This window comes from Equus caballus, chromosome 1 (assembly GCF_041296265.1).
Source record: "Equus caballus isolate H_3958 breed thoroughbred chromosome 1, TB-T2T, whole genome shotgun sequence".
Taxonomy (NCBI): domain Eukaryota; kingdom Metazoa; phylum Chordata; class Mammalia; order Perissodactyla; family Equidae; genus Equus; species Equus caballus.
The window spans coordinates 10,976,518-11,046,589 of NC_091684.1; the positions used below are offsets into that span (position 1 = coordinate 10,976,518).

A 70,072-nucleotide genomic window follows, 5' to 3' on the forward strand; every position below is an offset into this window, starting at 1 on the left:
CTGGAGGGAGGATGGAGAAAAGGCTATGAAATCAGGAAGGAGGAAATGATGAGACGGAGTTATTCTTTGAAGTCCCTGGAAGTGGTCCATTTAGGCCGAGGAAAGGATCCATGAAATATGTTAAGTGGTAGGAGTCACACCTGAGATGACACTGTCTAAAATATAATTTTCAAAACGAATTTTGAAAAACTTCTGACTGACTGGCTTAATTTAACATCCGGCTTCTATCTGAATGTCTTTGTGCTCTCTCTGTGTGTTTGTGCACGGACACATGTGCACGCATGCTCATTCATGGCAGAGGGTGCATCTCAGCCAGGTAACAGGTGGAGAAGCATGAACACGGGCGAGTTCAGCACATTCCTGTTTCCGCAGGCTCCCAGGGAAGACAAGGGGAACACTGCCCTGGCCGTGCGGGGGCAAAGGGAGACGGGTGTTTTCCCTTCCTTATTTTGAGCAATGTTTAACAACTTTTATTTTCATGACTTTTATCTTATTATGGGCTTTATCTATCTCCCAGGAGAAAGGGTGACTAAGATAGAGGGGCTTTGTTTTTTGAATGTCTTTCAAACGTGCAGTTTTCACCATCTGAGGGTGGTTCTAAGAGCTATTCTAACCTGAGGACTGGGGGATGGGTAAGCTGCACTTCTTAGCGAGTCCATTCATGTCCAGAGATCCTCAGACATTACATATATGTCTTGTGATGATGAACACGGCCAGTGAGCCCCTAACAGAGGGCACCTAAATGCACACCCTGAAGTTTTGAGTGTTAATTCACAAGCTCATGATGACAGATGGCTACAACACTCTGGACACATCCTGAGGCAAAGAGCAACAGGGTGGGAGCCACACAGGAAGGCTGTGAAAGAGACCCCGGGGAGGGACTCCTGCTCCACGCAGCTGACAGCAGGAAAGTGATAAGGATGGAGACAGGCAGGTCCCATTGCCTGGGTCTCAGGCCTGGCAGCCATGCCAGGGACAAGAAGCCCAAGGTTCTTTGGCAGGAGCAAGTCTGGCTTCTGAGATGGGGCTGCCCAGACGTAGAGTGAGCTGGTGGAGAGGGTGAGGAGGCAGGCCCCGAAAGCAAGCCAGGCAACGGGAGGCTTGGAGATCTGCGGCACTGGCTCCGGAAGAGCAGTCGAAAAGAGACAGGGAGACGGACCTGGAAGGGGTTGGAAAAGATCGAGGCCCGCAGCGTGGAAAAACAGGCTGTGGCACTGACTGTGGGAGGTGACAGAGCTGAAGTGACAGAGGGAGTTGGGCAATGTGTGTTGGCAGCACGAACAGGAAGCTGCCCCCCGACTCCTCGGCAACCTCTGCCACAGTCACTGCACACAAAGAGTGCTGAGATCATCTGTTCCGTGTACGGGGCCTCCGGGGTGTGGTGGGGGCCGCAGGGGATGCTCAGGAACAGTTTGCTCAGTCCTTCTGCCGCAACACGCGGACGGCGCCTGCGCAGCTCAGCAGCTGCGTGAGGTGCTCCCCTCCACACAGTGCGCCTGCGTGTCCTCCCCTTCCCGTCGCCCGCGTCCCCAGCTGAACCTTCTGGCGGAGAAGCACCTCTCTGCCCCGGCCTGCAGCAGCCTCGTCCGCGGGAGGCCTTTCCGAGGCAGAGCGACAGTGGAGGCAGGAGGGGTTGCATCCACTCCTTCGAATTTGGGCGCGTGGTTTGACCTCCCAAAGTTCTATTTTGTCATCTGTAAAATGGGGGGAAGGAGAAGGAGGACTGGATGTGGATGTTCGCTGAGGTCCGTGCTGGTTCCAGGGTCCCGTGACTAAGGGAACCTTGACCTGGTGCAGCAGTTTCCAAGCAGGAAGGGGTCTTGAAACCTCGAGGGAGCCGGGCCTTCCTACGGGTTTAAGACTGGGGGTTCCTGCTCTCCTGATGGAAGGCCAACCAATTGGCGTCTTTTATTTCCATTTCCCAGCCAAAAGGAAAGAGAAGTTGAACTAAACTAGAAAAGAAAAGAAAAGTAAAGTAAACGTTTGAGTAACCTGATGCTTAAGAAGCCTGATTAACTCTCCAAATCACCAGTAAAGGATTTTTCAACGTAGAGGACGGTGCGGATGGATTCCTCTAAATAGCCGGTTCCCCTAGTGCCCGGACAAGTTGGGTTCCAGTCACACAATGTTGTTTGTGAAGCTTCCAAAGCAGTCTTATTGTGTAAAGAAAAATGCAATTAAGATCCTTTCTGTGACCATTTTGAGACGCATAAATCCTTTGAGAATAAGTGGGAGTCTGTGTATGACGGGCAGCCATTCATTTTATTATTTTGTAACTTATTTAAAAATTGTACATGTTCTTTAGAAATTTGCTAGTATAATTGATACTTTGAAGAAACCTAGTCCATGATGTAATCAAAACTCAATTTATTTTTTTGTCTTTGTCCCTTAAAAACATAGTCAGTGGGGATATCTTCCTCTGTCCCAGGAAGAAAACTTAGAAGCGCTGGAGAGGGCTATGGTCGCTTTAAATCACAAACCAGAGTTTTGGGGCTGGCTGCCTGGGGCAGTGAAGGTCTGGGCGCTAAGCCCAGGGGCCTGGACACGAGGGTCACCCAGCACTGCAGGAGCCGGCAGCCTGGGCAGAAGGCTGGTCCGGCAAGACTTGCTTCTACAAGGCTACAGGGGTGCAGTATCTGGGGAGGATGAGGACTAACACAGAGTCAGTCAAGCACAGAGGGGCGGGGACGAAGGGAGGGATGAGGGAGCACTTGAGACCCCCAGGGAGAGCCTGGGACCCCTGAGAACGCTGGGAGTTGGCCTTCCCATCACCACTGGTGAATGGGAGGCTTGGGGCAGGGCTTTGACTGGATTAAGAAAAATTAACGTGGAATTTCTTCCATCTGAATATTGTGGGGCAATTTATCATCATTGCTTGTGACAAAGAAACAAATGTCTTTTGCTTCCTAAAAACATTGATTTGAAAGGTGTATTTTACACAAACGTAAAAGGAAAGAGAGTTTATCTTCATACATTTTTCCCTTTTTAATGAAATGAAACATTTTACCCTTTTTTAAAAAGTGGACCTTTTCTTCCTTTATGAAATTAAAAACGACCAGGAAATTAAGTTCTGATCCCTGTTGCAGCAATTTGTTGATGAGACCGTTTTAAATCTAAGCACAAATAATAACTCGTGACTCACACTGTACCTTATTTTAACTCACTCTGGCTGCTATTCTGTCAGTACACTAGAATGTTCTGAAGTGGTTGTCATCAGACGCTCACCGGACCTGGGGATTTGTCTCCCAGAAATGTCATGGTCTCCTCGACAGCAGCTGGGGGTCCAGCTGAAGCCCTAATCTGTGCTGAGTCCCGGCGGCCCCTCGAGCCCCTACAAGGCTGGCTTCTGCAGAGCCACCTCGCTCGTAGCCGTCCCCCAGCACAACACGGACGGCCTGTGTGTCATCTTTACCTTTTAAATAAAAAATATTTATGTAAATAATAATCCAAAAACAATCGGTGATTTTCTAGTTATAAAAAGTGATATATAATGTAGACAAAGATTCGAACTTATTTATATCGAGGCTCTGCCAGGGACCATCTCACAAATCTTTCACTATTATCCATCCAACTCTTATCTGTTCCCCAGATTCAAGCTTATAAAAGGTCTTTGGTTTCAACTGTCTTTCTTCTTAGAGCCCAGCGTCTTCTGAGGCCCTTAGTACCATCTCTAGCATCGGTTCTGACTCAGAGGTCTTAAAGGGGCCGAGTGGTTTTCATCGGATGTTTTCTGCGGTGCCAGTGACTTTTCTCTCCAGCTGGATTGTAAGTTCCTTCAGGTGGGAACTATTTTATCCTGAGCATCTTTCCAGTGCATCGGGTGTGCTGTGTTCAGTAACTATGTGTGTGCCTCCAGGCCTCCCAATACAGACGCGCTGACATTTCTTGTTCTCTCGTCTGTCTTTATAAAACTCATCTCTCACCATTTTCCTCCTCGAAACCCTGCCAGCGCTCTCCGTTTCCCAGTGTATTAAATACAGAGTCCCCCGTGAGCTATTTAAGGCCCCACCTGCAGTCCGAACAAGCTTCTGTCATTCCCAATGACCTGCCGCTGCACCAGTCTGAGTTTCCTGCCGGGTTTGCAGCCGGGAGGCCATGCTCAGAGTGGGTCTCTCTCAGTTCCCACAGCTGGGTGTGTGTCAAAATCACCTGGGAAGTTTAAACAGAAGAATCTCCAGGCTCAGCGCCAAGCTTAGTGTATCGGAGCCTCAGGGTGGGGGGCCCAGGCTGCATCTTAAACTGGTGCCTCCTGATGATTCCACACCATGATTCAGGGACCTCTGATTTTGGACTCTCTCAGGAGCAGCCTCATCAGCCTTTTGCATGTAGCTCTACTGAGGAACAAAACGGACGTTTAATGAGCCCCGCGCTGTGTGAGCTTCCGTGGTTCAGTGAAGGCAGCTTCCAGGGGCACCAGGAGGAGGCAGCTTCTGTCTCTCCATCCCCAGGGAGGGCCCTCCTCACCTGTGGGCCAAGGGCAATGGGAGGCAAAGTGATTCCTGGCTCAGTCAGGAAGCCAACTTTGAACAATCCGGTTCTCTTATCTCCGCTTACTAGCAGCTTTCTTTACAGCTCGTTACTGGAAAGGCAGTGTTTTATAGAGGAGGTAAAAGGTGTAAACCGTTAGCAACCCCAAGGAGGCAGCAGGTGGAACTGGAAGACCTTTGACTGGGAGGGTCAAGATACTGGGCTCCAGACAGGGACACGTGGGCAAAATACATGACATTTTGGGGCTCAATTTCCTCCTTGGAACATAAGGAGTGTTGATTAGGTGACCTCTAAATTCTCCTTTGGTGTTGGGACGATATATCCGAAAACAATCCTCTCTAATAAAATCCATTTGTCGATTCTAGCATGTGTGTTAAATTCCTGAAATTGGGAATTGTCTTGCAACTGAGACACGCTCTCAATGTGTTGTTTCTTCCTCCTTCCTCTCTCAACACGGTTATTAATCCAAATGCAAGACATACATAATCCTTGACAAACTATGATCAAGGGCGTTCTGTGTGTGTATATATATTTTCATGTAGGGGACACAGCCTTTTTCTCTCTGTTGAGTGTGCAGCTTCTCTTCTCCTTGCTTTCAGAGGAGAGAAGAGACAAAGCCGACAGGAGAATCGAGAGGGTAACAACGTTAGTAGGAAAGCTACCCCCGGGGGGTGTGTTAGCCCAGGTAAGGGGACCAGATGTGGGGCTTGCTGTATGTGATGGGGGATTCTTGTATGTGTGTTTGCGTGGAAAAGTGACAGGCTCCTGGGAGTTCTGGGTGCTAGAAAATAGACTAGGATGGAAGATTTTAGGAAAGTCAAAGTCGAAATTCCTTCTGCCATGAATTGAAACGCGGCAGCTGCCTATCTCTGGGCTGCACAGGCCCGCATGGCATTCTGCATGACCCAGAAAGAGGAGCTGCTCTGCTGGAGCGGAGGCTGGTGGGGAGGAGGAAGGTGCAGGAGCAGAGCCCAGCCCCTCGCCCTCCTTTCCTCACACCCTCAGCACCTCAGGGATGTGGAATGTGGATTGAAAACTGCTGTCCTTCACCCAGATAATCCCTCCATGAGACTATGTGAGGGACATTGTTCTCAGGTCTTGAAAACAAGAAAAGTAATGCCTCTAAGAACAACAAATGGGTTCAATCTCATAGTGGTCTTGGTTCCTTTTTTGCTTTGGCTGCTAGGACGCTTAGAGCCACAATTCCAGTTGATCTCCAGTACCTAAGGTCCTCTAGTGGAGGGCCTTATGGTATTCCTCAATTTTGTGTTATTTTCCCTGGCTTTGTTTCCCCAGCCTACCAGTAGTTTTCCATTTACATGATCTTGCTAGACGTTTCTTTCTTTGTTGTTACATTGTATGTGGTTTTGAAAACTGCATCAAATTGTTTTGGAGCAAGACAAGGTGCAAACAGGTTATGAGAAAAATATTGCATCCCATCATGGACTCTCAGCCAGGAAGAGCCGTCAGTATCAGCAGGGAGCTTTGGGATCTGAGCCAGGCAGCCACGGGTTTGCGTCCTGAGCCCTCCTCACGCTTTAACCATGACCTCGGGAGGAAGTGCTTCACCCAGTGAGCCTCGTTTTCTTCCCCTGTAAAGTGGCGACAGTAATGGCTGTGCTGCTACAACCGAGTCGCCCCTGAAGGGAAGTTGCCCTGCTGTCGGTACAGGGCTGAGTGTATGGCAGTTTCTACAATCGTCCTCCAGGGCTGTGTGAGAGCTTGCTGGGCGTGAAGCCCTAGGGGAATAGAAGCGGTGGTCCCTGATGCTACACGGAGGACCCACGATGATGGTGCATGAAATAATTAGGGCCCAGCCCAACATGGCATGTGAGCTAGAGGAAGACCAAGGGTGCGTGGGGTGACCCCAAGGGCTGGCTGTGGCCATCAGAGGGAGAAGATGTTGCGGAAGGAGGCAAGAGTGATTAATCCAGTTTGCAGAGACGGGTGCAGCCACTGCAGAGAAGGGAAGAGAACTCTGAGTAGGTCTCTTCTGGTTGAACGAGAAAGGGTTAAAGCCCGCCCCATGCCCTGGCCCTCTGGCATGAGGAAAGGGTGGACCACTGGCCAGTCGGGAGCCCTCCGCACAGCCCGAGCTGCCAGTGTCTTGGGAGTGACCCCAGAGGTGGTGGAGGGCTCGGCTGCTCCACCCCAACCCTGGGCAAGAGCCGCTCCTTCCATCCTCCCACGGGGTTGGCTCTCTTGGCCTGGGGCCAGCTCCCCGCTGGGCTGGACCCCCTGGTGCTACTCTCAGCCTGATCAAAACCACACTTTAAGGTGATGGAAAAAACGTGTTCATCTGATTACACTCACAGAAATGGTAGGTCAAGCGTCTCCTGGGGAACACGGCCCATGTGCCCGCACACTCACACACACACACACGTGCACTGGCTCTCAGGGCCTCGTGTTGTAACAAGGAAGAAGGAAATCTGAGCAAAACATTTCTCGCTCAAGGAACTAGCTGGAGAGTCAGCGACAGCTTTGTGGAGGCCATCAATCGCGGTTTCCCCCTTCACTGGTCACGCACAAGAAGTCCATTATGGCCGCACTGCTCTTAAACTCTGGTAACACCAGTGGCACTTTTGTTTTCTTTGGTTTGGCTGAGTGTTGTGTGCGTGTCATTGCACCATACGTGTTTATGGCTTCTCCTTTGTTCCAGTTTCCTGGGAGTTGGAGTATTTGTTGTGGTTTTCAACACCACCCATCCAGGCCACAACCAGGACTCCTTGGTGGTTGTTGATGAACAAAGCAGTGGATCTGAACCACTTCCGTAAACCCCATGTGAACCAGCTCTCCAGACTGGAGGGGCCATGGGGACGCCTTCCAGGTCCCCAGGGCCACACCTGCCACCTGGGCTCACTTGGGGACTATAGCAGGCTCTTCGGCCAATGTGGACAAGAGTTGACCCCCCTTATGGAATAAAAAGCTTTCCTTCTGGGTGATGGGTGTCCTTTGGGCTGCTCCACTTGGCCCACTTTGCCTGGAGTTTGGAACCACTGCCTTCGTCCTCGGAGTCAGAACGAGGGGCTGGGCAGAGGTGGTGTCTCGAAGACTGGGGAGTGGTGGCTTGGGCCTGCCAAGAGCTGGCTCCCCTCCTGTGTTTCCTCCAGTCCTGAGGCACAGTGAAGTGTGACAATCCACAGCACCGGGAGGGTAGGACTGGGTTTGAATCCGGATCAATTACAACATTTCTCTCCAGCGTCACCCCCTCCCGTGATGACCTCACTGCTTTTCTCTCTGCTCTGTTTTCCCCTCCTGCTCTGGTGTTGTTTCAGTGACTTGAAAGCCCTTGTTCCTTGTTGAGGGTGAGAGAGAAAGGTGGGCAGAGAGTTCCAGACCCTGAGGAGAAAGGAAGCACGGTGCAGCTGAGGACAGAAGGGATGGCCAGCCAGGCTGGAGGCCAGAGGGCTGGAGGCCAGTGAGCGGGGCCAGACGTGCACAGGGAATGGCCTTCGGGGAGATGACCACATCATATCATCCCAGCCAGGACACTGGTGTAGGTGGAAGGGTGTTGCAGCAGTCATGGCCCTGGGAGAAGAAGTGGGGCTGTCCCAGGACAACTGGACACGTGGTCCCTCCTCAGAGGCTAGGAGGCTCACACTAACCTCATGTGCCTTAATGGGAAGGTGTCATAAATCACTCGGGAGGATGGTGTGTGCTGGTGATGGAGAAAGGACTCCTGGGTGTCTGAGGGTGAGGAGAGAGGGAGAGGAGCAGAGCAGAGAGGGGCTGGGGAACCCCAGCTCCGATCTTTCATCTCCCCTCGGCTGCAAATGACTCTGGGCCGCAGGCGGCCTGTCTGACTTCCACCTGCTTTGGTCCAGATCTAGTGTTGGTTTGAACAGATTCTCCCTTCACTCTGTTGGGGACAGGCCGCTTAGCATCTTTTGTAGGGTGTATGTCAAAAAAATTTCTTCACTGTTCTCATGACCTCAGCGCCAGTTTTCCTTCTCTACCCCTTCCTTTGAATGCTTCTGATTAGCAAGACATCCTTTGGTGGAGGGTGCTCAAACCCAAGGCCCACCAGTTGAATGCAAACATAGTCTTTTGGAGGGAAGGGGAAGACTTTAGGGTCTGGTGGAAAAACACCAGGCTTTGGAGTCAGACTTCGGTTCAAGCTCTGGCTCTGCTACTTTCTAGCTGTGTGACTTTGAGTAAGTTACATACCCTCTCTGAGCCTCAGATTCCTCATTCCTGAAGCACTTCCTAAGTTAATGTGATGTTTTGACCACTCTATCCAAAGCAGCCCTCCCAACCACGGAAACTCTCTATACTAGCTTCTTGTTCGTTTCCTTCATAATTCTTATCACACTCTGAAATGCTTCTCCCCACGTATCTACTTCTTGTCTGCTGTCTGTGTGTCTCTGGTTTGTAAACTCACGAGGGCGGGATGGCGTCTGGCTGCTTGGGCTTCAGCCCCACTGCGTGGAACAGCACCCGGCGCATCGCAGGTGCTCAGCACGTATCTGCTGAGTGAACAGACGAATGAAGAGCATCGTCCTCAGCACCTGGTTGGCACCTGGTTACTGCAGAACTCACTGGAACCGTCTGTGCAAAGGCCTGCCCCTCGTCTTCAGACCTGCTCACACTCATCCAGTCACTTCCGTCTGCAAATATTTCTTGAGCACCTACCATGGGCTAAGCATTGTACTAGATTCTGGGGATACAGCAGTGAACAACATAGATACAAATCCTGGCCTTGTAGAGCTTGCATTTTTGTGGGGGCGGACAGGCAAAAGAATAAAGGGAAACAGAAGGAGGCCGGATGGTGAGAAGCACTTTGGAGAATGATGGACAAGCCAGGGGCTAGGGAGTGCTGGGGAGGGATGGTCCAGAAAGGCTGCACCGAGGAGATGATATGTCAGAAAAAATCTGAAGGGGAGGGACCGAACTTGCACATTTCTGGGGGAAATCTCCCAGGCAGAGGAAACAGCACGCGCAAGGCCCTGAGGCTGGTCTATTGCTGGAGTGGGCTGGGAGAGAGGCCATGGGGGCTGAGTGTGTGGGGCCTTGTAAACCATGGTGAGGGCGTTCAGTGTTACTCTGAGACAGACGAGAGGACCGTGATCAGAATTCTGTTTTGCAAGGGTCATTAGAGTGCTGTGTCTGTTGCGGGAAGGTTTGCAGTTGGACTGCACCTGATGATTAGCGAGCTGTGTCAGCCCCCCCTGCTCTCCATCCTTCTGATGGGGGGCAGTTTCAGCTGTGAGTGCTGTCCTGGACACTGGGTGACTCGGTGTGTCACTTCCCCTCTCTGGACCTCAGTGTCCCCAGCTTGAGGCTGCATGTTGGTGACCCTGCAGAGCAGAAGCAGGGGGTTGCTCTTGACACCCGCCTTCAACAGCCAATGCCTGCTGAGCGCCTGTGAAGAGAGAGGAGCAGCAGGAAATGACGAGACTCAGCTTGGTCCTCAAATCATGGTGGGGCTGGGGTGGGGGCTGGTGGGGAGGTTCCTGTAAACTGGCTGGGCAGTCAGGCTCTGAGGGCAAAGCCGAGTGGCATTGTAAGCATCATGTACACAGAGCCCAAAGGGTTGTTACAATGGTAACAATTAATGTGTGCTAATCAACGAGGGTCAGAGCAGATTTGGGGGGTCAACCCGACACCTGAAGGGGAGCCGCAGTCACACGGACTTTTGGGACCCAGTGCCCCGAAGGAAACGGTGATGTCTGGAGAGGCCGAAGCCCCCTGACCCTTCCCCCGGAGGCTCCCAGTGTTTTCTCTCACCTGCCCAGCTCAACGCCCTGATGTATCTCAGGTCACGGGCTCCAGAGCTCAGAGACCAGAGACCCCGCAGAGGTGGAGGAAGGATTTACGGCTTTGCCAAGCTCTCGGTGTCATACTCTGTGAGTGTCACCGGCAAGAAATCAGAGCCTGTGAAATGGTTGGAGGTGGTTCGGTTTGAGGTCACGTGTTTCTCAGCTCCTGTGCTATGGAAGTAGTGTGAGCTCCAGAAGATGGGGCCAAAGTTAGGAGAGGCCCATGGAATCCATTGCCTTCTCCCTCATGGCTTCTACTCTCCAGTCGTGCCTGCACTAATGCCATCCTCGTTTCTCCAAGGCAAGGGGCCAACGAGAGCATGCCCTGCCACGACAAGTTATTCCACAGAGATGCTTTTCCCCTTGGCACCATGTCCTGTATTTGCTCAGCAGCCCACATCCTGCTCTGCCCCCAACCTTGGGGCTGATTTCCCACAAGGTAATTCAAATTCTCCAACATTAAAATCAAGCCAGTATTCAGTGAGCACTTGTGAGTCTTCGAGGTTCACCTAGAAGGAAGCTGGAAATTGTATCAGTAATGGCAGTGCTTTGCAATTTGTTCATACAACAATCTAGATGATGGTTGATCTATGAACTGGATGAATCTGATGGTTCATACAACAACCATTCAAACACACCTAAGCTGTTGCCATAGATTACCCATCCAAGGTTAGCAAGGTCTCTCACTTCCTTTACATTGAATTATGGCAGTAATAGAAGTATACCACCCAGAGGACACGCCTCCTTCCAGCTAGGAAACTATAAATGCCACGGTGTTTTTACTCAAATGGAGAAGAATCCAGCAAAATGGGGATCTCCACAGTCATCCTCGAAATATGTCTGTTGTTGGGTCAAGTTCTATCTACAGGTACTATGTCTAATTATTATATTCATTAATTTCAGATCATGTCTAATTGTTCCTTGGTTCTAGACATTCTATTCCAAGGGGTGTTTTGCATCAAAAAGAGGCAATTCTTTGCTGATAATTGTAATTGCAAGGATTTACAAGGAATGGCTCTTTTTTGTTTTGTTTCTGGCTGGGAAATACAACAGGTGTAGCTGGAAAAAGCCAATCATTATGTCAGTGTTGTCAGTGAGTCACTCAACTAAAGAAATGATTGATTGGTCTTAGAAAAATTCTTGAAGTTAAGGGAAAGTTTGTGTATATTGTTAAGAGGCCCTAAAACTTCGCCATAATTGGTTAAGCGCATAGTTTGCGCACTGTAAAAATCAGCAGAAAAGAGCCCCTGTAAATGCTCATTATGTGACTTTTTTCTGCAGGTGTGTCTGGCTTGATAATTAATATTTACTGACGAAAATCAGGTCAAGTAGCTGGGCACAGAGAAGACCATAAGAATTCCAAGTCTGCGTCTTCTGTCACTCGCTGCTTTAGACAAACCATTTGGAGCTCAGTAACTCAAGCATGTCCTTGTGTTCCTAGAGTGTCAAGGGATAAAATGTACATGAAAGAGCCATAGGCTAATCAGTGCGACTGTTGAATCTCAGTGTCTTTTACCAAGATACCAAATGAACAGGACGATTGGCCAGTGGGCCTAGGTCTCTCTCTATCTCTGTCTGATTTTCTGTCTCTCATCTGTCTGGCCTCCAGCATCTCTTTCCGTCCTTCCCTTCCTCCCCGTCTCTCTCCCTCTGTCCCTCCTTTTTTCTTCCTTCCCCTCCTTCTTTCTCTCTCTCCCTCCCTCCCTCCTTTCCTTTATTCATCTCTTCCCTCCTTCTTCTCTTCCACTCATCCCAACCTTTTCTTTGGTGTCATCTTTTGCTACATTCACGAATTCCGGAAGACAAGGCGGAAGTATCCTAATTTCCAGATGACTTCCAGACCTCTCACTCCCACCCCCAGGCTTCTTTGTAGGGGAAGCTCTGAAGATAAAAGTTTGTTTGGGAAATTGCTTTCATGGAAGCAGCATGCCAAACCCAACCCTCGAGGCCCTGGTGATGGGGAGCAGGCCTGCACTGTGTGTTAGGTGTGTGCATCATGGTGACACCAGGGGGCCAGCTGGCAGACATCGCCCACCTTCCCTCCCTGTCAGAAGGACGTCAGCGGGTACAGGCTGGGCGGTCTGGGGGCTGGAGATTGTGTCTCCATCAAAATATTTGACAACGAGAGGCAGCGTTCTTGGCTCCAGCTTTAGAAAGTTAGTCCCTGGCTTTGCACTGGCTCTAGGTGACCTGGGATTCCTGTCAGTCCCTAAAGCACAAGGACTGCCCCGTCCTCGTCTACAAAGGGGCTCAAGGCAGCGGTGCCTGTGTTGAGGGACCTTGAGGTTTCACTGTGATGCCCTGTGCGTGCACATACACAGACGCGCACACACACGCATGTGTGCCTGAATGTGCAGTGTGGAGGTGGGAATCAGCCCTGTGCAAAGTGCTTCCTGGGTTCCTGGTACTCAGCCCAACGCGGGCCCACAGTCTCTTGTCTAGATCTGCTAACAACCCAGAGTTAGGTATCCTTATTTCCACATTGCAGATGAGGAAACTGAGGCTCAGAAGGTTACATGCCTTGTCCAAGGTCAGCAGCTGGTGAGCAGCTGGGCCAGGACTTGAAGCTGGAGGTCGGCTGGCATTCGGGAGCAGTTACGGCCTTTAACCCTCGCTGTTCCTTGCAGAGAGCCGAGGGGATGAACTGTGGCGTTTAGCTCAGCACTGGAGCCCGGGGAGCTTCGTGCTGGGAGAACCGCGGCAGCAGGCACGCTTCTCAGCTCTGGTCTCTGCACAGACTCTTCAGAAAAGTCAGTGCGCCCAGGCCTGTGCGGGGCGGGCGGGGCGGTGGAACTCCTGCTGCTCCTAGCTGTGTCTTCGGCTCTGCCGCTTATCAGCTCTGGGGCCTCTGCAAGCCTCAGTTTACTCGTTTGTAAAATGGGCTTGTGTTCCAACCTCATAGGGTCGTGTAGAAATGAGGTCACCCAGGCAGCGTCTGGCACATAGTGGGTGCCCACCAACAGGCCATTGTTCCTCTTCTAGGCACTTTCCCGATGTCTTATCCTAACATAACTTCCTAAATGCAAACTGGTATCTTGGATTAGACCCTGGAACAGAAAAAGGAAAAACTGGTGAAATCAAATAAAGTCTGAGGTTTAGTTCATGGGAATGTACCTGTGTTGGTTTGGTAGTCGTGACAAATGCACCATGGTAATGTGAGATGTTAACATTCGGGGAAATTGGGGAGGGGTATTCGGGGACTCTCTGAGGATTAGTACTAGCTCTGCAACTGACAACTATAAAGTTATTCCAAAACAGTTTCTAACTTGACTTCCCTCGGTCCAGTTTCTTCAAGGCCAATGTTTTGCAAGATGAGAAAGTAATAATTGCTTACAAACGAATTCCTAGCATATTGGTCATCCTCAACATTACCCTTCCCACAGTTTATCAGGGGTTTTGGCCATGACTAGTGCCTTAAAATAAAGGAGAAAATCTAATGGAGAGACTCGGGCAGTGTGAGAACGTCTTTACTGGGGTGACATTTGGATTGAGGGCGCGCCTCTGATTCCCTTAAGTGACGGGTCCACACAGACGTCTGATCTCTCCTTCTTGAACTTGTCGTTATTGCGCAAACTCCTCCCGCGTTACGTAAGTCAGTTGCTAGGTGCCGAATGGCCGGGAGGAGGAGAAAGGCGACGGAGGAGCCTTGGGCTGAGGCCCGGCGGGCAGCCTGGCATCCTGTCCCGCAGCACCGCCCGCCCCTCTTCTGCAGCCGCGCGTCTCTCCACATCCTGCCGCACACACACACCTGGGATCATTCCCCACGTGCCCCATGCTGCTCTCCACCCTGGGGTTTTATTGGTTCTGCCTGTTTCCCGGGACACCTTGCAGCTCACTATCTTGCAGCACAAAGCAACCTCTGGCACTCCAAACCTCGCCTCTGGCCGTGGGAACTGCGCGCACTGCGCCCTCCGCCTGGAGCGCAGTCTTCCCCTCCCCTGCCTTCACCAGGCTAAATCTAGCTGCTATTTTTATCTCTTTTATGCTTTTTGGTGAGGAAGATTGGCTCTGAGTTAACATCCGTTGCCAATCTTCCTCTTTTTTTCTCTCCCCAAAGCCCCAGTACACAGATGTATATCGTAGTTGTAGGTCATTCTAGTTCTTATGTGTGGGATGCTGCCACAGCACAGCTTGATAAGCAGTTAATAGGTCAGCACCCAGGATCCAAACTGGTAAATCCCAGGCCACCAAAGTGGAGACCACGAGCTTAACCTCTGGGCCACAGGCCAGCCCGCCAGCTGCTATTTTTAAAAACCAGGGACACCACCCAACCAGGAAACTGTCCCTGACATATATTCTCAACACACAGACAGACACACACAAAAAGTGTGTCATTCCATGGTTCCACTCAGTCTCCCATAGCACCTTCACTCCTGCACCAAATTGCCTGTGGATTTTTCTAGCGATCCTGCTATGCTGGGGGTCCCTGGAGGGCAGGGACCATGACTTGCTCACTTAGTACCCAGCACAACACCTTGCATGGCTAAGAGCCTAACAGGGGGCCTGTCTCACACTGAATTTAATGAAGCAGGCTGAACCCCCCAGTGCCCAGTTTCCAGGGCAGGAGAGAGGGTGTGACGATGTTTCCGTCTATGAGGGACCACGTTTGGGACGGTGGTCCCATAAGATTAGCACCATAGAGCCTAGGTGTGCAGTAGGCTATACCGCCCAGGTGTGTGTACGTGAACACTCAGTGGTGTTCACACCCAGACAAAATCTGCTAACCTGGCATTTCTCTGGATGTATCCCTGCCGTTAGGTGACGTGTGGCAGCATATAGTTTATGGGGAGGTAAACACATTATCAGGAACAATGTCAACCACACCCTCTCCATCACTGCATGTCATTACTCCAGAATGGTTTGCTTTTTTGACAAGTTGAAACGAAATCTCTTTCTTTTAACTCGAATTTGGGAGCCCGCGTGGTGGAGCTGCGTCCCACAGCTGCTGTGGGGTCAGCGCACCTGACCTCAGATGTGAGCCTCACTACTTAGTGGCTGTGTGACCTTTGACAAGTTGTCCCACCCCTCTAACCTTTGGGTTTCTCGTCCATAAAATAGATGTGAGTAATAATTCTACCATAAAGCATTTTATGAAGATTGAATAAGACAGGACCGGTCAAGCACTTGGCTCAAAGCCTGGAAAGTGGTAATTAATCAAAAATACCGGTTCCTCCCCCCACCTTCTCCTCTCTCCCTCCTCTTCTCGCTCTCTGCTTTCTCTACCACTAGCTTCCTGCTCTTTCTTTATCTTCTGGTTCCCTTTCCCCTTGTTCTTTTCCTTGAGCCTACAAGCAACATTCCTCCCCACCCTGAAAGAATCTGCCTCCTACACCACCCCCAACGCCACCTCCCACCTTCAGCTTCAAACCACGCTGTCACTGCACGGTTAGCGGAGGAAAGGTAGGAGCTGGAGAAAAATGCAGAGAAAATCCAAACACCCGCCCTCCTATCACGCGAGACTGCCGTTGTTCAACTATGTGTTTCTTTCAAGTTATATGCACGTGAGTGGTATCATTAAATATACAGTTTTCCTCTAATTTATCTTTATATTCTGAACATTTTAGCATGCCATTCACAATTTTTGGATATTGAAGTTGTCTCAGGTTTTCTTCTTTTTTTTTAAAAAAATTTCACTTTATTGAGATATAATCAGCAAAATCGTAAGCTGTTTAAAGCGTACGTCATGGTGATTTGAGATACGTACACACTGTGCTGTAAGTACACATCCCAGTAATTAACACATGCAGCACCTCACATATTTATCTGTTTTTAATGCGAACGTTTAAGTTCTGCTCTCTTAGCACATTTCAGTTGTCCAGTACAATGTTGTTGAGCACAGTCACCGTGTTTTGCGCTAGATCCCGAGAGCTTATTCAGCTCATTGCTGGAAGTTGGTGTCCTTAGACCAACCTCTCCCCAGCTCCTCCACCCCGTTTCAGGTTCTTTCTATATGGAGGTTACCGTGAAGACCATCCCTGCCCGTGCATCTTTGCTCACATTCTAGAAATTATTTCCTTTCGCTAGATTCTTAGAAGTGGAATTACTGAGTCAAAGAGTTGATCATTTTTAAGGCTTTTAAAATACACTGATAAATGATTTTCCAGAAACACGCCAGTTCTTTCCATTCTCAGTAAAAAACAAGAGTGGCAATTTTCTACACCTTCTCCAGTTCCGAATATTATTGTTCAAAAATCTTGGCTGAATTGCTGGATGAAAGATGGCACCCAGTTATTTTAATTTGCGTTTCTTTGCTTATAGTGAGAGTGAACATCTTAAGCCACTTATATTCCTTTTCCTTGAATTGTCTGTTTGTATCCTTTGTCCCATTTGTTTGAAAGGTTAGTGTCTTCCTTGTTGACTTATGTAAACTCTGTCTGTAATTTGGATATTAGGACTTTGCTCGTTACATTGATGACAAGTATTTTCCCAGTTTGTTGTTTGCCTTTTAATTTGGATTTTGATTTTTCCACATAAATTTTTTATATTTTCGTGTAATTAAATTTCTTGCTGTTTTCCTTTGTGATTTCCTGTGGATTTTAACGCTAGAAACTTCTTACAGAAACCAGATAAACATTTAACTAGTTTTTTATTTCTGTGTGTTTAAAAAGATATCTAGTTCTTTACTTCTGAAAATTATTTTGCTTTCTGGTATGAAGTAAATATCTAAAAAAAATTTTCTATGTTTTAATTTTTATAGCTTTATTTGTAATATTTTAGGGCTAATAGTAACTTTTTGAATGGTGACTACTATACTCAGCACTTGATATATTTTTTCTGATTTTGTCTGCACGATAAACTTATGAAGTGGTCAATGTACCTACAGATGAGAAAACTATGATCGAGTGAGCTTAAATGACCTGCCCGAGTTTAGAGGACACACAAGTAGCAGGGCTAGCATTTGACCCCATGTCACCTGTCTCCAAGGTCATAGGTGTGTGATCCTCCCACCCCCACCACCCCACCCCTGCCCCGTCCGTGGTTTTTCCTTGTCAAGAACAAACCAGTTATTTATAGCCTGTTGTTTTTTCTGTTGAACTTCAAAATCTTTTTTTTTTCTGTGAGGAAGATTGGTCCTGAGCTAACATCTGTTGCCAGTCTTCCTCTTTTTGCTTGAGGAAGATTGTCACTGAGCTAACATCTGTGCCCATCTTCCTCTATATTGGATGTGGGATGTCGCCACAGCCTAGCTTGATGAGTGTTGATGGGTCTGTGCCTGGGATCTGAATCTGCAAACCTGGGGCCACTGAAGTGGAGTGTGCTGAAATTACCCACTATGCCCCTGGGCCGGCCCCTAAAATCACTTTTTAAAGAAGCAACCAATCAAAGAAAAGCTTTGCAATGGGAATTATATTAAAGCTGTGAATTTGTTTAGGGCGACTGACATTTCCATATTCAGTCCTTCCGTCCAGACACCTGGTTCATCTCCTCATCTGCCAGGAGGCAGCCAGGAAGCTTTGTATAGAGTTGGTATTTTTAGTCCTATTAGAATATTTTGAAGGAGAGCTTCATCCACAGTGTCTCTGCTTCCTCAGAGCCCGTTTTAACCCACATCTTCCCCTCTGCTGGCTCCCATCTGGTGTGATGCCAGGACCTCACATGGGGTCCCCCGCTGGACTCCTGGACGCCCCTCAGTGGAGCCCTTCGTCCCCTGTCCTCTACCTGCTGACTCGGATGACTCACCCCCTAGAGTGAATTTCCCCAGGACAGTGGGGGGCGTCACGTGATCTCACTGTCCCCTGCCAGGTGGAGTCAGGCACCCAGTAGGTGCTCAGGAACGGGCAGAATGAGCTGTTCCTTCCCGCTCTGTTGGAACTGCTGTTACTTTTCCTGTACATGGGCTGGGGGACAACGGTTTTCACACTTTAGCTCTCATTTGGCCTTTTTTTCTTTGTATTTTCAGCAATACCAGCAGTGGGAGACTCCACGGAAACCACTTCCAGGGAGACACAGACGCCAACTGGTAACTAACCTCTGGGACTGGGAGGTTGTGGCACCCAAGGCCACCGCAAGGACTCAGGAGGGGCTGCTGCAGAGAAACCTGCTGGGTTTTAGATGTAGGACAGGAAGGACCTCCTCTGACGGGGTCCACCTGGGCCCTCAGCCCCTTCCTTATGAAGGTCCATGCTGACCAGAAGACAGGTCCGGGGCCTCCATGCCAGCCTCTGCCCAGCCACATGTCTTTCCTAAGATCTCTGCCCCTCAGGCTGCCCCACTGACTCAACGTTGAGTGCTCATCAGAATCAGCTAGGGCATTTGTTTGAATGCAGGTCCTTGGACTTCTCCTCACCCACCTCCAGAGACTGATTGGGAAGGTCCAGGCCAGGGCTCAGGAATCTGCATTTTTATATGACCGAGAATAAGAACGGTCTGTAGACCACACCTGGAGCACCCGGGCTGCCTGGCCCCGGACGGAATGCAGGTTTCATGTTTGTGATGTAACTATGGAAGCATGACTTTGCCAAGAGTTTCCAAAGGAAGTGACAGAAGATATGTGCATACATTTTAAGAGCTACTTGCTTTTACTTATTTTTTCTTAATGCCTATATTTGCCTTAATGTCAAGTGAATTTAGGTTTTTCACATTTTGCCAAATGGTTCTTGGCTACATTGTAGCTCAGACTTGTCAATAGAAAGGCTTTTCCACAAGTGCATCGCTAGCCTTAACATGCCTTTCACAATGGCCTTGATCTCCTTGTCACCTCATTTGGCAGAACCTGTCCTCCCAGGACGCTTCTAAGCAGGAGAAACCACAGCGTGGACTCGCTCTGTGCTGTTTCAGGGGATCACATTCCCTGCCTTCAGGGACTTAGGGTCTAACTGAAAGACAGACACTAATCAGCTGATCACTCAGTTACAATCAGAGCTGTGATCAGTGCTGGAGCCGTTGATCAGCCATCAGAGAGAGCAGTCCCGAGAACGTCACAGGTGAACTGAGGCCCAGAGCCGGTGTGGGAGTGAGCCAGACAGAGCAGGAAGAAAGAGTGTTTCTCTGGGAGTCACTGTCGCTGCTGGAGTCTTAGTCAAGGCCGCCAGGTGACTTCCCATTGAAAACCGAATTTGGCGAGTTTATGGAAAGTAGATGAGCGTGGACCACCTGCCTTGCAAGGACTACAAGGAGTGGCTGGGAGCAGGCAGCAGCTGTGACAAAAGGCAGCACAGGATGATAGGTAACAGCATGGACAGTAGAGTTGGGGTCTGGGTGTCCTTGGGCTACCTTTATAGCGTCTGTGCCTCAGTGTCCTCAGGTGTAAGTGAGGATGGGGTTGGGGGAAGGATTAAATGAGACCGTGCATATAAATCGCAAGACATGGAATTCTCTTCACCAGCCACGAAGATGCAATAACTCTTCAGTAGACAGTTGCTTAAGTTCCAGAGCACTTTCCAGAGCGCTGTTGGAGCCACGACGCAATCCCCTTAGGCTTCTCTTCCAGAGTGACGGGAGTGGCCCATCTGTTAGATGTGGCCTAGTTTGACGATAATCTCCCTATTTTTATGCTCAAGCCCCTCAGTTTTTCCCCAATTACAGCCGTAACGTGCACCATGTCCAAATGTGCACAATAGGTGCTTTGGGAGATTGGGGGCAATGGCTGAGTCCAGATGGAAAGGTGCCAGCTCCCCTGGAAAGGGACTAGGTCTTTGTGGAGTATCTTGAGAGATTTCTTGTGGCTTTTCCTAGTTGGTCCCTCTGACAGCTTGACTCTCTTGGACACTGATCCCCGGTGCCAGAGAGCATTCTGTTTCCATTTTCTGGAAAACAAACAAGTGGAACCTTCTTTCTCCAGGTGATTTACCCCCATGCCTCAAATGGCAGCCAGCATCATCTACAAGTATGTGGTTGAGTATTGGAAGAGTCAAGTGGGTCTCAGTAAATGTGTGCAAAAGAGTTTATTCCAAATGCATGGGCATAGCACAATGGGAGACAACTTCAAGGTTCTGTTTGGATATGCTGTGGATGACTATTGTCAAGACCCGGGAGCTCAGAGCTTCTGGATCCGATGCAGATTCTGACACTGACTGTCATATGAGTAAGCAAGACGCCTGGAGCATGTTAGTGGGAGTTGCATGGTGTCCTGTGTACTGTGTTTGAATAGCAGAGTTTTGAATGGAGGACTCTCTCAGGCCTGTCTGTCAGCTTGTTCTTGAATGTGGGAGCAGGGATGGTGTGTCAGAAATGAAGTGGGAGTGTTCTGGTGCCGATGTTTCTAGTTTTGTGGCCTCTGAAGAAAGAATATTCTGGCTGCCTGTTTCCGTTATGAATTGCTTCTTCATGTTCAGGGTGTGTAGCCACCTGGCCTCAATGGCCCTCTTATGGCCATGAACAGCATGCAGCAGGGCAGCTGGAACATGTGGACCCCATGTTCAAGGTGTAGAGACAGGGGCTGGAGTTCTCTGACAGCCTGTACCCTCGCCTGCCTGTTGTTCTGTGAGAGAAATTCAGGTCTCTGACCGCTGACTGCTGCTTCTGGCTGGTCTCGCATTTCAACAGTAGTTGAGAAGTTTGTCAGATGCCTTAGCCCTCCCTGTGTGAGGAAGCAAGAAAAATATGATTATGAAAGCCACCTTACTAGAAATTCTGGTAAGAATTTAAACATAGCAGATCTCTTTGTATTAAGGAGATTGTGGTACATGAGCATCATAAAAGATGAAAGTGAACCATCGCATGTCCTTCTGACAAAATGAGATGGTCCAAGTTCGTGCAGCCAAATATCATGGATGAAATCCTTTGCGTGGAGGTGGGCGAGAGCACTACGTTTTATTTCTGCACTTAGAATTATATTACTGACTCCTTGATTCTTGGATCTAAGGAAATTCATCTGAGATATTGTCATCTGAAGCCTCGTAGTGTGAGATTTCAGGTGTACGATCAATTTCACCATTATCGTCAGCATCCAGGGTGCTGCTCTCTGTTGCTTTGCATTCCTCTTCTGCTTCACTAATTATCGTGAAACATCATCCTTCATCAATTTTCTTCTCTCTGCTATTGTGAACAGACAATGAAAAATTCTGAATTCCTAAAAGCATTCATGAAAGCTAAAATAATGACAATTTCTCCAGCCTTTAAAAAAATACCTTCTTGAAAGATAATGCAACATTTTGGGCACTGAAGAATGATGATTTATTTCACCATTTCATCTTCCTTCTATGCAACGCCACTGTTCTTCCATATTCTTATCATATGTCTTTTTTATAATAGTAATTGATGAGTTAATAACAGATGAGCTATTTCCTTGAATGGTGAAGTAGAAGCATGTTTCAAGATACATGAAAATGAGATCGCTGAGAACCCATAATGCATCTTGGATTTACACAAGGATCCAATGAATCCATATAGTGACTGTAAGATAGAATGAGTTTTACTCCAGTTTTTAATGAATAAATATGCTTTTTGAACTTGGAAGACCTTTAAAAACATATAAAAGTCATGAAATATTAATCTTCACAAATACAGTTAGACCTTCTCAAAAAAAGAAGCTCAAAAACTAAAATTGAGCCCAATAGAACTGATGGTACACTGAGGGTTAACCTGAAGTGACGGGGGCGTGGAGAGCTTTAGTGTGGCCTCAGTGATTGTAAAGATTCAGAGTTCTCTCAATTTGGGGTTTCTTGAAGATAGAGTGAAAATTTCTCAGGGTATGCATGGGAAGGAACAGGATATCTGACACCCAAATATTTACTTATTTAGGGGTCTCGGAGTGTCTGTTCCCGTGCTGACTCTACTCAAATTTCAGACTCGAGGGTGATTCAGCAGCCCCCCGAAATCCCTGACCCCCATTTAAACTGCCTCTCTTGTCCAGCCTTTCTTTCTGAGCATAGATTGCATCCTATGACTATAAACTGCAGCGTTAGGGGCCTGGGAAAGAAATGTGTACATTATTACATCTAAAATTATCGAGCACCCCGTATCCAACCCACTTGTTTTAATCTGCTATTTGCAAAACCCCAAACCCTTGGCAAGAATACTGGAGACACACAAACCCAAGATCGAACCCCAGCGCCCCCTGGTGTGATCGTGAGGTGAAGCTCTAGTCAGTATCAGTAGGAGATCATTTACCAACAGTAAATGATGAGTTCAGTTTCTTTCTAGTTCAAACCCCCAGACTACTGCATATGGTAAGACCTTTCTCCTTCCTTGTCTTCCCGGGGTTTTGCTCATTGGTTGGTTCTGCCAGTTCTGCTGCTGCTGCTGTTGGCTAGTTGAGGCTGAGTATAGTCTTGGCCACAAAGCAATTGGCTGCCCTAGAGAAAGCAGGGATGGAGAGGGAGGGGTCAAGTGGTGCCAAGATCCTAGGCACGTCCCAGACGAACACTCAGCCAGTCCCATCTTTCATTCCCCTTCCTTCTTCTCTCACCTCACACTCATCCATCCATCCATTCATCCCTTGCATGACATTGGCTTCAGTTAGCAGAGTCAATGCCTCTTCTCACCATGAATGACAGTTTTCTTGAAGATAGCTGAATCTTCCCAGAGCTTGCTGTGTACCCTTCACAAAAGTATTTTCATATATCAAATGAGTTAATGTATTAAAAAAGCACTTAAAACACTGCCTGGCACATAAGGCTCAACTAACGCACAAAGTGAGTGCTGTTATCATGAAATCTGCTCAACAGTACTTTGGTGTGAGGAGTGTTATGACCCCATTTTGCAGATGGGGAAACTGGGACACAGTCAGGTAAGTTGTCAATAGTTCTACCTCTAAGGTCACATGGTGGGTAAGTGTCCGGGCAGAGATTCAAACCCAGAACAGGTGCCTTCGTCCGTGATTCTTACTAAATGTATCCATCTCTCCTCCTTCTCCACTGTGAGGGTGTGTGACATTTGCTCCAAATTTAACATGTCAGGGTCCTTTATGGGCTCACTTCGGACAGCTGATCGTGCCAGCGAGTTCTTGACTCGATGTGTTGAGGCCATTCCTAAAGTGTGAAATCTGCAGAACTGCAGGCTCAGCTCCCCTCCCCTCTTTGGCCAACCGTGAGGCACCAGGACTGCTTGGGAGCAATGACTACACGGTGGGTCCCAGAGAGCATCCACCGTGCTGTGGTCAGACCAGGAGAGCCTCCGCCTTATTGGCAGGGCCGACCGCAAGGTCCACACCTGCTTTTCTCTGGGGCTTCCTTCTGGGGCTACGTGGCTTTGGTGGGGGCAGTTGGACAGTGGAGTGCCCTCACCCCTTGATGTGTGCATGCCTTGGGGTCCTGCCAGTAGCCGGCTCGGAGGACAGGATTCGAGGCTCGACTGTGACTTGGGGAGGGCAGGAAGAGCAGCGGAGAAGTGGGGCGGGGCGTAGGGCAGGGCAGGTGGCCGCAGGACGGAATGCTTGTGGGCCAGTGAGGGCCCTGGGGCTGGAGCTTGATGCCCAGCAGAGACTCAGGGACGCCTCGATCAGTCTCCGAATCCTTGTCCCTGGGCTGCAGCAAAGGGGCGTTCCTCTAGAGCTGCTGGGACTCCCCCTTGCTGTTCGCATGGGATGTCAATCCCACGGCTGTGGTCGCCTGTTCCGGGCATGGCAATGGGCTTTCCTCTTCTGGGAAGGAGGCCCTCGGGCACAGCCAGGCAGGCCTTGGGGGTGGGACAGAGGTTGGAGCTCCCGGAGGCCCTGAGAGCTGCGTGGCAGTGGCTGGCGGCATCCACGCATGGGGCACGTGAGAAGCTACAGCTCAGCATGTCCCCACTGAGTCTCTTCAAGCTTGGAGTCTGGGAGGGGGTAGGCCCCTCTGTGCTTTGGGTCTGGCTTTCCTTCTCTTTCTCACAGCTGCTCAGCCCCAGACCACAGCCCTGCCAAGTAAGTACCCAGCGGCTTCATGAGGATGTCCTTGTTGTCCTTGGCCACCTGTCCCTTTTCCCCTCACGCTGGGTGAACCACTGTTCATGGCAGAACCTATGGGTCACGTGGCTTTTACCCTCTGTCACCGAGACACCCGGCACCTGCTTCCTAACTCATCATGGGACTCCCAAGACATTCGTCTTCCCATCAGGCAGTCTGAGCTTTCCTCCAACACACTGATAGCATCCCAAGCAACTCAGGGAACCGGCCACGTGTGCTGGGACCTTTGCGCCAGTGCCGCCCAGGCTGAGGGGGCTTTTGGGGGAGGAGGGACGTTGATCACCACTGACCATCTGTCGGTGGGCTGTCGGAGCAGGCCGCATTCCCTCCAACCCTCACTCCTTGCAGCACCCTCAGATCCAGCAGGGTCCCATCCGCATCCCAAAGGGGCAGGGACGGTACCCAGGGGAGGGAAGGGGCTGAGTCATGGTGGGACTCTGGGTACCAGGTTACCCGATGGGCGCAAGGTCCACCCTCTGCAGCCCTTGAATTTTCTGTGCAAGCTGCCGAGTCTGGGCATGCCCTAGGGAGCACCAGCGAGTCCATGGCACAGAGGAGGGCGGCCGCAAAGGTCTTCCCATGGCGGAGAGGACATGCCAGGCTTAGAGAGGTGGCGAGTGCAGGCTGATGTGCAGCGGGGCCTTGGTGACAAGGGGGGGTCGCTGACCTGGAGGTTGGTGCAGCACACACGGGTAGGAAGTGGCGGGGTCCACATGTGGGGTCATTGTCATGAGGCCTCCCAAAGCATTTTTCAAGTCCTTCTTTCCAGAACGTCTAACTCTGCCTTCCCATTGTTGCACTCCCAGGCCCCTGGGACAGGACAATCGGAGATGTGATATTACCAGCAGGTCAGTCTTCCTGTCCACATGCCCTAGGGCTCCCTCTCTGCTTCGGGGTCCAATTGGGTGGGAGAGTGTTGGGAGGAGGCTCATGGTGTACCCTTGCTTATCGTTGGCCCCGTGGGTGGGGCGCAGCTGAGGGAGGGGTCTCTGAAGCCCAGGGCCTCCGTCTGGTCTTAAGGGGCCGACCAGCTGTCTCGAGCGGATTCCTGGTCCCAATGCTCTGCAAAGGGTCCCCTCTGAGGTCTCAGTGGAGGGCCCGGAAGTCCTCGCGAGTCCTGCCGGGACCTGGCTCCTGGCTCTCAGGCGACGGGTGGCCGTCCCGCGCAGAGGGGTGGAGAGTGCCTGGCCTGCATGGGGCTGGTCCAGGGCCCCTCATGTGCTGGAATTTTGCAGAGCCGAGGCAGGACCACATAGGAGCCAACAAGCTCCAGACAGGGTGATGGCCTTGGCCTGTCACGGGTCCCCAGGGAGCTCCACCCCAGGGGTGCCCGGTGTAGCTTGGGGGTTCCATTCCTGCTCACCTCCATTGGGGCTCAAGAGGTGCTTCCCCCTATTTGGCCCTCCTGAGACCCGGGCCGAGCTGTGTGTCTCTGCTCCTTTCCCCGGGAAGAAGATTCCCCTCTGTGTACCTGCTAAGGTGGCTGGTTGTCCAGGGAACAAAGCCATGAGGATGTCCCCTGGGTCTGGAACGTGCCTTAGGCCCGGGTCCTCAAGCCAGACACAGAGGAGGTGTTCTCGTGCTCCCCCTAGGGACCGAATCAGGTTTGGCCCTGAGGCTGGTGAACGGAGGTGACCGGTGTCAGGGCCGGGTGGAGGTCCTGTACCAAGGCTCGTGGGGCACCGTGTGCGATGACTACTGGGACACCAACGATGCCAACGTGGTGTGCCGGCAGCTGGGCTGTGGCTGGGCCACGTCGGCCCCGGGAAGTGCCAGCTTCGGTCAGGGCTCGGGGCCGATTGTCCTGGACGACGTGCGCTGCTCAGGCCAGGAGTCCTACCTGTGGAGCTGCGCCCACAACGGCTGGAACAACCACAACTGTGGTCACCACGAGGATGCCGGTGTCGTCTGCTCAGGTGGGCCTCCGAGATCCCCGGACCCCCTTCTGGCGGGACGTTTGCTGAGAACAGACGCACTTCCCACTCCAGGGCCCCTCCCCACCCCAGCCTCTCCCAGAGATCCTGTGTGACCCGAGGTTTCCTGGGGGCAGCTGGCCCCTAAAGCACGACCTCTGGGGGAACGGTGGGCTCAGCTCCCTTCCCCTCTTTGGCCAACCGTGAGGCACAACTGCTTGGGAGCAATGACCACACAGTGTGGCCCAGAGAGCATCCACTGCACCATGGGCAGACCAAGAGAGCCTCTGCATTCTCGGCAGGGCCAACAGCAAGGTCCATACCCACTTTTCTCTGGGGTTTCCTTGTCGGGGCACCAGGCTTTGGTGGGGGCGGTTGGACAGCGGAGCACCCTGACCCCTTGATGGGTGCATGCCTTGGGGTCCTGCCAGAAGCTGGCTCGGAGGACAGGATTCGAGGCTGGGCTGTGACTTGGGGAGGGCAGGAAGAGCAGCGGAGAAGTGTGGCGGGGCGTAGGGCAGGGCAGGTGGCCGCGGCCCGGAAGGCCCGCGGGCCAGCGAGGGCCCTGGGGCTGGAGCTCGACGCCGAGCAGAGACTCGGGGACGCCTCGATCGGTCTCCGAATCGTTGTCCCTGGGCTGCGGCAAAGGGGTCTTCCTCCAGAGCTGCTGGGACTCCCCCTTGCTGCTCGCGTGGGGCACCTGTCCCGGGCACGGCGAGGGGCTTTCCTCTTGTGGGAAGGAGGCCCTCGGGCACAGCCAGGCAGGTCTTGGGGGTGGGACAGAGGGTGGCGCTCCCAGAGGCCCTGAGAGCTGCATGGCGGTGGCTGGCGGCGTCCACGCAGGGGGTACGTGAGAAGATACAGCTCAGCCTGTCCCCACTGAGTCTTTTCAGGCTTGGAGTCCAGGGGGGGCCCCTGTGCTCTTTGGGTCTGACTTTCCTTCTGTTTCTCACAGCTGCTCAGCCCCCAACCACAGCCCTGCCGAGTAAGTACCCGGCGGCTTCGGTGGGCTGTGCCTGTTCTCCCTGGACACCTGTCACTTTTCTCCTCACTCTGGGTGAACCCCTGCCCTTGGGAGAGCCTACAGGTCATACAATTTCCCCCCTCTGTCACTGAGACGCCCAGCACCTGCTTCCTAACTCATCATGGGACTCCCAAGACATTCGTCTTCCCATCAGGCAATCCGAGCTTTCCTCCAACACACTGATAGCGTCCCAGGCCACTCAGGGACCCGGGTGCGTGTGCCGGGGCCTTTGCCCCGTTGCCACCTAGGCTGAGGGGGCTTTTGGGGGAGGAGGGACGTTGATCACCGCTGCCCCTCTGTCGGTGGGCTGTCGGAGCAGGCCGCATTCCCTCCAACCCTCGCTCCTTGCAGCACCCTCAGATCCAGCAGGGTCCCATCCGCATCCCAAAGGAGCAGGGACGGTACCCAGGGGAGGGAAGGGGCTGAGTCATGGTGGGGTTCCGGGTACCGGGATGCCCAAATGGCTCCATGTCCGCCCTCTGTGGCCCCTGACATTTCTGTGCAAGCTGCTGAGTCTGGGCATGCCCTCGGGCGCACCAGCCAGTCCATGGTGCAGAGGAGGGCGGTGGCAAAGGTCTTCCCATGGCAGAGAGGACATGCCAGGCTAGAGAGGTGGTGGGAGCAGGCTGATGTGCAGCGGGGCCTTGGTGACAAGGGGGGTCGCTGACCTGGAGGTTGGTGCAACACACACGAGTAGCAAGTGGCGGGGTCCACATGTGAGGTCATTGTCATGAGGCTGCCCAAAGCTTTATTTGAGTCCTTCTTTCCACGACTTCTAACTCTGCCTTCCCTCTTTTGCACTCTCAGGTCCTTGGCCCACAAGAACCCAAGATGTGGCATCACCAACACGTCAGTCTTTCTGTCCACACCCCCTCGGGCTCCCTCTTTGCTTAGGGGACCATTTTGGGTTGGAGGGTGATGGGAGGAGGCTCAGGGTGTGCCCTTGCTTCTCCTTGCCCTGTGGGTGGGGTGGGACAGAGGGAGGAACCTCTAAAGCACAGGACCTCGGTCTGATCTTGGGGTGCTGGCCACCTGTCTCAGTGGGATCCTGGTCCAGATGCTCAGCAAATTGTCCCCTCTGGGATCTCAGTGGAAGCCCTGGAATCCTTGCGAGTCCTGCCAGGTCCTGACTCCTGGCTCTCAGGGAAGAGGCAGCGGACCCGGGCAGAGGGGTAGAGAGTGCCTGGCCTGCATGGGGCTGGCCCAGGGCCCCTCATGTGCTGGGACTTTGCAGAGCTCAGGCAGGACCACACAGGGTCCAACAAGCTCCAAACAGGTTCATTCTTGGCTAGCCTCTGGTCCCCACAGAGGTCCACGCTGGGCGTGCCCGGTGTGGCTTGGGGGTTCCATTCCTGCTCGCCTCCATCAGGGCTCAAGGGGGTGTTTCCTCCCATTTGGGCATCCTTAGACCTGAGCGGGGTATTATGTCTCTGCTCCTTTCCCTGCCTGCTTGTCAGGGCACAGCTTTGCAGTTGGATAATGGGCCACATTCACACCTTGAGGGGTGCATTCATTTGGGTTAAATAATGGTGTAATTAATTATCTGCTGGCTCTCGCACCACTGTGGTCGTGGGGAGGGTCCTGGCCTCCCTGCTCAGGCGGTCCTCCTAGACACTGGGCCTCTATTCTAATGTGTGGTTGTCTCCACTTGGGTCGTCTTGCAGGATCTCCTCTCACCCTGAGCTTCCGTGGAAGGTTGCAGCTTCTCTGATCACTTCACTGACAGCCCTTGCTGTCCCTGAACGTTCTGGGTGGGCTGCAGCATCTTCCATAGGTGGCCCCAGAGCAGACAGGGTTTAATGGACATGAAGGTGTAAGCACAAATTCCCCAACACCTCTTTGTGGAGACTGTCCCCTGAGACGTACGTCTCCTATTCAGGTCTCCTGGCCAACACCCAGGAAACCTTGCTCAGTGATGGAGGGACAGGCATTTCTCCTTCTTAGCATCCTGGGGGCCTTGTTCACACTCGTTCCTGGCTCGGAGGCTGACTCGTTTCCTTTCCTTCTTGCGGATGCTCTAATCTCTTCCACTATCCCAGGTGAGTCGCAGCCACCCGACCCAGTCAGAGTCCTCCCTGGAACTCTGCTCTGTGAGGTTTCCAGAGCGAGGAGGAGAGGGGCAGCCTCCTCCCGGGGAATGATTTCTCCTCAACTGCCTGGACGTGGTTCTGGTGACCAGCTGAGTGCCCAGAGCCATCGCTCTCCCTGAGCTCAGGCTGGAGAGCCCTGTGGCCTCCTGCCTCAGCCTGCTGCCAGCGCTGGTCCTCCCAGAGAGGCTGCAGGGGAAGAGGTTTTGGGCCTCTGCTGATTTCAGATGAAAACGACTGTCCTAGTCATCCCACGGAGAACTGTGACCATTTTAGAAAATGGGGACTGCTTCTTGGCTGAGCTCAGTGTGCAACCAGCAGAAGCTCCTGATCGCTGGCTCCTGAGCTCCTGGTGAACCTGCTCTGAGTGTTCCCAGCACACCCCTGGCTCCTTGAGATCTTCCTCTTCCTCCCACCCTCACCTCTTCACCCTCTGGCTTCCTGCAGCAGAGCAACTTCAGGCCCCCCTCCCCCATTCTCCATTGCAGCCAGGGTCTTCTAGGATATGCAGTGTCTGTCCCAGCTTCGGCACCTTCGAGTGGCTTCTCAGGGAGTTCTGGACACACATCCCACAGCTCAGCACGATCTCTAGGACTCTCCAGGGTTCACTCCTTTCATCTGATTTGTTCCCTCTCTCCCTCGCTGCTCCATCCACATTGATGTCCCCCAAATGTGCCAGGCACTCTCCTACCTGAGTCCATTTGCACATGCTGTTCCCTCTGCCTGGTACATACCTTTCCACCTTTTTACCTGCCTCCCTGATTACCTGTCGGCTTTTCCCTGCTACATCTGGGTCAGGAGCCAAAGCTCTGGGCTCCCGCCATTGCCTGGGTTTTGCGTGGTCACAGCCCCATCCCACTACATTGGGTTTCGCTCTTTTCCATTGTCTCCTGCAGGCTGTGAACTCCCTGAGGGCAAGGCCTGTATCCAGCGTCCCGCTGTGAGCCCAGGGTTGGCTCATTTCTGGCCCAGGCCAAGCCAGCACTCAGCAACGGTGTCAAGGATGCTAGGAAACTGGTCGTTGTCTTTTCTCTTTGTCAACAGCTCCTGTTTACAACCTCGCCATCCAACCCTTAAGTTCTGAGCTCCTGACAAATCCCCTTTCCCTTCCCCTCAGAGGCAGGGACACTGGGTGGGGGATGACGAGAATGAGGAGAGGCTTCCCTAAGTGCAGCCTCCCTGGCAGGGGGCCCGCTGGTCCTCACTGGCTGGTCCAGGTCCCGGCCCCCTCCTGCTGGGTTTCCATCTTGGGAATCATTTAAAAATTGCCCCCGGTGACTGTGCAGTGTGCTCTGGGGGCATCAGCATTTCCATTTTGTTCTGACAGGATATAATTCCTGCGGAGGCTTCCTGTCCCAACCTTCAGGGCACTTTTCCAGCCCATCCTACCCTGGGAACTATCCGAACAACGCCAAATGTGTCTGGGACATTAAAGTCCAAAACAACCACTACGTGACTGTCGTCTTCGGAGACGTCCAGTGAGTGCGGGTGCAAAGCAGAACTTGGGGGACCTCGCAGGCCTTCTGGAGGGAATGGACGGTGCCTATCCTTCCGGAGAGATGTTCGCCAGGGGGAGACTTGTTCTTGTGGGTTCTTGTGGGTCAACAGCACAGAGGCAGCCTGAGGAGGCGGGGCCAGGAGGAGAGCCCTGGTTTAAATCCCGGTTCTGTCGCTGATTGGCTGAGGGACTGTGGGAAATCAGGAAATCACTAGCCTGAGCCTCAGGCAAAGAGGGGAGTGAGATATCTGCTTTCCTCCCCTCACCCATTCTGGGAAGGTCACCAGAGAGACACATGAAAGCACCTGTTAGCCAATGGGGGGATCGTTGTTAGGTGTAATAATAATGCAAGGAATCCTATTGACAGCCACACTAGTTATTTTGTATCCTTTTCTCTCCACTCCCTGCTTCTTTGGGGTGAGCCCAGGGGCCGGGCAGGGGTGGGGAAGTCCTGCTGCAGAGCTTGGGTTGTTCCTCATCCAATGCAGACGGGGGAGGAACATTGTTTCAGGCAGAGGAGACATCAGCAAAGACACATTAATATGTGATTGGTCCAAGGAGAGGGGCAACCATGCAGAGGCATCAGTGTCCTCTAGTGTCCTGGAAATTGGGCCCCATAATTTCTTTTCTAATGGCCATCACTGAAGAACTAGTTTTCTCTCTTGGTTTCTGGTTGCAGTGGCCTTGGGAGTCTCTGCCTTGGAAATTCATCTGGGGTTTTGCAAAAGACACAATATTATTTTAATCTCCTCATCATTACACTCTCCTATGTCATTATAATTCATTTTGGATCCGGGGGACTTACGAAATTCCTTGGAGGAAGGTTGACCACCCTGGTTCTTTGGCCAATATCTTAGTGACAATGACCGAACCATTTGTGACATTTTATGAGGCCCTTTTCCACATACTGTTTCATTTGCACTTCACACCAGCTCTTGTCGGTATGTGTGGGTAGGAGAACTTCACCTCTGTAAATACTTCACATCTGAGATTCAGAAAGGCTGTGTGATCTGCGCAATATTATTGTTCAATGATTTATTTCTATCGCTATGAATTCATGGCTATTTATTTCGTGCCATGGGAAACGGGGGTCTTCTTGATTGAATGAAAAGCCTAAGGCAGGATGCGATCCCTTCCTTTCAAGATGCAAAGGGCTGTCAGGAGACCGCGTGTGGATTTCATACGTGGGGCCCAACAGGCACGACTGAGACCCATGCACGTAGGTCCTGGGAAGATGAGTCTGCTGGATTTATGGAAATCTGTTATTTTCAGTTTTAGTTTTGTCGGCGTTTCTGGCACAGAGGTGTGACCCCTCACTGAGGTCTGACCTCCTGGGTCAAATCCTGGTTAAAAGTGAAGCCACAGCTGTGTGTTCTGTCTGCAGGCTGGAAGGCGGCTGTAACTACGATTACATTGAAGTGTTCGACGGCCCCCACCACAGTTCCCCTCTCATTGCGCGGGTCTGTGATGGGGGGTGGGGCTCCTTCAGTTCGTCCTCGAACTTCCTGTCCGTTCGCTTTGTCAGCGACGGCAGTGTCACAAAGAAAGGCTTCCAGGCCAACTACTACTCTCATCTTTCCAATGACAGCACTGGTAAGTCCCCCTGGTGAGGGCTCGCTAGCGGTGGGTGCACCTCGGAGAGCAGAAGCCGCTCAACCTTCTGTGGCTGTGAAATAAGAAATGAGAGCAGCCTGGTCAGGTCACCAAGGAGCCAGGAGCTGTGGGTCTTGGGACTCTGGCTGCCCAGAAACGAACTCAAGGGTCAGAACTGGCCATGGGCAGTGTACTGGCCGTACGGTGGTGGCAGAGACTAAGTAGAAGGCGCAGGGTGATGCTTTCAGCATAGAGTGAGATGTCGCTGCCAAGGGCAGAGGTGACTTTGAGGCCTTGAAGCCTTGTGAACTTCCCAGCATGTGGGACGCTGTGATCATGTCCTGAGACCTGGCACATTTGGCTGCTGTCTGAACATGGACCGAGCTGGTCACTCAGCCACTTCCAGTGAGGCTAACGGCCGTGCTTTGAGCTGTGCAGGGGACTGACTGACAGACTGGCCAGGGAGGGCCAGGCGGTGTCCACGCTCCATCTGCAGTTGGGACTGTGAGCACGGACCTGCTCCCAGGGCTCGAGGACCTTACCTCACACCCCACAACTCAACCGGAGCGTTACTTTCCTTATGGGTAAATGGTAACTTGGCAAACGTTTCACTCAGCCACGTCCTGCCTCCATTTCTCTGTCAGAGGAATCCGGAGTCCCTGTGCCCTCACAGGGCTCTGCTGAGAATGGGGCTGACTGGGGCCATGGGGGTCCTGGGGGTCGTGGGGAGGTGTGTCCCACGCGCACCATCCTTGTCGGACATCTGGATCTCTGCGCCTTTGTGTGGGAGGGGCTCCTCATGGCGCTTGTGCAGCTGGGGGTGCTGACTGACGCATTGTCTGCCCTTGGCCACCAGAGCTGCTTTGTCTGCCGGATCGCATGCAAGCCAGCGTGAACACGAGCTACCTCCAGTCCCTGGGCTATTCTGCCGGGGACCTTGTCATTCCCAGCTCGGGTGGGAGCAGCCAGTGTCAGCCCCAGATAACGTCGAGCCAGGTGACATTCACAATTCCGTACTCAGGCTGCGGCACCGTCAAGCAGGTGAGCCTGGGGCCTCCCACACTGTCTCCTGCTGGGCAGCTTTCTAATCATGATGTGTGCTGTGCTCCTTGAATGCTGGGGACACAGAAGACATGATTATGGGAGAACCAAAACATAATCGGTTGACGATATAGTTCTGTTTCTTGGTGCCATGGCGTGGCTGCAGCCACTTCTAAACAGACGGAAGGAGTGGGAGGGAAGGTCAGTAGGCGCATTATCAGCACTGTCCAGCACAGAGGGTGTCTGGCAGGCTGCCACTCACGTCAGCAATAATGAAGACAGCTCCCAGGGGTCGCTCCAGGTTCCATAGGGCCTGAAGCTTACACGCTCTGGAGGTGGCATGGATGGGAGAGACAGGTGCCTCATTGAGCAAAAGAATGTAGACATATCTTACTTTTATAAATCGTACAAAAACATGTGGCTGTGCCAATATGTTGATTGCTTTGGAAGAAACTGTGCATATGAAGGGGGCCCTGAAACTTCAGCTCACAGTAAATCGGCCTCTGCAGCTGCCATTTGTTGATCTGTCACCATCTAGGGTGACCAACTGCATTGGTTTGCCTGGGACTTTTCAGATTTTAGCATGGAAAAGTCTCGTGTCCCAGGAAACTCCACGATCCTGCGCAAACTGGGATACTAGTCACCCTACAAGTGGCAGACGGTGGGAGTATTCCATGTCATACTCCACAAACCCCACCAAGTACTCTCTCCTTGTCACCCGACTTTAAAAATATGGTGGCTGGGCTTCCAGGGGTCAAGGCCAAGGCCACTCACCCAGGAAGTGATGGAGCTGACTCCAGACTCTGAGAATCTCAAAAATGTTACATTGAGTGAAAGAAGCAGACACACCAGGGGCCTTGTTCACCTGTGTCCTCTTGGTATTTGGGAGGGCAGCTCCCGGCCCAGTCCTTCATTCATCACAGCGCTTTTGCTGGGCTGCTGTCCCCTAGACCTTTCATCCATTCCTTGGATATTTACTGATGCTGCTGATGCTGTTGCTGATGCTCTACCAAGCGCTGGGAAGAGAGGGATGCTTAGACATCACCCTTTCCTTCTGATGCTCACAGACCACCAGTCGCAGGCTCCCTCCACAGAAAGGTCACGTACAAGATGGTAGGCATGTCAAGCAGCATGAGAAACCGACATTCTCATGAATTTGCTGCCTGGTGAAAGGCACAGTGGCAAATGGCGCCATGGTCCAGGGAGTGAGAAAGCAGAGTGTGACAGGAAGTGCTCAGGTGGCCATGGCCCACCCCCTTGTCCACAGGAGCCTCTGGCGAGGTCCCTGCCCCAGAGGTAGAGACCTGCTGCAGCCTTGACTCCAGATCTCTGTTGCTCCAGCTCCAGCAGCTCCAGACTCCAAGCTGCAGTAACTACTGATCCAGCCGGAGCACAGGGAAACTGCTCCCGCCAGCCCCTCCCACAAGGACGGGACTGACCTCTCCCAGCAGCAGTGAGAAGGAAACAGCACAAGCCAGAACGGCCCTGAGCCAAGGGGTCCAAGCTCAGCTGAGTCACACAGCAGGGCGTGGGGTCATCCAGACACACCCTCTGCCCAGGAGGAGCAGCTCCCAGGGGGCCCCAACACCCGGCCACACTGTGGTCCCCCATATGGGGTGGAGGAAGGGGATGAGTGAGAGGAAGGAGTCCTGTCAGTCAGGCGGCGGGCCCCTCCCAGGCCATGGGGGCCCTGGCAGCAGGCATGTGCCATCTCCCTGTGGTTCTGGCGGGGTCTGAAGGCTTGTTGAGTCACTTTCCTCTCCTTCTAACCAAAGTCACCAATGAGCTCCCCTTAGCAGGTGACATTTGCCTGACTCTGCTCCCCTGCCTGCCTCTCCCAGGTAGATAACGATACCATCACCTATTCCAACGTCCTCAAAGCAGCTGTTTCAAGCGGCATCATCAAGAGGAAGAAGGACCTGCACATTCACGTCAGCTGCAAGATGCTCCGGGACACCTGGGTTAAGACGATGTACATCGCTAATGACACCATCGAGGTCACGGAAGTCCAGTATAGCAACTTTCATGTGAACATTTTCTTTTATACATCCTCTTCATTCTCCAATCGTGTGACCAGCAGCCCGTACTATGTGGACCTGGACCAGACTTTGTACCTTCAGGCTGAAATCCTCCATTCCGACACCTCCTTGGACTTGTTTGTGGACACCTGCGTGGCTTCGCCATCTTCCAGTGACTTTACGTCTCTGACTTATGATCTAATCCGGAGCGGGTAAGGAGTGTCTTCCTGGGGGGCACTTCAACCTTTGCCTGGTAACTCAAACACGAGTAGCCCAAAGGCTCAAGGAATGTAGGTTTTGGTCCTAGTCGTTCAGTCTTAACCAGTCAGGTTATCGTCTCTGGTTAACACACAGGGAGATGGGTGTCTGGAGAACTGAATGACTCGCCAGTGGTCACCAGTCAGGTTAGCTGTAAACTGGGATTAGACCCCGAGTGACCAAACTCCAGGCAAGCCTTTGTATTCAAAAGACATGCGTGCAGTGGGAAATCATTGCTTTTGGAGCAGATCAAGATTGAGATGCCAGCCCTGCCACACCCTAGCTGTATCACTCCGGGCAGGCAGTTGCACCTCTCTGAGCCCGTTTCTTCGCCCATCACATGAGCATAGTGATGCCCACATCATAGGCTGTTGGGAGGATTCAATGAGAAAGAGTAGATGGGGCCCTGGGCAAAGAGCATGCGCAGCAGGTGGTCCGCAAGGAATGTTGCGTCAAAGGCAGCAGAAGGTCCCTTGACCTCCATCAGCTGAGAATGGACGTCCTCAGAGTCCATGGTTCCAACCAAACTCAAGAGATGCAGAGGGGAGGCCAGTAGTGCCAGGCTGGGGTCAGTGGTGCCCAGGTTGGGGTTCTCTACAATTGTTCTGCTTCCCGGATGATGGACTCTGGTGAGTCCTGTCCTCTTCTGAGCTCATGGAGGGGTCCTAGGACCCCGGAGTGTGCACCTCTAGTCCCTTCTCTTTCATCTCTGTCCATTGGCGTGCGCACCATTTCCTGGCTTACGATTTGACCTTGGCTCCTCAGTAACAATTGCTTCATGTGGAAGTTGTACTGGGAGGGTCAGGGGCTGTGCTAGGAATTAGGGTTGGGAGGTTAAGTGTCACACCTCCCTGGACACTAAAAACAGCGTTTCTTCCCAGGCACAGTTTGAATACGTGCCAATTTGGTAAATGGGTATTGAGGCTTGTCTTTTTCACCGTCTAGGCAGTCGGTTCAATTCACAGCAGCCCCTTGGCAGCAAAGAAGGGAGAGTGGCTCACCCAGCTCCTCTTTCTACAGAGAGTAACAAGGTGATACCTGATTATGTCGAATGATTGAGGTTACTGCAAATGAGCGAGTGATTTATTTCTTCTTTGCTAAAGAATTCTTGTGGGTCAAATTTGGGCACATACATGCACAGAAGCTGATGGCGTTTTCTGGGGAGAGGGGGAGGTGCATGTGGGGGAAGATGTGTCCACTGTACCTGGAGCCCAGGGACTCATTAGCTGCACCTGACCGCCAACCACCTGGATGCCCATTAGAATGATCTGGAGCTTCAAACAACCCATGCCTGGGCCCTACCTGCACATTCTCTTTATTTGATCTGTGCTGGAGCTCGGGGATCTATATTTTAAAAATGTCCTGGGGAGATTATGAAGTGCAGCCTGGGTTGTGCAGCTCTGGCTCGCAGACCGCAGACTGATGTGGGTTTATGGGAAATGCAGTTCCTGCCCGGTGGCCCCTGAGCTTCCCCGACCTCGTTTACGACTGTCCGACCTCCTTGTGGGTCTTTGGGGACTTTCTCTCCCACCTTTGTTGCTAAAGTGAATACTGTGGAAAAAGAACTTGGTATCTGAATGTGAGTTGAGAGCAGAGGAAGGAAGCTCTGGAAGGCAGAAGCAAGACAGCAAGTGGACCCTGGGTCACATCTCCAGGCTAGTCAGGATGCCCGGGCGACACCTGCCATGCATCCCCAAAACTTTCCACCCTGAACCCCATGGGCAGGGTCCTTGCTGTTGTCTTGGCCGCATCGCCTGGAATCTTCCCGTCAGTGCTGCATGCGGTCAGTGTGAGCTCCTTCTCAGCTGGGTGGAGCTGGGAGATGCGCCTTCCCCGTAGCTGAGTAAAATCTCTTTCAGCGGATCCTTAGGTAATGATCCTTGTAGCACCAGCAGAGATGAGGTGCCGGAGGGATTGCGGAGTGCTTGATATGAGGGCCGGGCGTCCTGGAGGGTACCCGGCGCATGAGGAAAGCACGGCTGCCCGGGGTGCAGGGCAGGGCGAGGTGGTCAGGAGACAGCCCTGGACAGGGAGGGCACCAGAGACACCAGAGAGCAGTCGAGTGTCACCCGGCCTGGCCCTGAGACCAGGAAAGGGAAGGAAATGTCATCTTCCTTCCTGCCCCTACTCTGGGCCCTGTCACCTCCTGGACTCACCTGGGCTCCCTGGGGCCATTGAGCACATGGTCACAGAGCACCCGCTGTGCACTGTGGACCTGCTTGTCTGCGTGGGAACCCTGGGCTGAGTTGCTGCGTTAGGATGCTGCTGACGTCCCAGAGCTGCCAGGACGTCCCTGCAGGGCTGGCAGTCAGTGTCTGGGCTACGCATTCAGAGGGTGGATCGGAGGGGCAGCGGGGGCCCGGGCCTTGGACTTGCCTGCCTGGGGCATCCGAGTCCTGAAGAGCACAGGGTGCTGGTGAGAGCTCACGGGTGACTCTTCTCTGCTTCCAGGTGTGTGAAGGACACGACCTATCAAACTTTGCCCCGGCCGTCGCCCCGCGTCGCCCGCTTCAAGTTCAGCTCCTTCCACTTCCTGAACCGCTTCCCCTCCGTGTACCTGCGGTGCAGGATGGTGGTGTGCAAGGCGGACGACAACTCCTCCCGCTGCCACAGGGGCTGTGTGGTGAGGTCCAAGAGGGACGCAGGCTCCTACCAGGAGAAGGTGGACGTCGTCCTGGGCCCCATCCAGCTGCGGGCCCCGAGCGCCGAGTAGAGGAGCCTGGGTAGGTGGCCCTCCTGACCCACTGCCCACCAGGACCCAGGCCTGCAACACCTGGGGACTCGGGATGTCTCTGTGGGTGTCACATTCCACCTCAGATTGCGCACCTACTGTGTGTCAGGCATGCTGTGCTACGCCGGGCCATGCGGAGTTGCTTCCGGCCTTCTTCCAAGGGCTCCTGGTCTATGGGGACCCCTGTGTGGGGTTTGGGCATGGGAGTTCTGACCTGGGACACAGACACAGCTGTTCCCCTTATCCCCTGGGTCTGAACTCCCAGAACCTCACGCTCCTCACCTGTGAGAAAAAAGTGTTAATGCTCACCTCTTAGGACTGTTGAGAGAATTACAAAAATGTGTTGGTTAAGTGGCCTTGGCCTCTGCCTGGTAGAAGTCACTGGGTGCGATGACCGGTGGTTTTCTTACTGTTGTCATTGTCACCGATATTAACAACGTTAGCGGTAACATTATTGCTTGTGACAATAATAACAAGTTAGGCCCAGGGGTAATGACATCAGGGCGTGGAGGCTGTGGGGACGCTGGCAGGGTTGTTCTATTCTGGCTGCCCGCAGGGCCGGACACTGGACAAGCCACTTCATTTCCTCCTTTGGGACGGGGACTGTGTTTCCTGCTGTGCTGTCTTGTTGTGGGTGTGGGTGAGGAAGTGTTCGCAGAGGGATTCCCGGGATTTCTGGTCTGGGCCGGGGCCAGGTCAACAGACGGGGGGCCCTGGTGACAGGGGCACGTGTGGGCTAGCAGTAGTTGTCACAAACCCTCCCCTTGGTCATAGGGCTCCATCCCATGGAGCATCTTTGATGGCTGTCTCTCCTCCTGTCCCCAGATCAGGCCATCCCCATGTCCGGATGATCTAGGCTCTTTTCTCACTCTTCATCCCATGCACTTTTTTTTTTTTTTTTCTGAGGAAGATTAGTGTAGTCCTGAGCTAACATCTGCTGCCAATCCTTCTCTTTTTGCTGAGGAAGACTGGCCCTGAGCTAACATCCATGCCCATCTTAACCTACTTTTTATATGTGGGACGCCTGCCACAGAATGGCTTGCTGAGCAGTGCCATGTCCGCACCTGGGATCCAAACTGGCAAACCCTGGGCCGCCAAAGCAGAACGTGCGAACTTAACTGCTGCTCCGCTTGGCCCCTCAGGCATGTTTATTGAAGGCCTGTTAAGTGCCAGGCAACAAATTCCTAAACAAACAGAAACAGATCAAAATCCCCGCCCCTGTGGAGCTGACACTGGGCAGGAGGGGATGCAATTCAGAAATGAGTCACATACGTTGATTGTGTGACACCTCTGCTGGGAGTCGGAGCTACAGAGAAGAGGACGGCGGGTGGGTGATGGGTGACAGGGATGCTGCTCGCGTCTCTCCTCTCCCTTCTCTCCCCTCAGCGCTGCAGGAGCTGGGGCCTGGGTACCTCCTGCCTGTGACTCTGCACCCATTTCCCAGCTGGCCTCAGTGCCCCTGCTCTCTCCCCTCCCGTCTATCGGGAGCCTCCATCCAGATTTGACCTCCCAAAGCCCAGCTCTGACTTCCCGCCCCAAAACCTGCTCTGACTCTGTTGGCTGACAAGACAATGAAACCTCCCTGGGTTGACCTTCCACTGCCCTTTGGAGCCTGGCCTCAGTTTCCCCTCAGCACTTCTCTCTCCTATTCTTTTCCTGTCCCACCAGACAGACAGTTCTGATTTCAATCACGGCCCTGGGACCCCCACCTGACTTGTCCCCCCATCTTTCTCCCCTGGGCTCATCGTGACGCCGACCCTCTTCTCCTGGTCCCTCTCCTTCCCAGATGGGCCGGTGGCTGACGTGGAGGAGCAAGCCAGCACCCAGGGGAGCTACCACAGCGTTGCCATCTCTGCTGGGGTCTTCCTGGTTGTGGTCCTGGTTTTGGCAGCCTTCATACTGGGGAGGAACACCCGTGCCACCAGTGGCCAGCCTCGGATTCTAAGATGTGAAGCCAGGAGAACACGCACAGCACTCAGTCATTGACCCCATATACTTCGGTACCCACGACAAAGGAAGAAATGAGTGCCCGGAGCTTGGCACCCAGCAGCACCCCACCTCTGTCCACTCTGGCCCAGGCACATGGAGGGGTGGGTTGAGGTGGGGCAGAAAGATGGGAGCAGGTTTCCCAGGAACACAGGTTCGGTGCTGAGACAAAATGTCAGGCAAGCAGGAGCCGGTGTCTAAAATCCTGCATGCAGCCGTGAGCAGAACTTTCTCTGTAGTAGTAGCAGCCGAGCTTTCTCTGATTGACTTGCTATTCTGATGTTTATAAATCAGCTTCTCAGGCCTGTAGTGTAGATCTTAGCTTTTCCATTTATAGCACAAACTGAATAAAGAGCTTTTTTTGATGCAAGTGTTGATTTGGTCGTTGTTTCTAGTGGCTCACCTAAGCACTGATCCCTTCAAAGTAAGCAGAGTCGTAGGGTGGGCTGTCACAAGGAAAGGTAAAGGCCAGCGTGCTCTGCCCTGTGGCTTCCAGAACCTTCTAGGGAATAGATAAGGTTTCCCCCATTGACCTTGGCATGTTTGGGTTCTCCCGAAAGCAGGAAACACAGGGTGCAGGCTAAAGAAAGACCAGAATGCTAATGGCGTCGTGATATTAAAATTCAAGGTGATTGCCTCCATTTCTCCAGGAAGCTGTGCACCTTCTGGTGTTGACATCACATCCAGAACTGTGGGCTGAGGGGTTAGGGAAGAGAATAAACTCTTCAGGGCCCCTAGGATCACAGAGCATTGGACTGGGCCGCCAGGAGGCCTGTTAGCATGTGATCGCCAGGGAGCAGTGGATTGACGGGTGACCCCAGGATCTAGGAGAAACAAAGGGATGAGGTGATTTCCAAAGAGGCAGTAAATTTGCCAGAAAATGGGAGAGAAGCCAGACCCTGGGCCCCTCGGTCAGGCTTGGGAAGAATGGGAGCTTTTGCCTACAGCCTTGGCAATGCCAACATTTGTTCCTCTGAGCCAGGCTGAGGACCCTGCCCCAGGAGGGGACTGCTAAGATGAGCCTCACTCCAGAGGAGTGCCTTAAGCAGGGTGAGACCCAGCAGGGCAGCGGCTGCAGGAGAGCCCCCAGGACAGGGGCCGGAGATTCCAGCAGAGTTGTGGCCACTGCAGCCAGCTGACTAAGGCTCACCGACAGCCTGGGACACTGGTGAGAAATCTCAGCCTCCACGGGATGCGGGTGACCCCTGAGCCCTGCCATGGGCAGAGGAGTGAGGGGCCCTGGGGATGTTACCTGTGTCCAGTATCCTTGCCATCTTAGCCCCCACTCATCCAGCTCATCCAGGCTGGAAGAAGGAGGAAAGCATTGAGGGTCCCCGTGATGGAAAGCCTGCCACACAGAGCAATGAAAGCCCAGTGAAATATAAGCACCAGGCCCGGGATCTGAGCGGATGTGGAGAAGCAGCATTCTGGAGCTGACACGTGGCTTTGAAATATACATCAGAGGAAAAAAGCAGCAAGTTGGACATCCAAGAACTGGAAGAATGTCCAGTGCCTGTGAGCCCACACAGGACTCTGACTTCCTTCATTCCTTCATTCATTCCATCAGATGCTGGCCCCAAGCCAGGTTCCATGCTTGGCTCTGGGGATACAGTCAGGGGATGACAAATGGCCCTGCCTTTATAAAGGGGAACTTGGTCCCACCAGACTCCGCCTGGAATCTTCTCTCTCATTGGGAAGAACCCCTGCCCCTCAGGAACCAGCCGTCCCTCACAGATGACCACTATGTCCAGGTTGGTTCCTGGCCATGGGCTCCTCTCAAGGGAAGAGATCGTGGCCCTTTCTGAGCACAAGGCCGGGCTCTGAATGTGATGAGTGAACTGGTGGTGACGTGGCCAGCAGGGAACAGGTCAATGTGGACGCTGGGGCTCCAGCAGGGGAGGGCTGGGGCAGACTACAGGGGCACACACAGCACCACCAGGTGGCTCAGGGGAGGAGCATGCAGTGGGTGGGCAGAGCCAAAAGCCATGACAGGTATGCAGGAGGTTGGGTGACAGCCTACTGGGCCCAGGCAGGTGGGTGGCTAATGTGTACAGATGAGTCTGGGAGCAAGAGACAGTGAGGTCCAGGTGAGAGGCAGAGGCAGGAGGCACAGGCATGGGAGACAGGGCTCTGGGTGGAGGCTGTGGGATGAGGCACGGCCCAGGCACAGAGGGATGGGAAAAGCTGGCCAGGCGTGGGAGTAGGGACCCAGCGTCCATCCTCGCCCTGTGCAGGGTGGGGCTGACACCAGGCTACTGCGCTTTCCTGCAGCTGAGACTGCGGTTTAGGACGGGGCTGCTCAACCCTAGCTGCACATGGGGGCGACCTGGGTGGGGGCTTTAAAGCTGCTGCTGCCAGAGGGCACCCAGAACACTTCGATCAGGATCTCTGGGGGTGGGCCTGACCTCGGTGATTGAAAATCCCCAGGGCGTGCCCATGGAGCCAAGGCGGAGAACCGTGGCTTAGGATCCCTTCAATCCCTCTCAAGAGGCCAGTTTTGCCGGCTCCTGAGAAGGAGCAGGGGAGGGAAGGGTCCCTCCTGTACAGACAGGAGGACTCTGGGGCGGGGCCAAGCCCACTGGCCCTGAGCGCTTCCTAAAGAGGCACTTCCCTTTCGGAATAGCTACTGCACCTGAGCTGTGACAGACTGTCTTATTCCTCCCTAAAGCCCTTCATTTGGCCGACCTCATTGCCTCCACCTGTGCTACCAGTAAGACTACGGCATGGAGGAAATTTGGACTGAGCTTCTCTTCCCAGCCAGACACCTGCCAGGCACCTCAGACATGTGAATCGCAGGCCCCATGAGAGCTGTGCGGGTCAGGGGTTATCATTCCCTCTGGCAGGGATGGAAACCAGAGCCCAGAGAGGTGACACAGCACAGAACACAGGCACGATCCTGGGTAGGGAGAGGCAGAGCTCGCCCGGATTCCTGTCCGAGGACGCCTAGTGCCAGGTTCTCCTCCCTCCTCTGCCCCCAGCCCCAGGCCCCCAGGAGCCCAGGGGTACCGACTTCACAAAAACATTGCACATCTTACTGCATCCTGCACTCCTGTCTGCAGCTGTACAAGTGTGGAACGCTTGCAGGCGAGGGCCAGGTGCATAGGGAGGGGTTTGTGGATTGCTGTGACTTCTCCATCCATCTACAGCCCAGCTGGGCATGGGGACCTCTCACTTTACCTGGTTAAAATGACAACATTTATCTTTGTTTTTGGTGTTTTCCTTCCCTTTATCTTTAATGTTTTGCCTGAGTGTTTGCTAACCTATTCTTCTAGAAAGCTCCAATGTTCTGATTTGTCTACCTATTCATCTCCTTACTCAGGGCTTTTCCTGTCATATGTCTGTGCTGAGACCAGTGATCAATCTGATGTTGGAGAAAACCGATTGAATAAATTTTCAGGAAAGAAACTTCCACTATCCTTATATGGAAGTTTTACCATTTCAGGGACCCGAGCAGGCGCTTGGTACCAAGACACCTGGCTGCAATCACAGGGCCCCCACGGGTGACACGCACTGGGGCTGATCCTCATGACGTGACGCAGTGGGCACAGCTCAGCCGAGGATTCAGGCGACCCCGGGTCACAGTCCTCGTGGCCATCAGTGGGATGGCTTTGGACGAGTGACTTACTCTCCCCAAGCCTCAGGTTTCTCATCTGTAAAATTGGCAACCGAATACCCAACCACATAGGGCTTTCTCCAGATGAAATTTGACAACCTGTCTGAAGTTTTCAAAGGAGTTCCTAGAGTGCGGTAGCTGCTGAGTAATGTTAACTGGCTGCACCATTCTTATGTCCCGAATTGTCACATTATCTTGATCCAAACTTATAAATGAGCAAACCAGAGTCAAAATGGGTGGAATGACCTACCTGAAGCCGCATGGTAAGTGGGGATCAGAGCAGAGACTAGAACACGCTTATTGTCACCGCTCTGGCTCCTTCTGGCCAGAGATTGACTGGACTTGTTGGCATACAATGACATCAATAAAGAGAAAAGATTCTTTTTCTGAAGGATACATTTTCTGAAGGAACCGTTCCTTGGTTTCTGCCTCCCCCCTACTGTCAAATGAGGCAGTGTGGGCCCGGCCGCCCAAGCTCGGCCTCCACAACCAGAGCAGAGATGAGAGCGCTGCCCGTCTCCATCTGACGAGAGACAAGTTGCACACGGCGTGCTCTCAGTCCTGGGAGGTCCCCTGCTCCTATCTGTACTTCTACTCTTCAAACCTGATCCCTCATCCCTCATCCTTACTTAGCCAGGAGCATGACTCATGTCAGGGGAGAGGGACCAGGCTCTCTCTGGGGTTTAATAAGAGAATAGGGAGCACATTCTATCAGTGCACATACAAATGGTGCCCTTTATACTGATTTTCCTCTTGGCCCAGCTTGAGTCCTTCATGCTGTGTAGGACAGTCAGACCCTAAAAACGTTTAAAGGACACAATAGAGTGTAGGAAAATTTTACAGAATAATGTCTCCTTTGACTACTGAAGAACGGTAACACATTTAATGCCTGTAGATTGCACCCTTGGTCCTCTCCTCAAACTCCTTCTTGCCTTGTTTCCCAAACATGATGCTTTCACACCTTTCTTTTTCAGATTCCTGGGGTCTGGCTTCGGGAGACGGGCTAAGACCTATTTGTGTGCAGCTGTCTCAAAGGTGTCCTTGATCCTACAGAGCCCCTTGTAACCCAGTGGAGTCAAGGCCCGGGCAGGTCTGGAGGGGCAGGGGCCCTCAGTCACCCAGATTTCCTGCTCTGCCTCAGCCCCTCTGTGGGCTGCGTGTGGCTTTGCTCCAGAATTGATGGAAATCTGGCCCCATGTTCAAGTCTGTGAACCACCCTGGGAGGAAATGCTCTCAATTACTGATGCATCGGTGATGCCTTCTGTGACCTTTTCACTTCATTCACTCATTCAAGAATATAACTTGTACCCTGAAGTTAGAGTTCCCGTTGTGGCAGACCAAACCAATCAATGAGCAAATGATACTGTATGCTTCACATTCTGCCTAGCTTTGCATGGGGTAACTGACAGGTGAAAGGAGAGAGACCCGGCTACCTGGGGGACGTCAGGGAGACGTTATGGAAGAGTCAGTCCTCAAGCTGAATCATTAAATATGCATAGAAGACCCTAGGCGGAGGGCAGGTGAGTCTGGGACGGGTGAACGACGCAGTCCAATCACAGGGGACAGTGTGAGCAGAGTGTGGTGCTGCTAAACAGTCTGGGGGTGCAAGGCGGAGTCTGTGATGGCTCCACACAGAGTGGGGTCCAGAAGGGAGGGGGGTCAGAAGGGAGCGGAGAGCCAGGCTCCAGGTCATGAAGGAATTTGAAACCCATGCCCAGTTGAGTAAAGTTTACCCAGAAGGCAGGGAGCCCGTGAATGGTTTCAGCCAGGAGTGAAAAGCGAGTCAGGCTGTGCCTTAGATGCCTGTGCTGGACGTGTCCAGGGCGAAGGAATCCAGTTACATCACAATAAAATACGCCTCTCTGACATAAAAATAATTGGAGCTGAAGGAAATTAACAATCAGCAAAGGAAGGAAGAGCTTTCTCCCCTCCCCCTCTCCTGCCTGAGGTGGATGGAAATGCTCCTCTGGGGGAGGTCCGGCCTCTCCTCAGCCCAGAGGCTCCGCCCCAGGAATCTGCAAACAACCTTACTCTGCTAGTTTCCTCCCACGTATTTACCTTCCCACCGTGCGCCTCGTTGGAAACCTAGAACCACTTTCTTTTCTCCTGTCATTCCTCTGCAAATTTATTGTTCTTTCCTGAAGATGCTCCATAAGCGGGAGTCCTTAGCCACCACTTTGAGTTACTCATTCCCTTTCCCTGAGTTTTCTCCCGTGTGCATGTGAGGTAAACGTGTGAGTCAACTTCTGTTTGTTTTTCCCTTGATAATCCGTGTTGTGTACAGTCGAGAACTTAGAAAAGCAGGAGAAAAAATTTTTCCTCCCCTCCAGAAGAGGGTGAACCAAAGAGGCTGGGGTGGAGTCTTCCTGGAATCTACAGCAACATCAGCAAAGAAAACACGTCCTGACTCTCCTTGAGGAAGGAAATGCCAGAAGGACGTGCTGAGGAGGCTTCACCTGTGTGCTCCAGACACAGGCACGTTTGCTCCCTGGAGTGTTGGTGAACTGGCCTGAGGAGTTTGTGAGGAGGCCGCACACTCACCAGGCTCTGCAAACAGAGCACAAGAACTCGGAGGCAGTCCAGGCAGCGCCAAGCCTGGGAGGAGCCATGCCACTTGCGGGCCCCACACCTTGTTGATTCTTCTTACTTCCTGGTTGGTGAACAAAATGCAACATGGATAACTCAACTGATGACCCCACAACCAAGCTGTACCTTTTGTTCTATTTCTCTTGGAGATTTCCTTTTTTTTTTTAATGATTTTATTTTTTCTTTTTCTCCCAAAGCCCCCCAGTACATAGTTTTGAATTCCTAGCTGTGGCTCTCTCCAGCCGCGGCTTGCGGGACGCCGATCCAGTACGGCTTGACGAGCAGTGCCATGCCCGCGCCCAGGATCTGAACTGGCGAAACCCCGGGCTGCTGAAGCCGAGCACGCAAACTCAACCAGTCGGCCACGGCGCAGCCCTGAGACTTTTTTTTTAAAGATTTTATTTTTCCTTTTTCTCCTAAAGCCCCCCGGTACGTAGTTGTATAGTTTTAGTGGTGGGTCCTTCTAGTTGTGCTATGTGGGACGCCACCTCAGCATGGCCTGATGAGTGGTGCCATGTCCGCGCCCAGGATCCGAACTGTTGAAACCCTGGGCTGCCGAAGCAGAGCGCGAAATTAACCACTCGGCCACAAGGCAGCCCCCTCTCTTGGAGATTTTTGAGGACCCATGTCTATGTAGTACAAGTTACTTTTGATGACTGGGCAGCTGAAGAAGCATAATTTCCCTCATCAAAACACTCTCTGTCATCAACCCCATTGCCAGATTGGTGAGTAGAAAGTCAGCATGAGGGGCCGGGCCCATGGCCGAGTGGTTAAGTTCGCGTGCTCTGGTTCAGCATCCCAGGGTTTCGCCAGTTTGGATCCTGGGCGTGGACACGGCACCGCTCATTGGGCCATGCTGAGGTGGCATCCCGCATGCCACAACCAGAAGGACCCACAACTAAAAATATACAGCTATGTATGGGGGGGATTTGGAGAGAAAAAGCAGAAAAACAAAAAAAAAGATTGGCAACAGTTGTTAGCTCAGGTGCCAATCTTTAAAAAAAAAAAAAGAAAGTCAGCATGAACAGCTCATTCCTGCCACCTTGAAGGGACTTTTCATATTCAGGTCAGAGAAAAAGCCACTAGGCAGTTCTCCTGCCCCAAGAGAAGCCTCACCCGTCAGAGAAACGGAGCCCATCTCACTGTCAACACGAGGGGAAGAGGATCCAACTGCAAAGGAGGATGGAAATACCCCCTTCCTCAAGGGTGTTATCGGATAAGGTGTGTCATGTTTGTGAGGTGCTCAGACCCACCCAGCAGCTCCCTACGTCCCAGGCTAATAAGTAACAAATGAGCAGCCAGCATCAGGAGGAAAGCTCTCTTTGCTCTACCCACCCCTCATGCAGCAGTCATGGCCTCTCCCTGGGCTGCTCGGGTTTCTGTGACGAAGACGCTGACGCCCCCTAGCTCTCCAGGACCCAGGCGTCAGAGGACTTGATCCTCCTTGGGCTCCTGCTCTGTCAAGAAGTGGCCTCTCTCCCCTCCTGGTGAGGCTGTGAGATGGAGGGGGGGCGGTGCCCTCTGTGCCAGGGAAGGGTCGGGGCCTGAGGCGGGTGCACGTGGAGCAGAGCCATGCGAGGTCCCACCTAGTGTCTGAGTACCTCAAGCACTCAGTCCAGCATCCTGCCCACCAAACCCAGCGCAGGCTTCTGCCAGCCAGAAACGCCCAGAGGGACCTGGAAGGAAGACCTTTCTCTCTTTCTCCTTGAAATTACCTTCTTTGTTGAGTCCGCATTTGCTCATATGGAGCCTTCTGATCAGAACATTCTACTCTGGCCTCTCCCAACTCCCCGTGCTGGATGGCCTGGCTTGAGCACCACCCACCATCACTGTGAAACCCATGTGACCCCTCCAGCTGGGGAGTAAGCCCTCCAGCAGCGTCTGCAACTCCACCCTCTGCCTGATGGTGGCGACATGGAGCATATGCTTTCCACGCCACTGTTTGAATTTTTGAGTGACTTCCTTCAGTTCTCAAATGAATGAAAAGTGTCTCAGGATGAAGGACGTGTATTGCATGTTTCAGTTTTCACAGGATGTAAATGACTGATTGAAACCCAGACTATAATGAGATTCCATAAGTGATGACTTTCTTGTTTAGAATAGATACATTATAGATAAATGTGTATATATGTTTGTATGCACATATATTATTGTATAAAATATGTATGGTAAACATTCTTTATACTAATACTATATATACTATACATTCATATAAATATAATAGAAATTTCCAAAGGGATTATAATAAGATCAATAAACGGAAAGATATCTTCTGAGAGATATATGCCACATAATCCAATTAAAAAGAGTTTTCATATTGGGTGTCTCCAACCCCAAGATCTGGGCTTGCAGAGATGTTGGGATAGAACCTGAAGATGTTTCTGAGAGGGTCACTGGGTCACAACGACTCTCTCTTACCGAGCGACGGTCCAGTAGATGTTTGGCTCAACTTTATTTCAAGAGTCACACAAATAGCTATATGCCCAACACGCCACATAGCCTGGCATGGAGAGTGGAGGGCGCCTCAGCAGTGCCCCTGCCCCCGACTGCCCTCTGGTTCCCCATAGTAATACACATCGAAAGAAGAGGCTGGGTGGTCGGGTTTCCTGGTGTACTTGACAGTCAAGATGTTGGAGGAAGATCGAAAGGTGAGACCTAGACCTTCACAAATCTTCCCATAGCTAGCAGATCCTGGAGGCCCATCTTGGATTTCCACATACTCTTTAAGACAGGTGAGGCTGTCGGGGCAGAGGGAAAGGCAGGCATCAGCGTTTGGAATCACCCTCCCTCCAGCAGGCAGCCTCTCTCCACCAGGGACTGGACAGGGTTGCACCATTTGCTCATGAGAAGTGCCAGTCCTGGAGCGATATGGGAGGGAAAGTCATTCATTCTTTTGAAGAGAGGACAGTCACCCCAGGACCCTCCCACCTCCCTGGGAAGTCTTCCCCTCCACCGGGGCTGCAGGGCACCGTGACTTCCAGATCTCCTGGGAAGCCCTCCCTGTGACTCTGGGATGCCCACACAGGAAATTTGGATCAGAGCCACTTGTCTTTCAGGCCCCTTGAGTGTAACACTTCAGCCAACAAGTGATATGTTCTTTGGTCACTGACAATTGTGTCACACTGAATGGCCCCAGACATGAGTGTGTGGATGCCACTCCTGCTTTGCCCTACACCACCCTGGCAGATGGGCCCAGCAACCCAAGTGTGGCCTCCATGACCAGCAGAGGTGAGGGGGGCATCCGTCTCTACCTCCTGTGAGAGAACCTGCTCAGGGGATTGTCACCCTTCTGCTGAGGTCTCCCAACCCTTCCTTCTACCCTTCAAGACCTGATTCCCCGTCCTCATCCTCACTCTGCCGCAGCATGTCTCACACACAGGAGAGGGGCCAGAGTGTCTTTGATTTATAAGAAGACAAGGAGGGGACCTCCCACCAGGACACTCACAGCACCCTTTATACTAGTTTGCTCTTGGCTTGAGTACTCTGGGTGCCAAGGACAGTCACAGCCAATGTCAATCTTTGAAAAGGACAGAGACAACAAGTGGAAGATTTCAGAATGACCCATCCCTTTGAGCCTTAGAGAAATGCTGAGGCAGAAAGTGCCTGAACCCTTCGTCCCTGGGGCATGGTTTGTGGAGATGGCCCAAGCCTCATTTTGAGGCAGCCATCTCTAAATTGTCCTTCAGCCCGCAGAGCACCTATGTGACCCAGTGGGAGTCCCAACCCTGTAGCAGGTCTGGAGGGGCAGGGGCCATTAGTCACAAGATTACATCATCTGTCTCAGCCACCATTGTGGGCTGTGTTTGGCTTGGTCTGGAGTGAAGGAAATGTGACTCCCATGTTAAAATGTGTGAAGGACGTTCAGGGATATTAATGCAGTTACTCATTGCTACATTGCAAATGCCTACTGACACCTTATCACTTCATTCACCCTTTCATTCATTCATTCGTTCACTCATTAGTTAAAGAAATATTCCCTGAACTCTGAAAATAGATTTCTATTCTAGCAGACTCAAACAATCATATAGGCAAGAGTACTATGACTCTAAATTCCATCCAGAGTTTGGCATGGGGTAACAGATGGGGCACAAATGAGAGAACGATCAGGACAGCTGTGGAGAGTCAGGACAGGGGTGTTAAGGAAACGTTTGTCCTGGAGCGAAATCAGGGAATAAAAATGAGGACCCTAAGCAGTGGGCAGGTGTGTCTGGAGGAGGTGGAAGGATGCATTGGAGGCAGAGGGGACAGTGTGACAAGGCAAGGAGCTGCTGAACGGTCTGGTGTGTCCACAACTCAGTGTGTGATGGCTCAGCACAGAGAGGCCAGAGGGGAGAAGTGGTTAGAAGGGAGGGCAGATCCAGCAGTCATCGTGGAGGAATTGGAAAACCATGCAGGAGAGTGAACTTTATCCAGAAGACAGGGAGCCTGTGAAGGGTGTTCAGCGGGCAGTGAAATGGAGTGAGAACGTGTTGTAGATGTGTGTGCTGGATGGTGAAGGGTGCACCGGAAGAGGGCAAGATGGACTCCTTCCTATAAAACAACAGCATCAGCACCGAAAACACATGCTGAGCACTCACTTGAGGCCCGGTATTGCCATAGCAACATCGAGACCTGGGGTCATCTGGATGGTCCAGACACAGACAGTTTTTGGTCCGATGTAGTTGGAGATCCTGCCCGACAGGTCTGTGAGGAGGCCGCCGCAGTCACTATACCCTACAACAGAAGACAGGGTTCCAGGTTGCCCAGAAAGAGCTCCAGGCCCACAAGGGACTGTGTCATCCCTGGGCCCCACACCGCTGTTGATGGTCCCAACTTCCGGGTCCCCACACACAACCCAACATCGATGATCCAAGTCTGCTGAGCCCACAATCAGGTGGCTTTTGTCTTTTACTCCTTTCAGAACTCTTTAGGGACCTATACTCATTACTACACATTGCTTTAAACGAGTGTGAAAAGAAATTTAACACTTCTTCGCCAAACATTGCTTATGCTCAACAGCATTGCCAGATGGGGAGCAGAGAGTCACGCAAACACCTCCTTTCTGCCTCTCTGAAGACCTGGTCCTGGTGCAGCCTGAGAAGCAGCAAATGGGCAGCTCTCCTGCCCCAGAGAGGCCTGGCCCTCAGAGATGAGAATCCCCCTCCTATCAAGACCCGTGGGAGGGGCTCCACACCCTGCTCAGGGACGGCTCAGCCTCCAAATGTGTAAGTGAGGATAAAAACAGCGCCTTCCTCAGGGCTCAGGGAAAGGGGGACATAATACCATCTGCACTTACCTTTGTTCTGTGCAGTAGAAACCAGGGCAGCTGAAAAGAGATCAATTCAGAAAAATGAAGTGAAAAGCTGGAAGGTACTGATGGTCAGGGCTGGAGAGTGGAAAATGCACACACTGTGGAGTGGAGCTGCTGCCAAGGGCTGGTGCTGAACACCAAGAGGAGACAGCATCGCTGTCCTCATCGCTGGGGGCAGTCCTGGGCACACAGAGGGAAGGGCAGCAGGAAGGTCTGGCCCTCAGTGTTCAAGGACTAGCTCAGTCAGCTGCTTTCTGCTTCTTCTCCAGTTCCACTCAGTTAAAGTACAATGTCCCCACTCTGGAGCCAAGTCCAAGAGGTCAGTCTGAGGAGGGTGACCAACGTGTCCCATTAGCCCAGGAATTTCCCAGTTTTAGCACCAAAAATCCCTTCTCCCAAGAAACCTCTCAGTCCGGGCCAAACCAAGACAGCTGGTCACCCTAACAGGACACGAACATTTCTTGTAGATTCTGTAATGAGACCAATGACCAATCTGATGTTGGAAAAAACTGACTGAAGAGAATTGTCATCTGAGGAGAAACGAAGTGTCTGAATTATGGAAGTTTCTCTGTGTCAGGGACCCGAGTTAGGTGCTTGGATCCAAGAGACCTGACTGCAGTCACACAGCCTCCCACGGGTCACCTGCACGGGAGATCGTCCTCATGATGCGGCGCAGTGGGCACAGCACAGCTGAGGGATGGGACGGCCCCGGGTCACAGTCCTGGGGACACGAGAGCTGGGTGGCTTTGAACGAGTAATCTCCTCTCCCTAAGCCTCAGGCTACTCACCTGTACAATGGGAGTCTCAGCAATGACGGCCTCGTAGGGTCCAGGAGGACCATCCACAGCCCATGGCTCAGGGCCCCGCACAGGGGAGCTCTCCAAGGTTACCGTCACTGTCAACATCCCCAAACTAGATGACAGTGCTTTCCTCGGGAAATTAGAAATGAACCAATGCTCTAGAGCCTGTCTGACAAGAAGGCTCAACTAGGACCCTGTGAGTCCGTCTCCAGCTGCTCCCTCGCCCTGAGGCTGCGTGGGTCTTTGGGGCACCATGAGGGGTCTCCCCACACCTGGGTGTCCATCAGCCCTGCCTGGGAAGATATAAATCATGGATGCCAGACAGCAGGCCTCCAGTGCCGAACCCTGACACCTCCCTGTCACTTCGAGGGCTACCTCTGGCCTGGACCACATCTGCAGTGAACTCCGCTGACCTGACCTCAGGGCCAGGCTGGAGGCCAGAGAACGCATTGCCCCTGGAGGGAGTTCAGAACACGTCACCGCAAAGCATGCTGCTTTGTACAGTAGGCCACAAATAATGGCATATTGCTGATTTTGAGCTGAAGCTACTTGAGAAACAGGCGATGCAGGAAGGACTCTGATTTACCCCTTTATACTTAAAAACAGTCCATAACGTTTCCCCAGAGAACAGTGCCCTCCCTGTACCAGGAGACAGTAAGGCGCTCATCACCAGAGGCTGGCATGGCGCTGACACGGGTCTGTGCACACACACTGATGGCACTGACCCTTCTCTGCCCAGTTCCCCTATACAGCTCCTAGTCGTGGCCCATAGTTCACTGCCCCCAGCCCAAAACTGGGTCTTGTCTTTTCTTCACAAACGGGTAATTTCTTTCTCTAAAAGGGATAAAGCTTTCTGCGCTGGTCACTTCCTTGGGTCTTCATTTATTTGTGACGGCCCCCAGGTACATGTAAAAAAGTTTAATAACGTGTATGTTTTCCCCTGTTGATAATGTCAGGGTAGTTCTCAGGCCCAGCAGAGAACCTAAGAGAGTAGAGGAAGGGATTTCCCTCCCCTGCACCTCAATCATACTAACACCACCACTCAGGCTATGAGATCAACAATCAGCTCAGTGGCACTTCAGCTTTAATCATGAGCTCCCCATACATCTGCACAGGTTTTAAAACCTTCAAAGGACTTTCCTGTTCTGCCAGTCTTCACAACAGCCCTGTTGGGTGCTATTATTCTAACTCAGACAATCAGGCAGTTTGGGTGACTCAGCCAAGGTCACACAGCACTTAACCAGTTTCTGGCTGCAAGCCAGGGGCACCTACCTCTTTTGCAACAAGCTGCCTTTTTGTCCACTGACTTCACCAGGATCAAAAAAGCAACATCTGCATTCTTAATCCCTCTGGTTTCCCATGATCTGTAGCTTGAAAGTCCTACTGATAGGACGGATTTGGACAGAAGCCTTAGCTGTTTTCTGGTGGGGACTGGAGACAGGCCCTCCAGCTGACTGGTAGTCTTTAGGCAGAAGAGAACAGACGGAGGAGGTGACTGGTGCCTTGTTGGAATCCTAACAGGAGAGGAGAGGGGAGGAAAGCACCCAGTGACGGGGTAGACCCTGACGTGAAGTGCAGAGAGGGCAAAGGTGAGCAGGAAGGAGAAATGCCGAAGGCCAGGAGCCGCTGGATGAGGGCAAGAGAGAGCAGAAATGAGGAGAGTATGGAATGAGGAAGTGGAGAAGAAAGGGGGAGAGGAAGAGGAGGGACAGAACGAGACAGAAAGAGAGACGGGTGGAGAAAGGTAGAGCTTTCTCTGGAGAAATGCAGGCCTTTTCACCCCCAGCCTCCGGAATCAGAGTTGGTCTCCCTTATGCATTTAGCGTAGTCCCAGCACCCAGCTCTCCCTAGGGCTAGTGACACCCCCTCTTCAGGGCATCGGAAGCCCCTGCTGGGAGCTGCTCTTTCCTACTGTTGCTGTTGCAGCCGCGTCTCATCCTCTGGGCAGAGGCAGAGCACCCCACCCACTGTGGGGCTGCTCCAGGGACCCCTTTTCTCCCACAGATGCCACCTCAACTCTTGTCAAATAGAGTCCCCCTTCCCAGACTGCCCACAGTCACACCACTGACAATGCCTCCAAAGCAAGCCCTGCCAGGTTCACCTCCGCCACATCTGGGCTGAGCCCAGGGCTGGCCCACAGGAGATCCTGGTGGTTTGCTTAGGCTGGAGGGAGACAAGGAGGCAGGGAGGCCCACAGAACACATGTCAAGACAGGGACTCAGGAGCCCAGAATATGTTTAAAAATCGAGACAGCCTCAGCCCAGGGACATGGCCATTCCCATTTGTCCCTCTTTCCAAAGCCTAAGGGTGAGGTGTGGCATCTTGTTGGAGGAGAGATTGTCACCCATGGGCTTCTTTGTTGGCAACACCCAAACTGCAGAAGTCTCTAAGTTGAACAGGAGAGCAGAGAGAGCCCCAGGAGAAAGGGGCTCCTGGGCCGTGCGATACCTGTACTGAACAGCAAGGCCCAGGTGAAGGTGCTGGACAGCCTCATCTGAGCAGCCCTGGAACCAGCCTCAGAAGTGAGGTTGACTCTGGAGGCCTGGGGCTATATAGAGGCAGTTCCTGAAATCTGATCTCCTTGCCTCCCTCTGCAGCCAAGGCCAGCACAGCTGTAGGAGCTGAGGGAGCTGAGGGAGCTGTAGGAGCTGAGGGAGCTGCAGGAGCTGAGAGAGCTGAGGGAGCTGCAGGAGCTGAGAGAGCTGAGGGAGCTGAGGGAGCTGCAGGAGCTGAGGGAGCTGTAGGAGCTGAGGGAGCTGCAGGAGCTGAGAGAGCTGAGGGAGCTGCAGGAGCTGAGGGAGCTGAGGGAGCTGCAGGAGCTGAGAGAGCTGAGGGAGCTGAGGGAGCTGCAGGAGCTGAGAGAGCTGTGGGAACTGAGGGAGCTGTGGGAACTGAGGGAGCTGAGGGAGCTGAGGGTGCTGAGGGAGCTGCAGGAGCTGAGGGAGCTGTGGGAACTGAGGGAGCTGAGGGAGCTGAGGGAGCTGTAGGAGCTGAGGGAGCTGTGGGAACTGAGGGAGCTGTGGGAACTGAGGGAGCTGTGGGAACTGAGGGAGCTGAGGGAGCTGAGGGAGCTGTAGGAGCTGAGGGAGCTGTGGGAACTGAGGGAGCTGAGGGTGCTGAGGGAGGTGTAGGAGCTGAGGGAGCTGTGGGAACTGAGGGAGCTGTGGGAACTGAGGGAGCTGTGGGAACTGAGGGAGCTGAGGGAGCTGAGGGTGCTGAGGGAGCTGTGGGAACTGAGGGAGCTGAGGGGGCTACAGGAGCTGAGGGAGCTGAGGGAGCTGAGGAAGCTACAGGAACTGCAGGAGCTGAAGGAGCTGCAGGAGCTGAAGGAGCCACAGGATCCAGTAGGTTCTATAGAAGGAAATGTGTCTGCCTCTAATTACCTCTTATCCTTCTCAGCCTCTTTCTGTGTCCTGTCTCACCTAGAGAGAGAAATAATAGCCACCTTCTCCTTTTCACCTCCTCTTCCAGTGGTCCTGGATGACAAGTGGCAAGCTGACCATGGGCAGATAGGACCTGCTGTTTGGGGAGCCCTCCTGCCTGGGTTAACTTATAGCACTTTCACCTCTGTTAACTTGCACAAGCCCCATAATGCCTTGGACAGGTGAGTGACTGAAACCCAGAGAAATCAAGAGATTTGCCCAAAGTCACTAGGTGGCCGTGGCAGAACCAGACTGACCTCCTAACTGTCCAGTCTCTCTAAGAGCCCTCTCTGCGTCACTCAGGGCAAAGGCACATGAACAGACCATCAGTCTGCTCCAGGTGTGGGTCGGCATTGGTGGAACAGCTGCAGGGCAGATCAGCCTGTGCGTGGGGATGTCCACATGGATGACATGTGTACGCATATCTACATTTACGCTATATCTATCATACCAAGACCATATGGCTTCATCCCAGGGCAGAGTCACAGTTACAAGAACCCAGTGGAAGCCCCTAAGGAAGACAGTCTGGCAGTTTCTCAATTGGTTACACAGCAGTTACCATATGGCCCAGTAATTCCACTAGGTATATACCCAAGGAAATAAAAACATATCCACACTGACACTTGTTCATGAATGTTCACAGCAGCCTTACTCATGATAGCCAAAAAGTAGAAACAACCCAAATGTCCACCCACTGATGAATGGATAAATAAAACATAGTCTATACGTACAAAGGAAGTCACTCGGCATGAAAAGGACGGTGGCCCAGTTGCCTACCAAGGAGCCTTAACAATATACTCACCAACCTGGAAAACATCTGTGTCAATTTCCCTGAAATAAGAACAAGTTTGGATTTTGCCAAATCTTTTAACACAGCTTGCTGATCAAATACGCTAGACATAACACTTAACATTCATTTCTCCAGCATCCAGTGGGGTTGGCCTCTTTTCATATGTTCCTAGTCCAACTGCAGCTCTTTTGGGAAATGCCTGTTCATATCTTTTGGCTAATTTTCTGTTGCTATTCCTATTGCATTGCTTATCTTTTCTTACAGATTGTGGAAACTTCCTGTCCTTTCCACCCCGTGTCTTTCTTTACAGAGAACTGTAATGGGTTCGCAATGCGAAGAGGCATCCTACCTGAGTAGAACACAGGGAAGCTGCCGTGAGCCATGGGGTCCCGCAGAGCTCGCCTAGCTGATGGTGGAGGAGAAAGTAAAATGGGGGAGACCACAGTGCTAACTCTACGTTAAGGGTAATGCTCCCTGGTTGTTACTCATATAACATGCAATATTCCTCACGGTGGTCCTTCGAATTAGAATGTCCCTCTGGTAAACTGTCCCCACATACCCTTTACAAGTACCCTGCTCTCAAGATACGACCTGCGCCTGGTCTGCAGAGAGCCCAGAGGAGGTCCCAGCTGGATGCAAACGCCCAGGTGGAGCAAACGCAGGGACCACAGAGAGAAGGCAGGACTTCATCTTATGTCTCGGCCCAAGGATCCCGCCATCAGCTCCAAGGGGTCAGGCCCGCCGTCCTGCCTCAGCATGTCCAAGCACGGCTGTGCTGCCTGGGGAGAAAAGAAGGCACAGTCCCTTTTCTGGGGGACACTCAGGAATGAAGTCTTAGGGACCTAATGTCACAATGTCCTCTGGAAGAAAAATGTAGGTTGACAGTGGCTTTTGAGGATTTGTGTCCTTCAGAACTTTGTCCCCAAAGGTGGCACTAGTTTTTGAGTGACCATAAAGGCACCTGTTTTTCTCCCCTTCGTAAGTTCCTTCCTCGGGGACTGCTCCACTGCAGAACTTTCTTCTCCTCCTCCAGACATTGAGCAGTTTTCTTGCCTTGTTCACAGACCCCTGACCAACTGCATCCACCTCAGCAGAACTTTCCAACTACTATCTTTCTGTTTTTTCCTGTGGTCAACCGTCATCTCCCTCCCAGCCGCCAGGCTCTTACTTCATAAACATGAGTTCAAGGGTCCTTTGGGCACTTTGTAAGTTGCCTCGTCAGCATGGATTCCCTTTTGTTGACAGAGAACCATAGTGTTATCCAGATTTCTATTCCCACCCTGTGTGTCCCCTGGAGCTTGGGAGAAGCTGACCCCAGACCCAGCTCTCAGACGTGGCCTCAGTCATGGAGGAGGGGACATGAATGTCACAAGGAGGCTCACCCTCCTTGTCAGTGACTGGTGCAGGAATGATGCCGTGACCCAAACGGGCCAGTGAGAGAAAGAACAGCTCTGACCACAGAGGGAGATGGGAGATGGCTGCTCTCCATGTGCTGCCAACGGAGAGTGAGGCAACTCACAGGGATGCAGAGCAAGAGATGGCGGGGACACCAATCCAGAGCCACTGGTGAGGTCAGCCCTGATCCCTCCATACCTCCAGCTAAAGGGGTCAACACTGGCCTCGTTGTTTAAGGCAATCAGAGATGGGGTTTCTGTCACATAAAGCTGAAAACATCCTCACCCCTACAGGTCCCCTGAATCCCAGAAAAGAAGATGCCTGCCCCTCAGGGTGTCTTAGAAGCACGAGAACAGTCTGTCTTCTGTTAGAACCCAGCTGAGCGGACCTGCTCCCGCTCTTCCCTTTCGGAGACCCCGACAGCTCGGGCAGGTTGTCACTAGAAACCTTTCCAGGGCCCCTGGGCAAGTGTCATCTGCAGCTTCTCAGAGGACCTGTTATACACGCATATCTGCTACTTCCATTTAGTGCTTCCTCAAAATCTCCAAAAGCCTGTCAAAGCTGTCTGAAAATAAACCCGAAAAATATTAGGAAAATCAGAAGGAAATATGCAAAATATATACTTGAAAAACACCCATGCTGAAGGTTTACATGAAACAACTCTTACTGATCCAAACTCTATTATCCGCACTCTCAAAAACCAAATCACAGAACTGGTGACACCAGAGAAGCCGTGACTGCACGTTGCTACCTTCAGCTGTGATCTCATATTCTCACTGTGACAGGGAACCGCGTACCATTCTGAGTAATTTTCTCTCATCTTTGGTACAAACCCAGATTTATCAAGTGAAAAGTCCCAGAAGGTACAAAGGACTTTATTTTCAGTGAAAATATCCAAATTCCTGTGTGGATTAATTGGCACTCATGTTGCACCTCTCTTTTTCTTTTGTGTTCTGGGGTAATAGCTACCAGGGAGATTCTGCACAAAAGATTTAAGATCCATAAAAATATCCTAATGCATCATTGAATTTCACTCCATTCCCATTAGACCCACTACTCACCATTGGGTAAGTGCTATTCCTGGCGGGCAGTGTCGCTTTTAGCATCGAGGCAGCCATTACCTTGAAATCCTTTCAATCTCAGCTTTTTGTGTGTGTGTGTGAGGAAAATTGGCCCTGAGTTAACATCTGTTACTACTCTTCCTCCTTTTGCTTGAGGAAGATTGTTCCTGAGCCAACATCTGTGCCAATCTTCCTCTATATTCTATCTGGGATGCCGCCACAGCATGGCCGATGAGCTGTGTGTAGCTCCATGCGCAGGATCTGAACCTGCAAACCCCAGGCTGCTGAGTCGCAGCCTCTGAACTTAACCACTATATTACTGGGCCGGCCCCTCAGTGTCAGCTTTTGACAATTCATCTCGTCCCTCCTGTCAGGGGTTGTTTCAGCCATTTTTGAAAGGGAGGGTACGAGATATTCTTTCCTGCTTAGAGGAGAGGTTTTTCCATTTAAATTTGAAACACAGTCAAAGAAGGGGACGACTGTTTTTAAAGATTTGTAAGGCATTCCTGGTTTCAAAACCACGGTGGTATTCAAGGGCAGCTAATGTGAGCGGGGGAAATATGTTAGCTAATTATGTTTTCATCTCAATGAGTACCAGCTTCATAACCATCAAAAGATAAACATTAAACCCTAGAAAGGATTCCTCCAATAGCTAAAGGAAGGAAGGAAACATACACCTGTTTCCACACTGCCCCTACACCCAGCTGACTGCGCACACACATGTCGGGCTACAGAATTCTCATTACGATTCTCAAGGTTTGCACAACTCAAGACTGTGTTCCAACTGAACAACTTATAGAAAGCATTTCTCATATGAGCCTTCCTTAAAACACTTATTTGGGTCGATGTGAAGCATTTCAAACTTCCCTCCAGGATTAGAGTATACTGTAACACTTGTGCGCTCACTGTGCCATTTGTCAGGTCTTCACATCATGGTGGATTTCCTTCAGAGCTTTTAAAAATAGAAGTAAAATACCACGGATTCAAGTAAAGCTTCCTGCCTACCGCTCCCCACAGCTGTCCTATACCAGGAATTCCGTTTTTATGATGCCTACGCAACTGTCCAAACTTTCCTGGTACTGATGTGTCCATGTACTTTCTAGAGTATTGTGTCCCTGGTTTTAAAGTTTATGGAATGGTTTCACCTGGCAAATTGTTGGAGGGATCTTTTGCTCAATATTATTTGTTTTGATATGTGTCCATGTTGCTCGAAATAGCTCCATGTTATTTAATGACCGTAAAGCATTTCACTGCAGGAAAAGTCTAAAACTTATTTATGCCTTTTCCTGTTGATGGAAACTGATATTGTCACTGATTATTTGCGAATGGTGTAAGGTAAGATGCGAATTTGATTGAGCTCTATGTGGATAGCCAGTTGTCCCTCTGCCACTGCTCTACTGTCTCTCCTTGTGCCAGTAATATGACAGGCTGATGACCACAGCTTTATAACATATTTAATGGGCGATATGTGCACTTTCTCTTCTCTATGTGTCATTTTTGTTCCTTTTCAAAACTGTCCTGAGAATTCTTGACACTTTGTTCTTCCACAGGTGTTTTGGCTTATGTTGTCAGGTTTTAGGAAATTTTACTTTGATTGGAAGTGTCTTAAATTTATAGATTTGCTGGGCAGAATTGGCATTTTTATGATATTGAGGCTTTTAAACCATTACCATTTATATCTCATGTCTTCACGTTTTCTTTTATGTCTTTCAATATCATTCTATAAGTTTCCTCCATAGAACCCTGATGTGCTAATTGGTTATTACAATCATAAGCCTTACTATTTTTCACACAGCGATCTGGGAACTATAATCTTAACATTAGCTCTTGTAATTTGATTGTGGATGATCTTAGAGTTTCAATATGCATCATATTGAGTGAACATACAGATAGTTTTATTTTTTCTTTGCCAATTCTTATAACCCTTACTCCTTTTTCTTATCATTTTAAAATCGCTAAAGCCTCCAATACAAGGTTGATTAAAAGAGATGCTGACCCCATTCTGTCTTGCTCTTCACTTTGATGGCATTGCTTCTGAAATCTCAATCGTAGATTAGCCACTTGCTGGAGATTTTCATAGTTGTACTTTATGACATAAAACGTGTTCCTTTCAATGACTAGTTTCTAAGAATTTTTTGGAATCAATAGCTACAGAATTTCGGTGAATTTGTTTCTGAATCCATTGAGGTATTAATATGGATTTTAGTGTTTATTCTATTAATATGAGAAATTACATTAATAATTTTTCTGATTTTGAATTATCTTTGCATCCTTGGGATAAATCCTTAGTTTTTAAGAATTTTTTTACACTACTAAATTCAATTTCCTAGAATTCCAATCTGTCATTTTATTTTATCTGATCTTTGCAAATGTGTTCATAAATTAGATTGCCTGCAATTTTCATTCCCGCACTGTCCGTGCCCATTACTCATATCGGATTATAGTCATATCAGATCATTCTAAACTTGGAAAATGAATCGAGTAGGCTTTTTACTTCCTCTAAGATATTTTGAATAAGATAAGGATTATTGAAGACAATGATATTTCCTTGTAAAACTGTCTGAACCTACAGTCTCGTGGAGTAGAAAATTTTTGATTATGAAAGAATGGAAACAATAAATATTTATTGAATCAAGGGATTAACGAATGGATGAATGGATTAAAGAATTATTTTTAAAGAAATCTCTGTCATTACTCTTGCTTTCTTTAGACTACTTTGAAGAGTATTTTTGTGTTCCCAGAAAATTTGAGAAAAAGTACCGGGATTTCCCCTGTGTCCCATATTTCCACACACTCATAGCCTTTCCCCATTATCCTTATCACTCACCAGAGTGGTGTATTTGTTACAACTGACGAGCCTACATTGACACTTCATAATCACTCGAAGTCCATAGTTTACCTTAGGGTTCACTCTTGGTGTTGTCGGTTCTATGGGTTTGGACAAATGTATAATGACATGTGTCCATCATTATAAAATCATACATAGTATTTTCACTGCCCTAGAAATCCTCCGTGCTGCACCTGTTCATCCCTACCCCCAACACCTGGCAGCCTCTGAACTTTTTACTGTCACACAGTTTCGCCTTTTCTAGAGAGTGATTTGGTTGGATCAGACAACATGTAGCCCTTTCAGATTGCCTTCTTTCACTTAGCAATAGGCATTTAAGTTTCTTCCACATCTTTTAATAATTTTCTACCTCATTTCCCTTTAGCGTCAAATAATATTCATTGTCTGCATGTACCACAGTTTATTTAACCATTTTCCTGCTGAGGGACATCTCGGTAGCTTCCAAGTTTTAGCAATTATCAAGATTCCAGTTCTTCCTGACTTGATCTATAGGTTTAATGCAATCCCAATCGAAATCCTAGCAAGTTATTCTGTGAATATGAACAAGTTGATTCTAACCTGCTATAAATCTTCTAATACATATCTTTTGGTGATCAGACGTAAGCTTTTCCATTGGGTATATAGTCAGGAGTAGAATTATCGTGTCTGCCTATTTCAGTTTTATGGGGACTGCAAACAATTCCAGTTCATGCTCCTGACAGCTGCACACAATGATCTGTATCTTGATGGATTAATATAACACATTTACATTTTTTATGATTCCCTACATATTATGACTTATTTCTACATTCTTAGATTGTGCTTCTTGTTAATTTTTCTTCTCTTTAATTTCTTTTCCACTTTTTTCACATCTTCAGTTTACTTGATACTTTTCTGTTTCACCTTATCGACCTCTGACGATTTGGGAGAAATTCTACAGTTTTTTAGTGGTTATCTAAAGTTTTTTAAGATAAAAACATAATTATAGTTTTTTTTACAAAGTCTACAGTCATTTCATGTTTCTAGCATCCTTCCAAATACATGGAATTTAGTATGCATTAGCTATGCATTCAATAACCCTCATCTTGTTACCACAATCAGAATTTAACAATTTATCATTAAACACATATAAAGTTATTATTTTTGCCAACAACGCTTAGCTAAAGTTAAAATACTTACTTAGCTTTTGTGCTCACTATTGTTTCTGATATTCTCTCTGTCTTTCCCTCCTATCTTTGCTACTCCCAGAACTGTTTTTCAATAATCCTGTGGGTGAGGGTCTGTGGGTCAGGAGCTCACTTTATCGTTGATGGTCTCTCTCTGGTGGGATTGGACATTCTAACGTTCTGGTTATTTTCTCTTGCACTTTGAAGGTGTTGCTCATTGTCTTCTGCCTCCTGTTGCTGCTGAAGAGAAGTTCACTGTCTGTTTAGCTCCCGTTCCTTTGTATGTCACCTGTATCTTTACTCTGCTGGATTTTAAGATGTAGTGCAGTGCATCTAGTTGGGGATTTATTTTTATTTATTCTAATCTATCCTACTCTGGGCATCTTCGATATGAAGATTCATGACTTCCATCTATTCTGGAAAATTCCTGACCAACAGTCATCAAATATTTTTTGGTGAGTCATTCCGTCCCCCTCATCTTTGACTGTTTCTGTTGAATAAATTTTGATGTCTCTTACTCCATCCTCTACATGTCCTTCTTTAAAAAACATCTCTTTACCTCTCAGTGCTTCATTTTAGATTAATTCCAAAGTATCCTCCAAATCGTCACTTTGGTCTTGGGGCGCGTACAACCTAGAGTGCATCCCATCTACTCCAGCTTTTATTTCAATGAGTGCACTTATATTTCCAGCATTTCCAATTGATTATATGACATATCTACCTGTTGTACAGCTGATATTTAGCAATTTAATTATTTTCTTTTAAAAGAGAACTGACAGCTCGCCCTCTTCTTAGCCATCCTCTCCTTCTCTTTATTTCCCGATGTGCGGGAGCCGGAGCCCGATGCAGGGCAGGAAGGGCTGCCACAGAGAGGCATCAGGGCCAAGGGCGCAGGGTGCTGCGGAAGGAGGGGGCACAGTGGAGGCAGCACCTGCTGGCCCTCGACATGGGACACAGGGTGTGAGGGACTCTGACAGCAGCTGAAGGTGTTGACAGTTTAGGGAGTTGATTACATGGGCAAATTAACACATTTACTAAGCAAATAAGTAAATATATTGAGATCAATGAAAACCAAAGGTATTTAAATACATGGAATGCGGAAAGCATAGAAAGAACTGAGATGTACTGGATTATAATGGAAGTTATGTTATCATAGTGATATATGCCTATTAACATACATATGTGCTCATACAAACATAGGTATAGAAATAGTTATAGATATACGCACAGATATGTGTGTGAATTTACCAGCGCTATATTTTGGTTTCTAAACACCAAATCCCTCTTAAAGGAACCAAGACTCCTTGGAGAAATGGCTGATTCCACGGATTGAGGCATGTGAAGTACAAAATGCACCTGGAACATCTTCTTGTACCAGAAAATAAGGAAGTGCACAAAGAATGCTTGAAATATGTAAGAAAGAGACACCTAGAAGAAGCCTCAACTCGTCAAAAATGGTATAAAGTGAACATCAAATAAAGACTGAAAATAACGGACTAGAACCCCTGGAATAAAATTGCAACCCATAACTTCATACCGATATTAATAAATACTAATAAATCAATAAAATAGCAGAAACGGGAAATGCATCTTTACAGTAGAAGGCCAACTAATCCATGTGGAAAGATGGAAATAGAAAATCACCATTTGGTGACTATCTCCCTCATCTGAGAGATTCAGACTGGCGTTGTCTGAACTCAAACAGCAGTAGCCAGTAGAAGCCAGTGCTAGTGAGGGAGGTTGAAATAGAAAAAGGATATTGGCAAAATCTCTGATATCTTCCTACAAATTGCTCATTAGCTACAAAGGCAGAGATGGGCCTTTGCCATGGAGACGCCTGACGGCCGCCAGCATGAACAGGTGAGGAAGGGTAGGGCCACCATGGGAGGGACGGGTCAACGTCACGTGCCCCCTGACGTGATGCACTAATGGAGCAGAGCCTCATTCCCATGAGTTTCCTGCTAAGAAACGTCAGGTGGACCCAGATGGAGGGCCGTCCTGCTCACTGCAGGGCCTGCACACTTCAAAACTATCGAGGGCGTGACAGGCAGGCAGAGACCAGGGAATCTTTCAGATTCACAAACGCTAAAGAGACGCGATAACTAAGTGCAATGTGTGTCTCTGAGTGGCATCTGGACCAAAATGAAGGAGACATGCGGGGGACAGATGGCAGAGTCCTAATGGGGTCTGAGGCCTGGACCGGGGGTCCTCTCAGAGTGGATTTCTTGAATTAGTGATGATGCAGGAAGGTGTCTTTGTTTAGGGAAATCCATGCTGGCTGCCTCAGGGGTGACGGGGCAGCTTGTCTACAGCTTACCCTCAAGTGGTTCAGAGAAAAGACTAATGGAACGGGAATAATAGAGACGGAGAGAGGGTGAGGGAGCAAAGGCAGCGAGATGCTGATTGTGGGGATCTGACTTAGGGCAATACGAGAGTTCTCTGTGCAATTCTCACAGCTTTTCTGTGAGTCTGCAATTATTGCAAATCCGTGACCCTGAGCTTCACCCTGCTGGCCATTTGTGTTTCATCAATGTTACTGGACCTTGGAAGCATCGTCCTTCTGTTTGAAGCCATAATGAGCTTTCGCTTTTCTCTCTGGTATCCACAGTGCTGTGTGGGAATGCAGGGAGGTTTTGCTAGGAGGAGCTCGATGCAGCCTCTTCACCCAAAGTCAAAGAGTGTTTCTCGAAGTGGCTGGGAAGGCACTTGTGTCAGAGGCACAGGTGGAGAGGAGAGGATTGTCAACCACTGTGAACCACTGCCCTGCACCAGGCCAAGCAAAGGAGCTCCTGAGTGACTGTAAAGTTTGAAAACTACTTAGTTTCTAATACGACTAAGCAATTTTATGTCTTGAACCTGGTTTTATCATTGATCCTGAATAAATTCAGAGCATGCTACCCCAAAATATGACAATCTGGCATAATGATTTTTTTTTTTTGCTGAGGAAGACTAGCCCTGAGGTAACATCTGTTGCCAATCTTTCGTTTTTCTTTTTGGTTGAGGAAGATTGGCCCTGAGCTAACATCTGTGCCAATCTTCCTCTGTTTTGTATGTGGATCGCCAGCACAGCATGGCTGATGAGTGGTGTAGGTCCGCACCCAGGATCCAAAACCATGAACCCAGGTTTGCAAAGCAGAGCTCATGGCACTTAACCACTAGGCCACCGGGCCAGCCCCATTATGACTATTTTGAGTTACAGGCACTCGTAAAACAGCAAATAAAGAAAAACACTCTGACCTTCCTTCTTTCTCTTAAAAGCAGGAGATGAAATTGCCATTGAGAGACGTTCTCCCTGTGCCAGAAGGAAAGAACATTCTTATCAAGGACGAGAAGCTGAGATGGAGAGAATTTTATACAAACAGATCCTGTTAAAATAGTTCCCATCTTCCTTCAGCCTCCCCGCAAGGTCTAATGACTTTCTCAAAACTGCGTCTTTTGTTTCAACCTCATATGAAAGCAAGCAGACTTCCCTGTTTCTTTGGTCTTCATGCCTCATGAAGGTTCCCGTGTCACATAAATCTCGTGTAAAATACATTTGCATGCTTTTCTCCTGCTGCGCTATCTTCTGTCAATTCAATTCACGGGCCCAGCCCAATGAAACCCTAAGAGGGTAGGATAAAGTTTTGCCTCCCTGACAACCCAAACCTTGATTCTGCTCCAGCAACTTCATCTCCAGGAGTGATGTCAATTTCTTTCCTGTGCTACAGGGAGAGCTCGGCGCACGTCACAGACCCAGTTACAAACTGAGCGTGGGTCTGAAAGACAAGCCCCGGGCTTCATCTGCCTGCCTGCCCTTCCCACGAAGCTCAGCCCGGGGCCGGGGCTTGGTGCCTGTGGCTTTGATAATGCAGCCCGGGTGCAGTTCCCAGCCCGTCCTCCTGAAAAGGGCGGACGATGCCAAACACCTTTCCTCTTTGAACTTGACCCACCCTCCACAAAGAAGTCAACCCAGGAGCTGGCCTTCTTTCCAGGAACCTCTTCCTGAGGTGGGATTCCCATTGGTCCTGTGACTCCCAGCCCATGGGTGCCTGTCCCCCTCCAGAGACTTTCCCTTTTCCATTTCTCTTGGTGGTCAGAGGTGACATTATTGCACTCACCTTGGAGGGTGAACAAGGGGTGGTCCTCACCAGGTTCTCAAATCCAGTCTACCCTGAGTAAACACACACACACAGATGAAGGCCCACGTTATTGTAACTCAGGGTCTGAGTCCAGTCCTGAGTAACACCTTAGCTCTTCTCACCCATCTGAGTCTCTGCCCCTGCAGAGAAAAATCAGGAAAATGAGCAGACACTGCCCTGACCAATGGCAGTCTCCCAAAGTCCTGTGTACAGGGCGTCAAGGCAGGTAGGAGCCACCTGGCTGCTGCAGCTTTGGCCAGGGCTCCTGCCTCAGTCTCCATCCAGTCTGCTGCATTTGCTGGTTGTCATGGGAACCTGGACCCCTGCTCTCCTGCAGCCTTGGTCATCCAGGGTAACCAAACCTCCCAGTTTGTGTGGGACTGAGGGCACTCCCAGGACATGGGACTTGCAGAACTGAAACCAAGATGGTCCCAGGAAAATAGGGATGAGTTGGTCCCTCACCAGAGTCCAAGGTGAGTATAAATGAGCATCCAGTGGTCCAAGGAGAGGGGACAGAGGTCTTATGGGCTAGATGGCCAACCCCATGCAACAGTGTCAGCAGGTCCCCTGCCAACCTAGTGAGAGGCTTTCACAAAGAGTTTATAGATCCTGACCTCCAGGATTTTCCTAACCCCTCCTACCAATTCCACTCCTCTGCTGACACCACACAGGAGGCCACGTGGGAGGGATGCGACATGTCAAGAGATCACCGTGGCTCTCTGTCTGAGAGGTTCCTGTGCCCCCCTGGTGAGCTCCTGGCATTGCACAGTCTCAGTGCCCCCCGCCCACCACCATAAGCAAGAAGAGTCCAAACTTGGCACGACCCAAGGCACCTCAGGCCGACCTCACCCTGCTACATCTCCACACTCAACAGAGGACAAGCGCTAGGAGGTGAAGTTCTCTGCTTGGCCTCCTACAGCCACGTACGCAGAAGGCTCTAACGGTCCAAAGGTGGAGGGGTCAGGTGGGTGGAGAGAGTCTAACTCCGTCAGAACATAGGAAAGCCTCAGTAGGGTGTCTGCCCGCTCAGCCCCCTTGACCATGAAGACCTCTCAGTGGCTGTGAATGGAGGATGGCGTGAAACCGCCTCACCCTCTCTGTTCACCACTAACTCCACACTCACCTCAGACCTCAGTGGAAGGACCTGACTCAGCTCAGTGGCCGTGCTGGGCCTTGACCTCTCCCTTTGCCTCTGAGCAGCAGCCCCAGGCTGAGCCCTCGACTGCCAGAGGCCATGGAGGCCCCCACAGGCCTCCCCCCCTCACTCTGGAGCTTCGACCTCTGGGAGATCCTGCCACACAAACGCCTGTCTGTGCTGTAGCAGGCAGGCTGTTCCTCACTTCAGAGCATGGACAGCACAGGCTCTCGGACTCAAGAAGCGTAGAGTCCAGGGGAAACGGAACTGTCCCCTTGAGGTGGCCTCGGGCCAGAAATCCCAAGCTGGGGCTGAGCGACTTCAGACTTGCCCTTGGCCAAGATGGGCTGGGGTGCTGGGGTGCTGGGCTCCAGCAGCTGGAAATGAGGCAGGGCCTCCATGTCTTCGTGCTGCAGCCCCCCACCTGCATCGGTGTCCCCTCCCTGTCCTGACCCGCACCTGGCGTCTTTCCCATCAGGGGCCCAGAGCAGGTCCTGCACCACAGCATCACCCACCTGGGCTCCTGCGGGGCCTGCTTCCCTCAGAGCCTGTGGGAGCTGCCAGGATATCTTCTCACGCAGGTAGCTTTAGACACTGAGCCACTGAGACACACATGCAGCTCATAGGATGTGAGCCTGACCGAGGCCGTCGACATGCTGGGGACCGAGGGAGGCTGCCCTAGCCCTCTCAGTGGATCTGTCCCCTTCTGGGTGAACTGTGGGCAGTGGTGTGGGGCGTATTTGATAACAGGCTCTGAGGGCAGAGATGGGGGAGCCCTGATTTGTAACATGATTTCTATGGTTAAAGCTCCCACTTTGGCCAATTTTATGCCATCAACATGACGTCACTGAACACGGCGTTGGGCAGAGATGTGCTGTCACTCACCTGTATGTGTAATTTCCTCCAGACAGATGCCATAGATGTAAATAACCTCAGGGAAAGATAATAGTAAAATAGAGACAGAAAATTATACAGCAATGAGTTTGAGTATTTATTACCTTTGTTCTGAATATATTTATTTAATTGTAAGTTTCTACAATTTGATTTTTCATAATGGCTGAGTTTAACAACAAGCTGCAAAATTTCTGGAAATGTCGCATGCCCCTGCCTGAGCTGCCCTGAGGCGAGTTTCTCCCTCTAGTCGGCACACGCCTAGGCCTCCTACCCAGGTGCACACCCAGCGACACCTCGTGTCCCAGCCAAACCCAGTCAATCCGGAGGAAACTCAGGTCAAACCCACGACCCCCTAGAGCAAGTGACCCTGAGCGGACGCTGTCCCTGATTAACTGCAATCCTCCCTGACGTCTTCAAACCTGCCTGGTAAGGAGCCCCCACCTTGGGCAGAACCCCATGCCAGACATGCCAGTGGTCGTGAGCCAGGAACAGGATTCGCCGTAGGATTTCAAGTGGCTGCTGGGCAGCTGCCTTCCGCATGCCTTGGAGACCAGGGTGAAAGTGGAGTGAACAACCCCTCTGTTGTCTGAGATCAGAAGAGCATTCTGTTTCCTTAAAGACAGGAGAGGGGCCAAGGTAGGCTTTTACAGGAGTTCTTTCTTTACTAGAGTGAAAATCTATGGAACAGCTTCCTATAATAGAGACTTCCAGCTCCCAAAGGAAATAGGGCGACAAGTTACCCAAGAGCAAAATGGTG

At 51.1% G+C, this 70,072-nt stretch overlaps 2 protein-coding genes across 3 annotated transcripts; one reads left to right on the top strand and one right to left on the bottom strand.

Annotated features, from left to right (window-relative positions):
• Window positions 1-11,042: 11,042 nt before the first annotated feature.
• Window positions 11,043-40,588, top strand: LOC102149122 (scavenger receptor cysteine-rich domain-containing protein DMBT1). The gene is made up of 12 exons (XM_070276167.1): window positions 11,043-11,115; window positions 18,148-18,207; window positions 24,876-24,917; window positions 25,662-25,985; window positions 26,938-26,967; window positions 27,814-27,855; window positions 30,421-30,571; window positions 31,976-32,184; window positions 33,041-33,225; window positions 35,067-35,455; window positions 37,953-38,224; window positions 40,019-40,588. Exons 1-11 carry the CDS (start codon window positions 11,055-11,057, stop codon window positions 38,212-38,214), a joined length of 1,755 nt encoding a protein of 584 aa, XP_070132268.1. The 5' UTR covers window positions 11,043-11,054; the 3' UTR covers window positions 38,215-38,224; window positions 40,019-40,588.
• A 7,895-nt stretch (window positions 40,589-48,483) lies between these two features.
• SPADH (spermadhesin family member) lies at window positions 48,484-55,060 on the bottom strand. Of its 2 annotated transcripts, none has more exons than XM_023637987.2 (4): window positions 54,956-55,060; window positions 51,693-51,722; window positions 50,995-51,130; window positions 48,484-49,155 (listed from the first exon to the last, which is right to left on the bottom strand). In XM_023637987.2, exons 1-4 carry the CDS (start codon window positions 54,999-55,001, stop codon window positions 48,942-48,944), a joined length of 426 nt encoding a protein of 141 aa, XP_023493755.2. In that variant the 5' UTR covers window positions 55,002-55,060; the 3' UTR covers window positions 48,484-48,941. The 2 variants fall into 2 exon arrangements, with proteins under 2 accessions (XP_023493755.2, XP_070132289.1); XM_070276188.1 differs by having other exon boundaries at window positions 48,842-49,275.
• Between the last annotated feature and the right edge of the window lie 15,012 nt (window positions 55,061-70,072).

What these genes read in the sequence shown, in the direction of transcription:
- LOC102149122 (XM_070276167.1), top strand. Translation starts at nt 11,055, where the DNA reads ATGGGGATCTCCACAGTCATCCTCGAAATATGTCTGTTGTTGGGTCAA. An exon ending in GGGTCAAGTTCTATCTACAG is followed by an intron (nt 11,116 to 18,147) that starts GTACTATGTCTA and finishes TTGTATTTTCAG; the next exon opens with CAATACCAGCAGTGGGAGAC. An exon ending in GGAGACACAGACGCCAACTG is followed by an intron (nt 18,208 to 24,875) that starts GTAACTAACCTC and finishes TTGCACTCCCAG; the next exon opens with GCCCCTGGGACAGGACAATC.
- SPADH (XM_070276188.1), bottom strand. Translation starts at nt 55,001, where the DNA reads ATGAGGCTGTCCAGCACCTTCACCTGGGCCTTGCTGTTCAGTACAG. An exon ending in GGCCTTGCTGTTCAGTACAG is followed by an intron (nt 51,723 to 54,955) that starts GTATCGCACGGC and finishes ATCTCTTTTCAG; the next exon opens with CTGCCCTGGTTTCTACTGCA. An exon ending in TTCTACTGCACAGAACAAAG is followed by an intron (nt 51,131 to 51,692) that starts GTAAGTGCAGAT and finishes CTTCTGTTGTAG; the next exon opens with GGTATAGTGACTGCGGCGGC.